Below are 72089 nucleotides of genomic sequence, written 5' to 3'. Positions count from 1 at the left end.
ATCTGCTTAACACCATAGTTAGCCAGAGAATCGATCTTCATAGACAACGCCTTTAGTTGAGCAGTGACACTATGCTTTGGTTTAGTTCTTAGTCTCCAGGGACAATTATTAGGGCTCTTCTGGGTATAGGAATTTGTACACGAAGAGAGTGTATGATCAATAAAGGATCTACCCCTTCCAGTGAAGGAAGCGAATGTTCAAGGCTGATCCACTTATGCTAGTTCAGGAATCTCTGGCCAGAGTAAATGAAATTAGAAAGGAGTTTCTAATTTGCATAGAACTACGCATAGTAAATGGTAAGCAAAGTGATTGAATTAGATAGGCTTGACACGAGATCCATGCCTTGTATTTAATCGGGACATTGTAGGGTAGAAGGAGTTTATTGTACGGTAACTATTCACTGAATAGGTTCTTGGTATTCTAAGCAGTGAATTCATATTATCCGGATAGTCGCGATATGCTGAGAAGTATCCCTCACGATGTAGAATAAATGTGATTAATTAATTAATCATATTTAATAAATTAGAAAATTTATATAAATAATGATAAAATAGTTTTATTATTATTTATTTCTACTACCGACTTAATATTGAACCTACAGGGTCACACCATAAAAAGAGAATGATTTAATGGTGGAGGAATTAATTAATAATGGCTGATAATTATTTATTTATGAAATAAATAATTAATTGGAAAATTTAATAATTGATTAAATGAGATTTAATTGATTATAAATTAATTAAGAAAAGTTCTTAATATTATTATTTAATGGATTTAATTTTTGGAAATTAAATCAAGAGAGAGAATTATTTCTAAAGTGTTTAGAAAAAGGATTAATAATTAAAAGGTGTTTTAATTATTAATAAGAATAATAAATGGGATAATAATAATATTATTTATGGGAAAATTTCAGCTGAAAAATTTTGGGAAAATTTCAGCTGAAAATTTTGCCTATAAATACACTATTATAGACCCTAATTTTATTTTAACCCGAAAACCCAAAAAGTTTGGAAAACCCAATTCTCTCCACCTTCTTCCTCCTCCTTAACATCATTTTCTTGGTGGATACCGGTGGAGTGCTTCACACTTGAGGAGCAACTGCTAAGGATCTCTGATCGTTGTCTCCGAATTATTTTAAAAGGTTAGATTCGATCCCTCGAATTTTTATTCACGATTTATATGCTTTTATTTGGATTTTGTATGTGTAAAAGTGTTTTGCCATGCCCCCACTGCGTTAAAAATCCAACACTATAGACAAGACTCTCTTCTACAAGAAATATGATGAGGATATGATCCTAGTTCAGATCTATGTGGATGATATCATCTTTGGCTCTACAAATGAGAAGTTTTGCCAAATATTCTCCAAGCTTATGCAAAGTGAATATGAAATGAGTATGATGGGGGAACTGAGTTACTTTCTTGGACTTCAAGTCAGTCAAAGAAGTGATGGTATCTTCATCAGCCAAACTAAGTATGTCAAGGATTTATTCAAAAAGTTTGGTATGGTTGATTGTTCACCTGCATCTACACCTATGTCTACTGCAACAAAGTTGGATGAAGATAAAAAGGGCAAGAGTGTAGATATCTCAAGCTATAGAGGGATGATTGGATCATTGCTTTATTTGACAGCAAGTAGACCAGACATCATGTTTGCAACATGTCTATGTGCAAGATTTCAAGCCAATACAAAAGAATCACATTTGATGGCTGTAAAAAGGATTTTCAGATATTTGAAGATAACTCTAAACTTGGGATTATGGTATCCTAAGGGAATTGGTTTTGAAGCTGTTGGTTACACAGATGCAGATTTTGCTGGATGCAGGGTTGACAGGAAGAGTATTAGTGAAAGCTATCAATTTATTGGACAAAGACTTATATCCTGGTATAGTAAGAAACAACAATCTGTATCAACTTCTACAACTGAGGCTGAATACATAGCTGCAGGAAGTTATTGTGCTCAAGTGCTTTGGATTAGAAATTAGCTAATGAATAATGGCCTAGTGTTACACAAAATTCCTATCATGTGTGACAATACTAGTGCTATATCTATAGTGTCTAATCCAGTTAATCATTCTAAAACAAAGCACATTGATGTAAGTACCATTTTATTAGAGAACATGCTACAAATGGTACCATTGAGCTCATTTTTGTTCTAACTAGAAAAACAATTAGCTGACATTTTTACTAAATCTTTGGATGAAGCAACTTTCACTAGGCTTGTAGGTGATATTGGAATGCTTAATTCTTCATTCTAAGGCAAGAAGTCAGCTAATGTTTTGCAGCAGATTAATTTCTAATAAATCAATCTTTATTTGATTTAAATTGGAAATTAACTGAAATATGAATTATAAATATTTCAGAAATCTCTGCATATTTATTTTTCAAACAAAATTCAACTTGGAATTTTTCAAATTCTAAGTAAACTGTTCAACTGTTAATTTGCATCTTTAATATGTAAAATTAGCACAGGGCAGAATTATAATGGTCAAAAGTATATATAGAACTGAGTTCTCGATAAGTCTAATTGACTTCTTTACAAGTCATTTTAGGACTTCTCGAGTGAGTTCTCGACAAGTCAATTTACTGACTTCTCGATAGGCTTAAATACGACTTATCGATAAGTCTTTGTAGAGTTCTCTAGTAGTGTTCATTCACAGAGTTCTCTACAAGTATAATTTTTTTTTACTTATCAATAACTCAGAGCTGAAATAATTTAAATTAATAAATTATTTTGGTAAAATACTTTTGGAAATTTATTCTAATTTAATTTTGAATTTATTCAAATAAAAGTTGGAATTAATTCAATCCATTTTTGGACAAACTGAGTATTTATTTAACATCTCGATAAGTTAATTTTTATTTCTCTATAAGAGTAATTTAATATGACTTCTCGATACATATACATACTTACAATTTTCGAGATCTCAAGTGACCTAGCCTTTCAAACAAAAACCGATTTCTCTCTCGTTTTTACTCCTTTCTTAAAAATTCTTCTTACCCATTCTCACTCACTAAACTACAATGGCACAAAACAATTTTAGAGCAACTATCCCAGAGAAAGAAGCAAACTATTTGGAATTTACTGATGCTAACCAAGCCCCTGATAGTTTTAAGGGGTTTGTGAAATTTCTGTTTGAATCTTACATTGCAGGAGCCTTGACTGCTAATCCAGTGTTGTACCTGGATGTGTTGCATGAGTTTTGGACTACAGCTGTGGTAAGGACTGTGATGAATGACAATTCTGTATCTATGGTGGTGACTTGCTCAGTTGGAGGACAACAAATTGAGTTTAATGAGCAAGATGTGAACCTAGCTTTGGGATTGCCCACTGCAAATCTGGTGGAGGTGCTAACTCCTAATGAGCGGACTGAGTTTCTGGACTTCATCAACTATGGTAGAAAAATCAACTTGTCAAGCCTAAACAAAACTAATCTAAGGAAGGAGTGGTCATTCATCTTTGATTCTGTGGTGAGGACCTTCACATGCAGGAAGACAGGATATGACAACATTTCAAGTGTGGTGCAAAAGTTGGTGTATTCAATTGCCCACAACAGACACTTGAATGTTGGTCTATTGATCCTGGAAGAGCTAGCAACCAGGCTATCAATGCCCCTATTAGCTAGAGGTAAGGAAATTTTATTTCCTAGATTTATCATGTCCACTTTAAATCATAAGGTAGGAGACATACATTTGTTAAATGGCATAGATAACACAAAAATAGGCAATTATAAGCAAGTGTCTAGAATAATATTTGGTTCACTTACTACAAAGAATAAGGTGAATGTAAGTCTAAAACTCACTCCATTCATGTTGGAGAGGTTTAGGACTTACCCTTACCCTATGCCTGACATGAGGTCAAATGTTCAATCTAACACAGCTATGATCCCTGAACCTGTAGAAGTACAAACACAAGAACACCAACAGGGATCTTCCCAAGCTGTAACCATTTCTTCAAAACCCTTAGTAGCTAGGAAACAAAATACCTCATCTTCTCAAAAGGATGAGGTGAGTAAAAGGAAGAGAAATGAGGTAACCCTAACAATTCTAACTGAGAGTGGTGAGGATCAAGATGTAACTGAGTCACCTTTGGTCAAGAGATCCAAAAGAAGTAAGATATCTGAGATGACCACTCAAGTCACCTTTGTATCCTCCCAACAAGATGCAGTTGTAAAAGCACCCAGTATTGAGTCTGCACAGCCTGCACTTGAAGCAATTCAAGTATGGTAGGAGAAATAAGGATGGCACACACTGTGAGAGCACATCTCTTGAAGCTCCCTCATCTACTCAGGGGAGCTGCCCACACTCTTATTTGAGCAACAGTCTCTCAAATCTCAAATTTCTTCCTCACCAACTGCACTTGAATTCAATTCTCAAGTGCAAGCTCACTCAAGTGACTTAGCTCAAGAAGTTTTGCTCACCACCCAGACACTCAATTTAGATGGTGAGAGGCTACATGATGGGGTAGACCTTGATGACACCATCAAAACCATGGGGGATTCATCAGTTTTTACTGAAGACCGCATGGATGTTTCTAATGCACCTTCATATGTAAAACAGTCTTCACATACTGAAAGGTTTAAGGGGAGTACTCCTGAGGGGGAGCTATCTAAATCCTCTCCAATTCAATTGGAGGTTCCTCATGTAGGAACAACTCCCCTCAAAACCCTAGCAGAAATTGCCTTGGCAGTTGAAGCTAGAAGTCCAATTGCCAATGATCCTATCATAGGGAAGGCAAGTATAGCACATTCAAGTGCCAGTGTGTTGCAAGACACACAAGGGTTTGAGATTGGTGCACATGACAGTAACCCGGTCAAATCCCCTCTAATTCAATTGGATGTTCCCACACCTAGTGAGGAACAATAATTAGCCATAACCACAGAGCAATCTGTGAGTAAAACTATGACTTCAGTCACAGGTGTTTCTGAACCATCTACCTCATAACCTCAACAACCTCACATTCTCTCTCAGTGGTTGCAAGAATCTGGCTCTCAACCAACTTCTGTAAATGATCTACTAGTAGAGCAGATTTATGGACTGGCAAATATCTCACAGCATCTTTTGACTTCCAACATGAGCAATCAAGATTATCAAGCTATCATGCTTATATACAATGAAGAAGTTGAGAAGCAGAAAGAGAAAATTATCAATGATGAAGAGCAAGATGGAAATGTGGATGAATGGCTCTCTGATGACTATGTCTTGGAAATAGATCAAGTTTTGGCCAGATTTAGGGAAGAATACATCACTATTCTGGGCAGCAATGCAAAGGACTTAACTCCACAGGCTGTATATGATGCCATTACAGATGTATACAAAGCTCAGCTCAAAGCACTTCATCTTTTTGGTAAAGCTCTGGAAGTCAAGCTAACTGGTCATGAAGATAAAATCAGAAAGTTGGTGAATGAGAAGATGGATAAGATTATACCCTCTCAAAAACAATTAATGTCAAGGATGGATCTTGCTTCTATTGAGAAAGAAGTCAAAAATCTCAAACAATCTTTCATCAATCTCAATACACTTATCCAGCAACAAATCACTCACTCAAATGACACTAAGGTTGGAAGGCATCAAACAAGATGTAGATGAAACATTTGGCACATCTACTAGCTCTTTTCAACCTGGCTCCATCTCCACAAACCTACAAATTTAATCTCTACAAGGCCAAGTCTCAACACTGCAAGACTCTAACTCTTCTATCACTGCACAAGTTCAAGCCTTGACATCTCTTGTCAAGAGCCAATAAACAGACATCCAAACCCTGGTGGACTCTCATAAGCATCTTCAAATATAGAATTATATAGCTTTGAGAGCCATCATGGGGAAACTCAACATACCACTACCTTCTCTACCTGAACAGGTTAGGCCCGAAATCCTTACTCCCCTCCTCATGCCTGCCAACAAGACTAAGTGGGAGATAGAGGCTAGGATGGCACAATCAAGATCATCTCAACAGGTCCATGGTGCTGAAAAGAAATTAAATAAAGAAGTAGATCTTGACATGGAGAGACTTATTAGGGCTGTTGAAGAACCTAGTCTGAGCAGAGAATTTGATGAACTACTCAAACCCTAAAAGCTTCTCTCAATAATAATCACTTCATATACAAAAAGGCCCTGGACAAGACAATTAATTTCATAAGAGTGATCATGGTCAATCAGGACAACTTTTTACAAAAGAAGATAGTGATCAATGGAAATGACTCAGGGACAGACAGATGTATGTAGGTGTCCATCAATTACCTTGTCTCAAGGAGCGCATCTGAGTTGGATATCTTCATCAACAAATTCAAAGTTATAACTCATGAAGATACCTTGCTATTAACTGAATTGAGAAATGCTCAAGTGGCTGCTTTTCCTGAAGTATATCTACAGCCAAGCAAGGGTATAACATACATCTGTCCAAACACCAAAAACTTCAAACATTTTCAGATCCCTATGCAGTGTGTCATGAGCAACAAAAAGCTTATCATGATCCTAGAAACTGGCTTAAAAACCAAGAAGAACAAGAACTTTGATGACATGGAAATGATAAAGCTATTGGGGAGATACTTGAATAATGCATAAGCCAACTTGCCCAAAACTCAAATCAACAAGGATGACTTGGATGATGATGAGCAGGAGAAAGATGATCAAAATCCTTCTGTCTCAAATCCAAGTCAATCTAGTAAGCCATCTGGCAGCAAGGGTGGATAGAAAAAGAAGGAGGATGATAAGAAAGATGAAGAGAAGAAGAGAAGAAGTGAGAGGAGGAGAAAAAATATTCATGATAGCTCAAAAACACAACAATCCCTAAAAATCCAAACAGAACTAGCTCAACCTTTATCTCAACCTTCAAAAACGATCATCTCAAACATTATACCATCTCAATCCTCAAAACCCAAATTTCTATACAAACAAACAGCCAACTCTTTCCTAAAAATTCCCATCAGCTCAAGCCGAACTAATCTCAAAAAAATCTCAACCCTACCTTTAACCAAGCCTTCACTAAAAGTGTTAGATATATTTGATAATGTCATGGTTAATATGATTTATGTTTAGTTTTCAGATCTTACTTAAATAGGATAAATCAGTACTTACTGGAAGTCAGGACTTAAGGATATCAGTACTTATATTATCAGAAGATGGATATCAGAACTTAAGTGCTGAAGGATGTTCAGATAAGGACAGTAGCTGATTAAAGGAAAGAAGATTGAGATAAACATAAGAAGAGATATGCATGAAGAAGGAATTCTATGAAGAATAGAATACTTGGAAGAAAAGATATCTGATTGATATATTTTAGGATGCAGAATTATATTCCATATCAATTAGCGATTATCTTGTAACTGTGTAGTATATAAACACAGACATAGGGTTTACACTAAAAGTGTTATCATATTCGAGAAGATTATTCATTGTAACCCTAGCAGCTCTCGTGATATTTGTTCATCACTGAGAGGTAACAGTTCCATACTGTAACAGAGTTTATTATTTCAATAAAGTTTGTTTTCTGTTACTTGAGATATTAAAGTTCGATTTGATTGTACTTTACACTGTATTCACCCCCTCTACAGTGTGTGTGACCTAACAAGTGGTATCAGAGCCTATCTGTTAACGCACATATAGTTTAAGATCCAAACACAATCATGTATGACACAGAAACTCCAACTAAGCCTACCAAAACTGAAGAACCACCAAAGACACAAATTCAAAGTCGGTATGAGACCATCAGAGTTCCCATACTGAGACCATCTGAATATCCCATATGGAAGGTAAGGATGACCATGTTCCTGGAAGCAACAGATCCAGAATATCTTGATAGAATCAAGGAAGGGCCTCACAAACCAACCAAGCTCGCTGTTGCAGTTGCAGGTGAAGCAACAAAGACCGTACCAAAGGAGAAGAGTGATTATACTGCTGAAGACATCGCATCAATTGCTAATGATGCTAAGGTACGACACTTACTGCATAGTGCCATTGATAATGTAATGTCAAACAGGGTAATTAACTGCAAGACTGCAAAGGAGATATGGGATGCTCTGGAAACAAGGTGTCTGGGAACTGATACAATTAAGAAGAACAGGAAGACAATACTCACTCGAGAGTATGAACACTTTGACTCAAAGGTTAATGAGTCATTGACTGGTTTATATGATAGATTTGTCAAACTCTTAAATGATCTGTCACTGGTTAATAAAGAGTATGATCTTGAAGATTCAAACCTTAAATTCCTGTTAGCTCTTCCTGAATGTTGGGATTTGAAGGTAACAACAATAAGAGATAACTACAGTCTTGATGAAACAACTCTTGATGAAATTTATGGAATGCTCAAGACTCATGAACTTGAGATGGAACAAAGAAGCAAGAGGAAAGGAGGAAAGTCAAGGACAGTTGCTCTTAAGGCTGAAGAAAAATCCCCCAAGGCAGCTACCTCAAGGAAAGACAAGGGTAAAGCTCTTTTCACAAAGTCTGATACTGAGTCATCAAGCTCTGAAAGTGATGATGACTGAGATTCTGAAAGCTTGCCTGAGACTGATGTTGATGAGGAGATGATGAAGCTGTGTGCTCTTATGGTGAAAGGGATCACAAAGATTGCATACAGGAAGTTCAGGAAGGGAAAGAAGTTTTCCAGGAAAGGCACAAGTTCTGATAAGAAGAATTTCAGAAGATCTGAGGGAAGAGGAGGAAAGTCTGATAGAGGAGATTATACAAATGTCAAATGCTATAACTGTGGTGAGAAAAGCCACATATCTCCTGATTGTAAGAAAGTGAAGGGTGACAAAGACAAGGCTCTTGTCACAAAGAAGAAAAGCTGGACAGACACCTCAGACTCTGAGAGTGAGGAGAACTATGTTTTGATGGCAAATGCTGATAAAGAAAGTGTTGAGAGCAGTTCTGAAGCTGCTGAAACAAAGGTACCTCAGACTACTTATGCTTTTCATACTGATGATATTAATGAGTTGAGAAGATATCTTAAAACCATGTTTGTTAGTTATAGAGATCAAACTTTAACATGTGAAAGATTAACTTCTGAAAATCTTGCTTTTAAGAAAAGAAATGATTTCTTAGAAAAAGAGTTAGTTATGTTCCATCAAACTCAGAAGGATAGAGATGATGCTTTTTATGTTAGGGATGAAGTGCTAAAAATGAATGAATCTCTAAAAACTGAGTTAGAAAAGGAAAGAGAGATTATCAGGACTTGGACTAACTCTGGCAGAACAACTCAAAATTTGCTAAGTAGTAAAAATTGAAAAGAGGGCTTAGGTTATGGAGAGGAAAAGAATGATAAAGGAACTGTAGAAATTAAGCCTGTTATTAAGCAAAAGCCAAAGTTAAAACATGTTAAGTTTGTAACTGTAAAGTCTGATAATGAGCAATCAGAAGTTAAAGAGGGATTAACTTCTGACAAACTAAAACAGGAAAAGACAGCTGAAGTAAATATAGGCTTAATGACTAAGAAGCAGCTTAAGCATAAGCTGAAAGATGTTAAGAATGCAAACAAGGTAAAATCACCTAGGAAAATAGGAATGGAAAGGAAGGTGTGAATAAAAGCAATGATTATAAGCCTGTTCCTGATGCTCCTAGGAAAACGTGTCATAACTGTGGAAGTTCTAACCATCTGGCTTCTTTTTGCAGGAAGAATAAGAACATAAACTCCTTACCTTCAAAGTCAGGAGTTAAGAGTCAGTTTGTTAGATATAAGCCACAAAATCCTTGTTTTCATTGTGGCAGTTTATGGTATTCCATTTATACTTGTAAGGAATATCATAGTTTGTACTATGATTATTATCAAATAAAACCTTCTTTAAAGAAAGTTCCATTGTTCCTTCTAGTGTAAATTCTGATACAAAGTCTGATAGTGTAAATTCTGATAAGAAAAATGTTAACATAAACTCTGATACTAAATCCGCTGTAAATGTTAACAAACTTGATAAGGCCAAAGGATCCAAGCAAGTCTGGGTCCTTAAAACTAATCATTAGTTCTCTTTGTGATTGCAGGGCAACAGGAAAAATATCCTAGTCCTGGACAGTGGATGTTCAGGACATATGACTGGAAATAAAGCCCTGTTATCAGACTTTATGGAGAAAGCTGGCCCAAGTGTTTCTTATGGAGATGGCAATATTGGAAAAACATTGGGATATGGCAATATCAATCTTGGGAATGTCATCATTAAAGAAGTAGCTCTAGTCTCAGGACTTAAACACAATTTGCTGAGTATAAGTCAAATCTGTGACAGAGGTTATCATGTTGATTTCTTTGAAGAACACTGTGAAGTTGTGAGTAAATCTAAAGGAAAAGTTGTTCTGAAAGGATACAGGCGTGGTAACATTTATGAAGCCAAGCTTTCAACAAGTACTGATGGTTCTGCAATCTGTCTGATGAGTAGAGCATCAATTGAAGAAAGCTGGAATTGGCACAAGAAACTCTCTCATTTAAATTTCAACAATATAAATGAACTAGTCAAGAAAGATCTTGTGAGAGGACTGCCAAAGTCAGTATTTGCTCCTGATGGCCTTTGTGATTCTTGTCAGAAGGCCAAACAAAGAAAATCTTCATTCAAGAGCAAGACTGAATTTTCAATTCTTGAGCCTTATCATCTACTACATGTTGATCTATTTGGTCCAGTAAATGTCATGTCTATTGCAAAGAAGAAACATGCGTTGGTCATAGTGGATGAGTTCACCAGATACACATGGGTGTATTTCTTTCACATAAAAAGTGAAACTGCATCTATCTTGATTGATCATGTCAAACATCTGGATAAATTGGTCAAAGATTCTGTGAAAACCATAAGGAGTGATAATGGCACTGAGTTCAAGAATTTGATAATGGAAGAGTTCTGCAAAAACCATGGAATTAAGCAGGAATTTTCTTCTCCTGGAACTCCACAGCAAAATGGAGTTGTTGAAAGGAAGAATAGAACTCTCATTGAAGCTGCACGTACAATGCTTGAAGAAGCAAAGCTTCCAACCTACTTCTGGGCTGAAGCTGTGCAGACTGCTTGTTTTACTCAAAATGCAACACTCATTAACAAGCAAGGAAAGACACCATATGAGATGGTGAAGAAAAAGAAGCCAAATCTGAAGTACTTTCATGTATTTGGATGCAAGTGTTTTGTTCTTAAGACTCATCCTGAACAGCTATCCAAATTTGATCTAAAAGCTGATGAAGGAATTTTTGTTGGATATCCAATTTCCACAAAAGCCTTCAGAGTCTATAATTTGAGAACAAGAGTGGTCATGGAATCTATCAATGTCTCCTTTGATGACAAGAAGATTACTGGACTCGAAGATTTTATTGATCATGATCAGCTGAGATTTGAAAATGAAGACTCAAATTCTGATACTGAAAATCCTGACAGTCTAAGTCCTGATACTGTAAACTCTGATGGATTAAACTCTGATATTATTGAAACTGTGGTGACTACGCCAAAGGAAGATGCACCTATGCAGGGGGAGCATACTCAAGAACATACATCTGGCTCTTCAAGTTCTGATCCGTCAAATTCTGATAAGCCAAGTTCTGATAGTTCTGAAAATTTAAATTCTGAAGAATCCAACTCAGAGAGCATAGTTTCAGGGAAAGCATCAGAAAATGAAAATGAAGACAGCATGGATCATGGGGGAGCATCCAGTTCTAGAGAAAACCTTCCATCTACAAGGAAGTGACCTAAATCACATACACCTGATTTGATAATTGGAAATCCTGATGCAGGTGTCAGAACTAGAATAGGTACTTCAAACGAATGTCTTTACAATTCTTTCTCTCTCAGACTGAGCCAAAGAATGTGGAAGAAGCTCTTCAAGATGCCGATTGGGTGCAAGCAATACAGGAAGAGTTAAATGAATTTGAAAGAAACAAAGTCTGAACCCTAGTTCCAAGACCAAAGAATAGATCTGTTGTTGGTACAAAGTGGGTATTCGGAAACAAAACTGACAGTGATGGCATAATTACAAGGAATAAGGCAAGGCTGGTTGTAAAAGGATATTCTCAACAGGAGGGAATTGATTATGATGAAACATTTGCACCAGTTGCTAGGTTAGAAGCCATAAGGATATTTTTGGCTTATGCTGCTCACAAAAAGTTTACTGTCTTTCAAATGGATGTGAAAAGTGCTTTTCTCAATGGAGAATTGGAGGAGGAAGTATATGTTGAACAACCTCCAGGCTTTGTAGATTCCAAACATCCAGATTATGTCTACAGGATTGATAAAGCACTTTATGGACTTAAGCAAGCTCCCAGAGCATGGTATGAGACTTTAGCTCAGTTTCTTCTGGAAAGTGGATTTAACAGAGGAACTATAGACAAAATACTGTTCTACCTCAACCATGGAAAGGACTTACTTCTGGTCCAGATTTATGTTGATGATATCATTTTTGGGTCTACAAATGACAGACTTTGCAAGAAGTTTGCCAAATTGATGCAGTCAAGGTATCAGATGAGTATGATGGGGGAACTTACCTATTTTCTGGGCCTTCAAGTCAAGCAGAATGAAGAAGGCACTTTTATTTGTCAAACTAAGTACACCAGAAACTTGCTGAAAAAATTTGGAATGCAAGATTGTTCAAGTGCATCCACTCCCATGGCCACTGCAACAAAACTGGATAAGGATACTGGTAAATCAGTAGAAATTACTGATTACAGAGGTATGATTGGCTCTCTACTCTATCTAACTGCTAGTAGACCTGATATCATGTATGCTACCTGTCTTTGTGCAAGATTTCAAGCAGATCCAAGAGAACCTCACTTAACAGCTGTGAAAAGAATTTTCAAGTATCTTAAGGGCACAGCTGATCTGGGATTGTGGTATCCCAGAGAATCAGATTTTAAACTAATAGGTTACTCAGATGCAGATTTTGCAGGTTAGAAAATTGACAGGAAAAGCACAAGTGGAAGCTGCCAATTTCTTGGAGGCAGATTGGTTTCTTGGTTTAGCAAGAAACAAAAGTCAATTTCCACATCAACTGCACAGATTCTTTGGATGAAGAATCAGTTACTGGATTATGGGTTAACATATTTCAAAATCCCTATTTACTGTGATAATAAAAGTGTTATTGCTATGACAGGTAATCCAGTTCAACACTCTATGACAAAGCACATCAGCATTAGGTACCACTTCATCAGGGAACATGTGGATGAAGGTACAGTGGAATTGCACTTTGTTCCAACAGATCAACAACTAGCAAATATCTTCACAAAACCATTGTGTGAAGCTACTTTTACAAGATTGGTAAATGAACTTGGAATGGTTTCAGGTTCTTTCTCTAAATCTGCTTAGTTTTGTTCTGATGCATCAGACTTTATGATCAGTATTTACAGAATTTAATCTCTTTGTGTATTCTGTGCTTAATTGAAAAATGTGTTTAAGTACTGACTGTTGTCTGATAAATGTTTCTAAACTCTGATACTGATATGTCTGTTTAGGTAACTATTCAATCCTATGAGGATAACTGTGCTAGATGCTGACCTAGTAGTCTTCAATAAACAAGGGATCCCATGTAAGAAGTAATTATTACTGTGGAAATCTATTGACACAAGCAAATTCTGATAATTGAGCTTAGTTGAGTTTACTTGGTCTATCTTATTACTAAGTCACAAACTAGAATATTGCTTCTCATCTGTTAAAGTTTTGATGCTAGTAAATCTATTGAATGTACTAAGTGCTGGTAAACCTCTCTTATCAAAAGAAAAAGAAAATAATCATGGATTAAAATCAGGTACTCCTTTGAGATCTAGAGTAAAAATGTGGAAGGGAAGACCCAAGTGCATTGTTGGTATTAAGTAAATATGCATTAGAAAAGCAAAATATTTTCTTGGTGACTTTTAACACTCTATGATTACTGGAGAAATACTCTGATAATAGCATAAATTCTGATAAGCAGTCGTGACTCACTTACACTGAGAAGCCACTGTAAAATGGAATTTAAAAAGATGCACAAAATTAGCACAAAATAGTTGAGGTGGACTCAAGCATAAACTCATTCAACAGTAGGTTTCAGAATAATGACAGCTCTTAAGCAAAATTTTAATTATGCCTTATTTCTAAGATGTACTGAAGTGAATCAGACTTTACTCCTTGTCTGATATTTAGCTTAATGCACACACTAACCACTCCATATGAATGATGAAAATCACTGTGGTGATCTATGTTGTTTTAGATGAACAGTCATTGTGTCACATTGCACAAATTCTGAGGACAAGTTCTGATTGCATGTTCTGATGATTAAGTTCTGAAGAATATAAATCAGAATTTGTGTAAGGACTTACTAAAATAGGCATTCCTTTTTTGAGTTGAGAAATTATGTTCTGATGACTGTTAAGTTCTGATATAAGTCTAAGTTCTGATATTACAGTCTGATTCTTTACTTGACTTATTTGTGGATAAAATTTGACAACAGTCTCAGTTTAAACCAGAATATGTTGAAGTGGAAGATTAATAGTCACTATAGTTAGGGATAGTGGTACTCGTACATGAACAGTAAAATTTTACTTGCTTCTTGTGCGTATTAAACCATGTTTTCTCTTTCCAATGAATGTTTTTTCTTTTTCCAAGTCTGGGGAGACGAGGTAGAATTAATTCTACCTCTCAGCATTAAATTTCTTTGCGTCTCCTGGCATTCTCTTGCCTATATAAGCAACCACTTCACATCAGCCTTCCCATCAAATCTTTTATCACAAACTCACCTTCATAATCTTTATATACAATATGTTTTTGAACTACGAAATATTCAACATGGAGCTGAGCTGTGCCGATTGGCAGCAGGAATGGCACGTCACTGCCATTCCTGATGAGATATGGGACTCAGTTCCCCAGGAGGTACTCACCCACCTCCTGTTCTTCTACAGGGACTACCATCGCCATCTGGAGCGATTGGAGGAGGAACGGCTGGAAGCTCTCCGCCAGCAAGTGCGAATCATACGACTCGCTATTCTGTTTGTCGAGAGTAGGAAGAAGAAATGATTTATTTTCTTCTTCCTATTTTTCTTCATCATCAGCCTTGCCCTGCTTCTTGAGCTAGGACAAAGGCTGTTGACGTTAGGTTTAGCAGCTTAGGGCAATCTTGTAAAAAGTTCTGATGTAATTTAAATTTCATGAATGTATTCTCTTGATATATTAATGAAATTTGTTTTTGTTTCAAGATCTTGTCTCTGAGATATTTTGTAATGCATTGATAAATCCTGATACATATTCATATTCTGATGACCATATAAATTATGTTTTAACTTAAGTTCTGATTTTACTTCATCAGTACTTGCTCATCTGATTTAATATGGTCATTTTCACTCGAATATTTTTATCAGAATACTGATGTTGCAGTGAAAAATAATTAAATAAGTGGGAACAGTTTTAATTTTGATTAAAACTGATTCACCTTGATTAATGGAATAACTGGGTAAGTGGAACGGTTTTTTTTCCTTGAAAAACTACAAGTGGGTAAGTAATGATTACTGTTTTCTCGTGCCCATTAACTATTCGTTTTTACTGCATGTCTGACAGGTGTCCAACGGTTACATTCTTTTTCAAAAGTATAAGTAAGACAGAGAGAGGATTTTTTTAATCTTTTATTTCCTTTCATACTTTTTCTCTCTATTTGCTTTTACTCTCTTTCTTCTTCTAACGTTGGTTTTTCATATAGACATTCTATCAAACACCTAACAGGCACTTATAAATCTCGATTAATTTCATGGCACCTAAGGATTTAATCATTGATGGAGCTAAATTTGTTCCAAACAACTATGCTGCAATTCTTGATAATATTGAAGCTCCGTCTGATTTGCATTTTGTGCAAGATCTTCTTGCACACAGTGAAATCGGGTATGCATTAACCCAACCTTCAGTCTTCTCAAGCCAACAAATTCTGACACTTTAAAGGACTGGAAACTTTGATAATGGTGGTCAAACTGGTACTCCTAGTATTGTTTTCGAAGTGGGTGATTCTCCATATGCAGTCACTCCTGGTACAATACGCAAGGCTCTACATCTCCCAGAAGGATGTACTTTTTCAATTCCAGAGGAATCAGCTCTTCAGGAGTTAATGGCCAGTTTGGGGTATGAACAGAGTTTGGCAAAGCTTGGGCAGTTGAAACGGGCTCATATCAGAAGGGAATGGAGCTTCTTCTTCGACTGCATCACTAAAGCTTTTGGGAACAAGTGTTCGAATTTTGATGCCATCCCCATAATGAGTCAGCACATCGGGTATGCCATTATAAACCAAACTCATTTTGATTTTGCAACTGCTATAATAGGTTTTATTGGGGATAGGATGACAGAGGATAGGACTGTTGTCTACTTTGCTAGATTCTGTCAACTTATATATACTTTTTGTACTGATGAACCTCGACTAACCAGTACCTTAACTCCACCGTTCAAAGTTGCAAAACGTTACTTTAATGACCTGGTAAATGCTGACACTAAGAACCCAGTGGTTAGACCTTTACAGATTCCTCAGTCTGTAAAACAGATCTTAGTAAATGCTGATCCTGATTCCTATAGATCTATTTATCCTGATGTCCAACCAACAACCACCTCCCAAACACCACAACAACCATCAGAACATACCACTCATACTACTCAACCAACCCTCAGGCAATATATCAAATCCTATCTCTCCACTTCACAGACAGTTCAACCCTCATCCTCAGTACCTACTGTGAAGCCTTCATCTTCCAAGCCTAAGAGGATAAAGACTGTTCCTCAAACACCTCAAAAGAGAAGGAGGATTTCTTTGAGAGATGAGTCTGACAGTGAGGAACAGGTTTCTACATCAGAACCTGTTCTCAAAGAAGCTGAGACAATGACTTCTCAGAAGGATTCTGGAATTGAGGGATCTAGGCTTCTCAAGAGGATTAGAAGAATGACTGTTCTTGACACTCCCAAGGAATCCATATCTACAAAGAGATATAAGAAATAGAGGGAAAAAAGGCCAGTTTCAGATGATGAAGAAGCAGCAGCTAAGGAAGGAGATCAGGAATCTCTGATCTCACAAGAAAAGGAATTTGCTAAAGTCACTTCTTCTTCATCAACTCCATCTCAGGAAGCTGTTCCTAACAAGGCCAACACACCATCTGTGTCTCCTGTTCGAACGTCTGTATCTCCTGTTGTTCCAGGCACAAGTACTGAAATTGATGTTCAGAATCTGGTTGTGCCTGAAGTAATTCTCTTAGAAGCTCCAACAGCAACTAATCCATCAACAACACCTGTTACTGATACTGCTCAAACTCCAGACTTCTCTTCTACACCTTCTCTGCATCTAGATGCTGATGATCAGAATATAGGTGAGCATCAGGATATGGCTGTTGATCAGAACTTAGAACCAGATCAGCAATTAGAGGATGCTGAAGCCTTCATTGCTACTCATACTGTTGTTTTATCAGAAGATACTGATTCTGTAAGTTCTGATGCTGCAAATGCTGGAGATACTGGTGATGCTGCTCCAAATACAGATGTTGTTGAAGCAGGTCCTTCAGGACATGCTCCTCAACAAACTATTCTTAAATCTGAACTTGTTAAGAAGTTTGTTACCAGAGAAGCACCAGTGCCTTGGAGTGAAACTCCTGCAGGACAGGAGTGGACTAAGGAATGGAACTCAGTTTTCTGTGTTCCATCTGCAAAGCATCTGGCTGAGCACTTGACAAAAGCTGATGAAATGTTAAATTCTGATGATTTCAAAACCCAGCTTAGAGTCATTGTATTGAGTACTAAACATCTACAAGGTCTCCATTCAACTACTCATGCAGAGCTATACAAGATTCAGGAAGAATTCATCAAACAGGACCAAATTCAGAAAATTGACAAGAAAAAGTTCTTCCAACCTACCTTTGACAGGATTGCTTATATTGAGAAGACTTAAGAGAAACAACAAGCTCAGATTGATGATATTCTGCAAAATCAAGCTTCTCACCAATCTCAACTTACTGAAATCCAAGCCTCAGTGGAATTGCTTGTCTCTCTTCTACTACCTGCTGATGCCAAAAAGGGGGAGAAAGTAATTAAGTCCAAATGCAAGACTGACAAGACACTGAAAGGGAAGGATGATGAAAAGGATGATCAAGGAAACTCTGGAATGGGTAGAGGTCATAGTCAAGGTAGAGGTTTCTCATCAAGAAAAGCTGAAATCACAAGTCACAGGACAAGTTCTGATACTGGAAAAAGAATTAGTTCTGCTACTGGTAAAAGGATAAGTTCTGATGAACTTTTAGATCTTGATGAAGAAATGTCAAGACAGTTATTTCTTCAGGAAAATCCAGGAATGGACTTGGAGAGTTTAATGGAAGAAGAAGCCAGACTTAAATCAGAAAAAGTCATATCTAAATCTGAAGCTTCTGGTGAAAAGACACTTCCAAAACTCAAAGGCATTGTGATAAAAGAAAGGAAAAATACTGAAGCAACATTGGTTAAATCACAACCACAGATAGATCCAAGATCCAAGGGTAAAGAAAAGGTTGGTGAACCTATCAAGGTTTATGTGCCTCCTGAGAATCAAGAAATCACTGATGAAAAGGATGATCTTGCTCTGACTTCAAGAAAAGTTCTTAAAATAACCTCTGACATGGCTCAAGTTGTTCAGAGTCAAGAGATAGTAAGTTCTGATATTCCAAAGAAGCAAGTAACCTCTGACATAGCTCAAGTTAACTTGATATCAGAAGTTAGACCAAAGACACTCCTACCAGGATTCACTAAAGCAAAACAGACTCAACCTTTGAAGACTGCTGTAAGTGGTTTTGAAGCAAGAGTAGTTACTGGAAAGGAAGCAAGAGATAAAACTGGATTGGGAAGTGCTGATGAAAGAAGAATACAGAACACTACCAATGATCCAACTTCCTTGAGTGAACCAGGTATTGGAGCAACTCCTGAGAGATTGAATCAACTGGAATCTGTACAAATGGTTTACCATACCTACTTGAAAGAACACATCTTGTTGTACTTCATGACAGATGGTAGGGTTTATCATATAAGGCAAAATGCCATTCCATTGAAGTATTTTGAAGAATTGGAGCATGTACTATTCTTACTTCAAGTGGATGACAGATTGACAGGAAGTGCTGCAAACTATTTGAAGGATCAGATTCAGAGATAGAAAAGGCTTTATTCTGTTAAGTCTGACAACACATATGTTCCAAAGTACAGAGATCACAAGGGTGATATAGTTGAAATGAAGCCCAATAATGCTAAGATTATAACTACCTTTCTGGGTTACAGGGCTGTGGAATTCAATCTTGAGTCTGATAAAGCTTATTTGATCAGACTGGATCAGGATATAAGAAAAGCAAAGATTAATGATCTCAGGGCTGCAATCTTTCAAATTGGTGAAGATAATGCAGAGCTTAAAGATGCTAAAAGGAGGATGATTGATGAACTTAGATATGCTGAGAGATGTTTGTTGAAGAACTATCTCAGAACAACTCCTGACATCAGAGAGATCAGAAGATGAAGCCAACTCAAGATCTACAACTGTTTAAATTCTGATATTTGTACAGACTGAAGCTGTTATCAGAAGTTAAATATTGGTAAAGCTTTAAGGACTTTAAGTTGTAGTTATCTAGTCTAATTCTCATGCATTTGTACTTAATGTTTTTGACATCATCAAATATCTGTTAAACTTGTATATTATGCTAATTTACAAGTTGGGGGAGATTGTTAGATATATTTGATAATGTCATGGTTAATATGATTTATGTTTAGTTTTCAGATCTTACTTAAACAGGATAAATCAGTACTTACTGGAAGTCAGGACTTAAGGATATCAGTACTTATATTATCAGAAGATAATCATCAGAAGATGGATATCAGAACTTAAGTGCTGAAGAATGTTCATATAAGGACAGTAGCTGATTAAAGGAAAGAAGATCGAGATAAACTTAAGAAGAGATATGCATGAAGAAGGAATTCTATGAAGAATAGAATACTTGGAAGAAAAGATATCTGATTGATATATTTTAGGAAGCAGAATTATATTCCATATCAATTAGCAATTATCTTGTAACTGTGTAGTATATAAACACAGACATAGGGTTTACACTAAAAGTGTTATCATATTCGAGAAGATTATTCATTGTAACCCTAGCAGCTCTCGTGATATTTGTTCATCACTGAGAGGTAACAGTTCCATACTGTAACATAGTTTATTGTTTCAATAAAGTTTGTTTTCTGTTACTTGAGATATTAAAGTTCGATTTGATTGTACTTTACAATGTATTCACCCCCTCTACAGTGTGTGTGACCTAACAAAAAGTCAATCTTAAATCTGTTGGAAGAAAAACTAAGAAAGTCAAGTCTTTTGAAAAAGTTGAAGTCACTGAAAGGGCCATCTGGAACTGTTTCAAGCAATCTGACTTCCTACCCTTAAATTGGTGCATCTCAGATGAAGATCATTTTCAACAACTTGCTGAGGAAATAGTCAGAGTCTAGGTTGTATCTCTTAAGGAAGTCAGAATTTTCTATGAAGATGGTTCCTTCACCTTTCTTGGCAGTGATCTAACGGATTCTCTATTTTCCACAGAAATTAAGAGAATAATAAGTTTGTTAAAGGACAAGAATATTGCCACAAGGGCATGGAGATCAGTTATAGCTGAGTGGTTGATTGAAAGGGAAGAAACAAGAAAAAGGAATAAAGTTGAAGCTGAAGAAAGAAGGAGGAGGTATGATGAAGAAATTGAGATGTTTATAAAAAGATCAGAAGAGCTTAAGGCAAAAGAAATGAGCAGAATCTCTAAGGATGGGAAATTTCTAAACATCAAAGCTGGTGGATTCTCAAAATTTAGAATAGATTTGCTAGACAGTGGTTATCCCAAGGTAGCAAGGTAAAAACTTGTAGAAGCTCTAAGTGGAACACCTATTATAGAAGAACTGGAAATTCTTGATCACTTGAAGGATGTTCTTAGGGAAGAAGCAGATACAAAAACTGTCTTTACCTGATACTTGTAACCATTGAACTCCGTAAATCTTATGTTGTACAAAAGTTGTAATTTTATCAAGCTTTGTGTATTAATTTTATTTTCCATTATTTTAAACTTAGGGGTTGGTCTTGTTAATAGGCATGAATTTGTGTTAAGCAATTTTCCACAAATTTGGGGAGATTATTGTGCAAGACATGCATGTACTTTAACAAGACTAAGACAATTTGTCAACCCTAAGTAAGTTGTATTGTTATCTTAATTTGTATTTTGTACTTGTAACACTTAAAGTCTATAAAAATGTCAAAGGAGCAGACTGGAGTCTTTTTCTATAAACAGTGTTAAGCCTAAGAATTCTATCTGGAAAAAGATCAAGAAGATCATGCCTCAGAAGAATTATGAAGAAGCTTGGAGTTCAATAAATCTGTTTTGGGAAAAATATTCTAAGTCAAGATCTCTACAAGTCACAGATTTAGTGTTATAGAGAAGTCATTCGAGAACTCCAGAATGACTTATAGGAAACTCTGAAAAGCTTATAGAGAACTCAGAGATATCGACAAGCCAAATTGAGGACATGAAGATTGGAGATATCGACAAGTCATTTCTTCACTAGAGAACTCAAAGTTATCGACAAGTCAACATTCATTAGAGAACTCTGAGTTATCGATAAGTCAAATTCCACTAGAGAACTCAGAGATATCGATAAGCCAAAATTCACTAGAGAACTCTAAGTTATCGACAAGTCAAATTTGACTAGAGAACTCTGAGTTATCGATAAGTCAATTAGCCACTAGAGAACTCAGAGATATCGATACGTCAAGTGAAGATATGAAGACGAGAGATCTCGACAAGCCAAATTCTCTTATAGAGAACTGGGAGATCTCTACAAGCCAAATTAACTATAGAGTACTAGAGATCTCGATAAGCCAATATACTTATCGAGATGTCAAGTTCTCTATAGATCAAACTGGAGATCTCGAGGTAAAATCTCAAAGAACAAAATTGCAGATCAGTTCAATATCCAAAATATACAATCAACAAACAATCCAACCAGCTGGATTGACAAGTCTACAAAAAGCAGCTTGAAGGATGTGCAAGATCAATGGTGAAGATTAACTGACAAAGGAAGATCAAGATAATCACAGGATGTTAAAGATATGCTAAGCCAGAAATAAAAGATATACTTTTCTATAAATGGAAATGACAAGTGACTGTTTACAAAAGCTAATAGCATGTCTTATTGTACACTGTGTAAACGAGCAGTTAATTGAGTTATAAAGTTAACACTGGTCTTTTGTCAGTTAAAAACAATTGAGATAGAAAATCTTGTAACACTCTCAAGAAGAAGCTAAGCTCTTTATCAAAAAGAGACTAGAAATTTTGTAGCAAAACATTCTTAATTTTAATATAAAATTAAGTGAGTTTTGAAGATCTGTGTTCTTTATTCCTGCAAGTTTAATTTCTGCATGAACACACTTTCACTACAAGATTTAATGTACTTTGTTCAATCATAAATGATTCAAGAATAGCTTAAAAATAGTAAAACACATTCACCCCTCCCTGTATTATTCATTTTCTAACATCTAGAGTTAATATCATTTTTCCCAATCTACTATATAATCAATAGATCTAGAATCAGATTATAAAATAACAAAACTCTAAACATCATTTTTATGTAAAATTAAACAATATAATGTAATAAATGCTTCTAATATAGAATTTAATCAAATTCTATGCATCTACTTTGGAATCAACAGATCTAGAATCAAATGATAAACATAATTTCTAAACATCATCTCTCTTTATAATCAAACGTCATTAACACCAAAACAAGCTCCTAATCTAGAATTAATATAAATTTTCCCAATCTACAATAGAAGTAACAGATCAATGGATCTAGAATCAAATTATAAATGTACTAAACTCTAAAATTGCTTCTATTGTAAAATGAAATTCAATTTTTATAAATCTACTATATAATTAACAAATCTACAAAGAAATATACATTCACATAAATTTATGTTATTATTTTACTAAAATTATAATATACAAGCATAAAATAAGCTATAAATCTAGATTCTACAATAGAACTTCAAATATATAATAAAAAAACTCACCTATTAGAAACATCTTCTTGCAATACCAATTTGTGTATGAAATTTTTCCTGAAAAAAAAATTGAACTTTAAAAGCCATTGGAAAACCCTTAAATGTACAAATTAAGGCTTAATAACATAAAATTTGAGTTATAAACAACGATTCACTACTAGAAATATGGGATCAGACATCGGTTCAGAACCGATGTTAAAAAAATCTGACCGATGTCTTCGCGTGTGATGTTAAATGTCATTAGTCTTTGACATCGGTTAACAGCCGATGTCTATTACAGTGTTATATATCGGTTAGATTAGTTGACCGATGTGAAATGTTTGATCAGACATCGGTTAGATTAGTTGACCGATGTGAAATGTTTGATCAGACATCGGTTAAATTAGCCCCCCGATGTGAAATGATGGATAAGACATGGGTGTTCTTCACGAAACCGATGTTAAATCTTTTTGTTTAACATCGGCCAATTTCTCAGAACCGATGTCAAATGACTATTTCACATCGGTTTTTTTAGTTCTTTTTTGTTTAATATTATTTTACATGATGTCTTTTGTACATTTTTTACATCGGTTTACATTTACCGTTGTGATGTTAATGTGGTATAAATAACATGCCATCCTGGCCCTGTTTTACAGCCACATGAACCAATTGCATTTACACAACCAAAAAAATACCAAACATTGAAACATCCAACCAAAAACATCCAACAGAAACCTAAAGCTACATTGATACAAAATATCTTAACATACAATATTCCAACAATCAATTCGGACATACATTCCAAGTCTATGAGAAAAGGCCTAAAAATCAGTTTTCGATACCTAATAGGATTCCAACAATGAGGGGTGTAAGCATCACAAGGGCACCAGGAGAAATCATTTCCTTGAGAGACGCATCAGTTGAGATCTTAAAACAGGTTGCGTAATCAGGCTTGGCAGTGCCTTCCATGAGACCTGGAATGGTGTTGAATTGTCTGCGGACCTCCTCCACCATCTTCAAAGCTGCACTACCCACACTCTTCATGGTCATGACAGAGAACCAGTAAGGAAGCATGGCACCAACGAGCAAGCCAATGAAGACCTTTGGGGTCAATACATCAACTGTTGTGATTGATGCACGACTTACATAGGCACCAAAAAGTGCTAATGAAACAAGGGCAGCAGATCCAGGATTCAAGCCTCTTGGCAGAGGCATGTGTGAGTGTCGGTAATTAAATTTCTGAATAAGATCATTTCAAGAAAACAAAATAATATTAAATAATAATCACAGAATAATAAATAGCAGCAGAGTTTGGACTTTGGATTAATTAATAGCTCTCAGATATCCAAAACTAGATCAATGCATGGGTAAGAAAAGATTGTAGTGCTCTCACATAGAAATAGAAAATTTAATAATCTAACGATTACAGCATGCATTATAATAAAAATATGGAAGAACTTACAACACTCTGTCTAATTGCATATGTCTAGAGATAAGAAGTAAAGTCACTATGTAGGAAAAGAGGATCATTGTACCTTTCCAATGGCAGCAGTTGTGTTCCTAGCAGCATCAAGGGCATCAGTTCTTTCACGAATCCTGTGACTCATGCCTGCCATCTCAGCTATGCCTCCAGCATTATCACTGATAGGACCATATGCATCAATAGCCAGTCCAGTGGCAATTGTATTCAGCATACCAAGTGCAGCCACGGCAATACCATACATGGCAGCAAAGCTAAAACTAACAAAAATACTTACTGCAATGGCAAAAATGGGAATAATGACATATTTGTATCCTAGTGCAAGGCCAAAAATAACATTTGTTGCAGCTCCAGTCCTGCAGGAATCAGCTACATCTTGCACAGGGCTGCCATGAGAAGAAAAAATCAATTCAGATATACAAGGAAATGATAGCAAATTTGACATACAAATTTGCATAACATTATTTTATCAACAATTGGATAATTACCTGTAAGCATTGCTCGTGTAGTACTCAGTAACAAAACCAATAATAAGCCCTGCCCAGAGACCAACGCACACACACAAAAACAACTGCCTGAAAATACAAGTTAAAAAAATTATCAAGTTTTAGCTAGTATCGATTGTATATGAGAAACTTTAACGACAAGATTTATAATGATATCACAATCTCGATAATGGAGGATAAAAGCAAATCTCGATATCATACACAGGATGAACAACACATGTAAAAAACTAGTAACCTATGATCATCCTCGCAGCAATAACCAAACAACATGACCAGATTCGGATGCCTTAGCTCACCTAGAAAATTCACAGTATATAAAATAAACCAAAAGTCAATTACATCACAATACATAATAATTAGACTAACAACAAGTAATATGAATTTGAAGACTCACAAGCCACTCACAATGACCCTGGAGCCCTTCCTTATAAGAATCTTAAACGCAACTGGAAGATATTTCAAACCAACTATAAGATTCTCATCAATATTTCCCTTGTAAACAGTACCAAAACCGTCTTGTCCAAGTATATAATCCGACCGAAAACTCCCAAAAACCACCCAAAAAAACCGAACATAAAACCCAAAAAAAAATGTTTTTTATATACATGCACATAAGAGGGAGATAGAAGAATATACCTCAAAGTTCCAAACCTCCAAACTGTGAACCTCCAGATGCTCCAAAACCTGAAAGTTCCAAAGCATCAAATCTGTGAACCTCTGGATGCTCCAAAGCTTCTACTAGTTTATAATCTTACTAGTTTGAAGCTCAATTTGAAACTCCAAAGCTTAAATTTGAATTGGGGCTGAAATTAGGGTTTCGACAAAAATAGAAAAAGAGATGATATATGAGCGGGAGTTTCAAGGTAAGAGAAAAAGAGGAGAGAGATGAGAGGTGAGAGAGATAAGAAAGAGACGGTGAGAGAGACGAGGGTCTCGGGAGAGACGAGGGAAGCCGGTGAGGTATATTTTGGAAAAGGGGGAATAAGAATAAAGTGAATATTTGTCAAAATTAAAGGGGGGGTACTGAAACCGGGGGAAAAAGATAAGTGAAATTTTAATTTTTTTTTAACATGGTCATAGACAACGGTTAACAAAATCAGCCGATGTCAAAATTAAAAATATATATTTGGCCTTTTTAATTTTTGAATATAGACAACGGCTACTATGTGAAACCAATGTCAGCATTTATAATCAACATCGTTTATTTTTAAACCGATGTTAAACAGACTTTTAACATCGGGTGCATTACATGCCGATGTCTAAACACCGATGTTGTATCTACTATTTCTAGTAGTGATTCTTAACCTTTTTTGACTAAATCTCCCATTCTATAGCTTAAATAGCATATGTAATTGTTGATTTGAATCTTCGATTAACTCTCCCGTTCACTCCATATTTCTCCTCTCTCTTTCTCTTCAGCTTAGTGCGTGCTATGTATCAGGTGTGTATATTTGTTCGTACAAGTCGTTATAGAATTCACGGCGGGTGTTTATTTTGATTTTAAAAAATTAGACTTAAATCTCTTGTTAATTACAAGAATGCCATTACTCAATCTGTGATTAAATGGATGGTTGAGATTGGTTCTCCATAATTCTCTATATAAAAAATTCTCTGTTGAGTGGGACTCTAAATATCTATATATATGTTATGTTTTCATTAATTTTATTTTTATTCAATAAAACATGAGAATTGGTCGCATCTTTTTCGTCCTTCTTACCTTTTTTTATTTCTTAAAGTCTTAATTTTATATATTCTTTTTGAATATGATTATAATAGAAAATATAATTTTATAATATGATACAAACTTTCGATTCTTATTTTCAAGTTCAAGTTTAATTTAATTTCTAACTTTGTTTTATAAAAAAAAACGGTTTGAACCGAAACCAAACCGACTGAACCGTTTTAAACAGATTGATTTTGTTTGATTTTTCCAAATAACGGTTTGGTTTCGGATTGAACTTCAGAAAAATCGTTAATTCGGTTTGATCTTCCAAACCACCCAAACCGATCGATGCTCACCCCTAATTAATTTTAAAAAAAGTATGAAAATTGTAGTAATTGTTAGTTAAATAGCCAAAGAGATGCCCGTAAGGATTGACTCAATTGGTTAAAGAGAGGAAAACTATCATTTTGATCACAGGTTCGAATCCTACGGGACCCTTGTAAGGGTAGCGGCTGCGGGTTACCTACGATAAAAGGTTACCTATGATAAAAAAAACAAAAAAAAAATAGCCAAAGAGACAATATCATAAATTATAATTTGTAATTTTTTCCGACATCGTCAGTTTTACAATTTTAGTTTATCAACATTATATGAACATATCTACATGACGCATCTGATCTATTCACGCGGACACTGATGACAGGATCAATATGAGGAACTTTATCCAGTTAGTTAATTTTCTCAAAGATCACCTGGTTGTTTTAACAACGCAACCCGGCAATTGTCTTTGCTTGAACAAGGAAAAGATGACCATATTTCTTTGTTTAAACAAAGAAAAAATGAACATAAAAGCCGACAAAATTCAAAATTTATGTAGTTATAAATTTGTTCTCGTGTGTTTCTGAGTGCTGTCCTAAAAATTCCTGCTAATGCTTTCTAGAGCCACATTTTGATGCACGAAGCACTTGCTATGCAAGCCATGGACATCATTTCATTAAAGCAATGAAAACAAAGCAATTCCAGAGGCTGTGCAGGAGAATTGATGGTAATAGGTTCTTAGAGCGTGTATAGACAACACCCATTAGAAGCCCAAGAAAGATCAGTGGTAACATCCTATATATATTTCTATGTACTAGAGCAAATGCAACTGAACTTACGAGAATCGATCCCCATATTGGCAAGTACTTGGTCAATGATGGGAGAAGAAAACCTCGAAACACCAACTCCTCCCATATAGGAGAACACACCATGAGTAGCATCGCATACACTGCCATAGCCACAGGATCTTGGGCAATGATCGATTGCTCTATACTTGAGACAGAAGTCGGAGGAAGAATAGGCAGTAGATCAAGATTGAATTGTGACAGCCGGTTAACCAATGGAAACATGAGACATCCGACAACAACATCGAAGAGCCAATTACCTTTTAAGCTGAATCTGAACCAATCGGATGGAAGGGGACGAAACCTTGATAGGCTGTGGTACAAGATTGCACCTCCAGCAAGACCTTCCATAACGTCTGTTAAAAGACTCAGGAATGCTTGGCCTCGATATGTCATAGTTTCCCTGTTGTAGCCCATTATATCTGCTCCAAATGGAACCAACCAAGATCCCACAAACCAAAATGCAGTCGTCCAAAGAAGTGAAACCTACACCAGTACGACCATTTTGCGGTCAACATATGGAAAATCATGTGCAGGCTAAATATCAATGAAATTTTTTATCATGAGTTAAAAACAACCCTATGCCACCAAGTACTCTAGCAACTTGTTTTGAAATAAATTTTGACTGATATGAATTTCAAGCCGTCATTATTTTAGGAACATTTTGTAAGTAAATCATAAGAATGAAGCATGGCAAACTCATACATTTTGAATTTTGGCAATTAGAAATACCAGAGAGTGAGAATAACCAGACAGATCAGATATTCCATCATTATACAAAACATAATTGCAATTTTGTTAAAAAAACAAATTAGCTACTACTCGCACCAGAATCTACGCCCAGATGCTGATAGAGTTAGGGTAGAGCACGATTCGCATCGAGACGGTTTATGGATAAAACCGAAACCGCATACCCTCGGTTTATCGGATCGGTTTCGGTTATAAAACCACCTCAAATAAAAGTGACAAAATAAATATGTTTAGTAGAATTTTTAAACATGCATACACTCGAGAAGCTCAAAGATTGGCAAATTCAAATATTTAAAAGTTAAGGGTCAGAGGTTCGAGTAAGATAGCCAGTGTCTTCATTTAGAAGCCCCAATAGTTGTTTTTGTTTTTAGGACTGATACTTGAGAATCTATCACCATATTTTCTCATTGAGACAACCAGCAAGCACCTAGGATGTCTATGCACTTGCTTAACAATAAGATGCTCACCTAGTTGTGCTAATAAGGTGATAAGTAACTTTTATGTAGCTTGCAAAATGGATGCCTAGGAGGTTCTGTAGCCTTGATCAATTAGATATTGAGAACAATTTTTATTGCGTCTCTTCGGTTTTGGATTTTTTCGGTTTTTTGCTAAGCCCTAGCTATAGTAACGGAATACTGAATACATGAAAGAACAGAAAATACAGGATAAGAATCTTGATCTTAAAGGCCAACCTAAGCATATGAAATATCAATGGATAAGAGGCTTTACTAGTACTTGAGTTATTAATGAAGAAGAAAATAAAAGAAATACTCGTTGGCAAGTTAAGAAGCAATATATATTTATCAACAGTTCACCAATTAACTGCTGGATTAAATTATTAGAACATCATAACGACTCTTTATAAGTTCGTCAACTGTTGTCAGGTAAGGAACAGACTACCTTCAAGATGGTCTGTAACGTCCATGGGACATCCCACGGTGTGTCAATACTTCCACGCACTGTAGCTGCAGCCTTAAAACAATAGTATAATGAAACATAAATCTCAACTCCCAATATTAGAATCCTTGTTAATCCGACAACCAGTTAAAAGAAATAAGAAAGTATCGACCTATTTCTTTGTTGATAATATGCACAGATTAAATAAAACTTACATTTCTAAATATATAAAGAACGTCATATTCTTCACTAAAACTATTTTTTATAAACAACTTTTACCAATTCTCAACTTGTTCTAGTGGTTGAAATTTGGGCACATGGTCCACCTATGGAGATGCGCAACATTTTTCATTACAAAAGTCAAAAAAAGGAAAATAGTTTCTGCATTTTAAAAATATTAGAACTTTTAAATAAATTGAGGTCAAAAAATTGTAGTCACTAAACAACATGTTTCTTTAGTTTATGTTCAAATTTCTGTATTTTAACATGGTGAACAGACATCTTTTGTAACTTGGGTTTCCTGTAGTGGGAGCATTTAAGCAAGCGAATGCAATACATACTAAGAAACAACAGGGAAAAAAGAGAATTGTAATTACCGAATTATCATGAACCAACTAGAATATGAATATGGAAAGTCTTGCATAAATCATCAAATATATCAACATTGCAACTCCTCCTCCATGGTACTAGTAACAACCTGAGACCCCTCAAAGATCAAACCAAACTAAAATACAGAAAAGGATCTTACCTCTCTAAGATTTGAAACCGAATCTTCTTTTGGACTACATGGTTTGGTAAAATCAGACTCCCTCAAATCTTCATGAAGAATATCATCAATCGATTCATGATTTGAGGTATCCGAAGAAGATTTTTCATGCCTAAAGCACGAAACTTTCCACCTCTACAAAGTCAACCTAACCCATTAAACATAAACACACAAAAGAGATATCACGACTAGATCAAGCATTCAAGAACCACGACTAGAACAAACATTCAAGAAAACCAAGAATCAAACTCTCACAAAGACATAATCTTTTCCCCTATAGCTTTCTACAACATACTCAAGTAAATCAATTTCTTTCACAAACAACCAACTACTTGTTAACTGCAAAATCTTCTACCTTACAAAGACATAATTTTTCTCTCTATAGTTCTCGGAAAAATGCTCAACTAGTAATTACTCGTCTCACAAACATCTAATCACAAGTTAATTGCAAATTTTACCAAGCAAACCTACTTAAACCAAATAAGCAATAAACAAAATGCAATAAAAAAGAAAAGAACAACTAAACTGAAATCACAAGCATGTTTATATGCAAATATATGCATAAAGTCTGAGTCTTTATGGGTTTTATACATAAAAACCAAGTCTTTGTAGGTGAGTTACCTTAATTGAAGGATATCCATAATGATAAGATTGATTAAATTGGGTTGGTGGAAAATAAGCTTGGGAATGTTGAGAAGCCATCATTGGTAAAACAAGGGGGCGTCTAGAGAGACAGCAACTGCAATTAAACTTCAGCATAAGTTGAGTTCTGAAATAACTGACTCAAATGACAATGACCTTCTTGTATGTATAATTCTGTGCAAGTATATAAATATATTCCAGGGTTTTGTACAGCCTAAACTTGTTAGCTCATGGGAAAAACACCTAAGAAAAATCATGCTCTCTCAATTTCAAAGGAGTTTCCAAAATGAATAAATTTTAAAGGATAAATGGGAAATTTCCTATAGGAACATGGAAGATATCAATACTAAAAGAAACATTTGACATTTAGTAAAGAACAAGGCATTAAGACCAGGCTTAACATTTTATTTTTTGAAACTACTTTTTATAAATTTTGTTCGAAGAATTATACCGGACAGATAGTTTCAACAATTGATGATCATGGATCAAGCCACTTTTATGTATAGCTTCGGACAAGTTTTCAACAAAAATCTGATTGATATGATTGTTGTTGAATTTTTAATATTTTTGGAAAAATAAACTTTGCTTAATGTAGTATCTCAACTTATGGTAAAAATGATATGCCTGTTTGTCCCTGGTATCTGGTTTCAAGAGTTCATATGATATGCTATTGCTTTGCTATCATGGCCTTTCAATAACATACAATTTGCAATTAGATTTCACCAATTCTGACAGTTATACACAATTAAGCTTGTAACCTAGGAGAAATCCCAAAATTAACAGTAGGTTAAAAGTTAAAGTTTCAACAGCCTGCAATTAACCATTCTTAGATGTGTGTAGTAAATTATATGTAATTTTACACAACTCCCTAAATGAACCGGCAGCATTAAAGCTTGTATACAGTATAAAAAGTTCAGGTTCTGCACATAAACTGTATGTACCCTCAATGACAAGCATCAAGAAAAAAAGTGCCACAGTTTCTGTAGTTTGCAACATGGCTCCAGATGAAAAACAAGATTGTAATGCAAGGGGAACTATATGCATTTTGAAGCAGTGAACTGGATTGGTGCCTGGCGATCTGAAACCTGAACCAAAAATAACCTGATCCAAGATATAAGACCTCTCCAATCTGTATCCAAGGTTGCCAGTCTTAAATTAACAGAAAAAGTTCAAGCAAAAATAGGAGCACCAAGCCACACCGTCCACTTGATGAGCGGTATAAGAAAAAATTATATGCCGTTGAGCATACCAAATGACGGCATGTATTTACTGTAATCCTTTAAGCTGAGAAGTGTATCCTCAATTATTGCAAGATGCAAACTATGCTATGTAACCCAACAAGCTAGTCACAGTGATGGATTCATAATAAAATTCCTTATTTACGACGCCTATCTGTAACCAGCTCCGGATTACCTTTTCGCATCATGTCTACAAACTCATCATAGTTTATTCTCCCATCCTGCAAAGAGATAAAGTTCCATTATTAACGAAAAAGCCAATACCGAGCAAGTAATTTACGCATGAACTTTGCTTGTAGTTCATGCCTTGTACCATAAAGACAACATGAGATAAATGGACAGCATGCATCATCCAATATCATATTAGCATACGATTCCAATGGGGGAAACTGTTTCATCGCAACACACGTTTCAACCTTGACAAATTTTACTACTTGTGTGTTTCTAGAATATAAGTGAGCTTTGCCCTGTGAGTTATATCTTATCTATAGGGGAAAAATTATTTACATCTGTGGTCTTAAATGTCTGTGATATTAAATACGATTCAATAATTTAATTTTTTTTAAAGGTAGGCATGGGTAAGCTAACCTACCTCCAAGTCTATTTTGATAGTATCTGCAAATGCCATAAATCATATTCTATATTTATTGTGAACCACGGAGAGAATCCATACATTATCAGTGTCAACTTCTGCAATTATCTCCTTAATTGTTTTCTCATCACCCATGTTATACTTCTTCAAGGCATGTTCTAATTCTTCCATTGTGATAAACCTGATACATTTAAACAGATTTATAACAAGAAACAGTGTTAAGGAGAAAAGATGTAGTGCATTTGTATACAATATGTCATGAGTCTTAAAGTTGGAGAGGGAGGAGACTAACCCACTCTTGTCCTCATCAAAATATTCGAAAGCTTTGTACAGGTGGTCCTCCCTTTCCATTCGGTTTAAATGCATTGTAGCTGTTATGAACTCAATATAATCAATTGTACCATTTCCATCCACGTCAGCCTGAAAGGAATCAATATTGATAATTTCTTTGTATTCAAGAGGAAGGAATTATGAAGAAAAGGTATTTAAAGTTTAATTAGCAACATAGCACCCAAAGTTAGTAAAACATACAGAGGTCTCAGCAATCATTAGGACACTATAAGACAGTGAAAACAAGATAAATCAAGTAAATGCTTTTCTTATACAAATCGCAGTTACGCAGAACCAAGTGAGTGTTACAACATTGCTCTTTCAAGATTGCCTTTCTACCATTTGATTATAGTTACATATACTATTTAATTAGCAAAAAAACAGTTAGAGATTATACATAAAATTTCTTAGGCAACTCAGATACTGTAAAAACTTTAGTCAGCAATCGAGGACATTGAACAAGAAAGAGCATGAGGTCACAAAATTATCTCTGATTGGTGTTAAGTGATTGAATGCTAGGGTGGGGTTAATAAACACTCTTAAATGCTATGTATACTAAAAGGAGAAGCAGGGACATGAAAAGAACCCAACTTAGTTTAGAAAAGAATTATTAACTCCAGTCTAGTGTGTGTATAGCCCATGGGAGTACTGATTATTAATAAATTAGTTGACCTAATACAATATATAATGGATGTGCACGTTTAATTAAATGTTCCACTTCTATTATCACATGCCTAAATTAATTGTTTGATAGATTTCAATGCACGGAGCAAGTTCACATTTATGTTTTGGCATGTAAAGGTGGCTTATTTATTATTAAGGTTCGGTAATAGATCATGTCCCACAATACTAAATGTTTGGCCATCACAGTATTAGGCGCGTATAGGTATTGCGGTCGGTAATATACTGGAAAGCTAAAAACACAGATCTAACCATTAAGGAAAGACAGTTACCGCTTCCATTAACTGCATCATTTCCGACTCGGAGAGCTTGGTACCCAGTTTTGGAAGACCAGCCTTTAACTCTTCATAAGTTATTGTTCCACTATTATCTGTGTCCATAGATTTAAACATCTCCTTCAAACCAATTATTTCTTCTTCCGATAGATTTTCTGCAATTACCTAGAAGTTCAAGAAGAAAGACTCATTAGAGTCACAAAGTCAGAGTTAAAAAAGAAGTTAGTCTAAAAAATCATCATATACTGCAAATCGTAACTAAAGATAATATAGTCTTACCGTTAAAGCTACTTTTTTTAGTTTGTTCATTGCACGGAACTGCTTCATTCTACTTAAGACAGCAATGTCAATTGGCTTATCAGATGCATCGCCATCTTCTTTCATCCATGGATGATCTGCATTTTAAGTAGTTTGAGTCATTCACTAATCACAGTAATAGTAAGAAGAGTTCCGTTATTCAAGTTACAATATGATTACATACAGACTAAAAAGTTTAACAATTTCATCGTGTATTGGTCTTGTGGCTGAACTTACTTAGGACATCAACTGCGGAAAGCCTTTCTTTAGGATCAAAATGTAACATTCTTTTCACAAGATCTTTGGCACTGCTTGATATTGATGGCCATGGATCAGATGAAAAGTCAAGATGTCCCCTTAATATAGAATCAAAGATACTCTTCTCATTATCTGCAATTAAACTGCAATTAGACAAGAGAAAGTATCATGACAAGTTGGAGCAGTGTTTAGAAACTTTCAGCCTGTGTTAAAGCATAATGTTCTTAAATTTGATAATCAACTACCATCTAACATATTGGTTGTGCTAATTTTTGCCAGTTTTGTCTCTTATCAGAATACATAAATGTAGTACTTGTACTTGATTAATAACTTGTTCAAGTTGTTCACCATACTTATAGACTCCACTAGTAAACAGATTAAATACCTCCCCAGAATGGTGGGACCCCACTGAGTAATATGTAAAGTATCACCCCTGCACTCCAAACATCAGCCTCAACTCCATAGTTCCGGCGCAGCACTTCAGGAGCCACATAATATGCACTTCCCACAAGGTCTTTAAATACATCACCTGTAGCAACGTATTAATTGTACAGTTTAAAGAACACTAGAATCCCGTAAAGGTACATAATATCTAATAATAAAATTCAATCTAAGTATGGACAAACAGAAACACCGTATAACCTAGAAATTCATATTGTGATCTGAAATCTTTTATATATCACAGGGAATTTGTTGAACATCTGGGAATAGTGTATATTCAGGGGAAAACAGCAGTTGAGAAACTCAAGAATTGCTTGTATTACAAAATGCATAATAATTTTTTTTGGTAGAAGGAAATCCAATGATCAAGGCATCAAGATGTCTACTTGAACTCTAACAACATTGCATTGTTCATATAAGCTTGTCCAATTTCAAAGAAGTATTCAGAAAGATTTTAAAGTGTTACTTTGTTCTACTTTCCTAAATTTCACAATCTTCACTTTAATGAACTTTAACTTACATCAATCTTAATCTCACTTTCTCTACACATTAAAGATTAAAGATTAAATACCAGTTATCCGTGTAATCCAATGAATTCTAAGAGTATGGCCTACGAAAATCTTAACTTAAATTCAACACTAAGGTATCATATATAACGAACATAGTAAAATTTATGGATTCGAAATCAGTAATACCAGGCTTATAAAACACCGAAAGACCAAAATCAGTAGCCTTCAACGGCGAATTCTCCGTGGCATCCAACAACAAAAAATTCTCCGGTTTCAAATCCCTATGCATAACTCCCATAGAATGACAATTATGCACAACCGTAACCATCTGTCTACACAACACAGCAGCGGCGCGTTCCGAATAATGTCCTTTAGCAATGATCCGATCAAACAACTCCCCGCCTGCACAAAGTTCCATCACTAAATTCACTGAGTGCCGATCCTCATAAGCGCCTTTCAACTCAACTATATTCCGATGCCCGGTGAGATGATGCATGATCTGCACTTCTCGCCGAACATCATCCGCGTCATCTTTGTTGAGAAGCTTGCGTGTGGCAATTGACTTGCACGCGTACTGCTTGCGCGTTGATTTATGCGTGACTAAGTAAGTGATGCCGAATTGGCCGCGTCCGAGTTCCGGACCGAAAATGTAGGTGGCGCGTACATCTTCCATTGGCCGGCCGAGTACTCGGCCGATGCCGGAGAGCGGCGGGGATGGACGTGGCGCCGGTGGTGGTGAGACTGGAGGATGGATGTGGAGGATGTTGGAAGTTGTTGATGGTGGTTGTGTGGCGTCGTTAGGGTGGGGAGATTGATCGTCGGAGTAAGGGACGGCGTTGCAGTTACCCATTGGCGAAATGATGTGGACTTGCCTCGGGAATTGTGAATTGTGAATGACTTAGAGAGAGTAAAAGTCGGCGTTTTTTTACAACTTCCTATAACTACTTCGATGTTGAGACCTGAGACAGAGAGTCTGTTTCTATTTATGTTCGGTCTGAAATGTATAGATCTTTGAAAAGACAATGATACCCTTCCAAATTTAACTATAGTGTTTATTATTTTATTTCTTTTCAAAAATTAAATAAGCGATAATCTATTTCCAAATCCTGGTATTTTTCTATGTCAAATGTACAAAGTACATATATGTTTTAACATAAAAATTAATATCACTTAAACTCAAATATTATAAATATATAACTTGAGAAAATTACTATTTCAGCGAAATTATTATTTTATCGATTATCAATTATTATTTAATTGATATTTAATTATATTATTAATTTAGAAGGTCGGTATCAGATTACGAAAGAGTGTAGTCAGTGTTGTAAAAAAGTGGGAATCGGACTGAGTCACCGTCCAGGGATTAATCAGAATAATTAATCGGTTCATTAATCAGAACTAATTTAATAATATATTATTTAAAAATAAAATTATATATAATTATTTTACAATTTTAATTATATATAATTATTATATATATTTATATAAATAAATTTAAAATATAAAATATTAATAAAGTATATATAATTGTTAAGATCTTATTTATAAATTAAGGTAAATTTGAGATAAAAAAATTAATAATTGTTGGCTATGGGCCCAATGAGGCCCACTGAACAAAGACCCATCGGACGATCAAGTTATTGGGCCGAAGGTCCATCACGCCCAAAAGCCGAAGGCCCACAGAGAGCCTCAGGCCAAGGCCCATCTTTCTTCCCGACCGTTGGAAAGCAAAAGAGGCACAAGAGGCACAACGCCCCCTTTTCACTCCCTCTTTAATGATGAGTAACGTCAGGTACATTCATGGTAAAATTGGATATAAAAACCCCTGGAAAAGTAAGAAAAATATACACACATTCTCTTTCAAACACTCTGCTTTTCTTGTATTTTCTACCCACTTTACAACCAGATTCTTATTCTCAAGCCGGAGATGAATCGGGGGTACAGACCCTCACATTCTCTTCACTTTCAGGTCTTAGCAGAAGCCGTCTTAGCAGAAGCCATCTTCGCGGAGGCCAAAGCCTGTTCTGTAGGAATTTACGGACGAGCGGAAGCATGATATAACAATTATTTCGTAAAACTGTGTATCGGACATATAGAAAAAAAACATATAAAATCAAGGGAGCGGAGGAATCGTAATTATACCTTGAAAATCGAAGCTTCATAATAATGGATGCCAGCAGTTGCTCAGAGTGTGAAGCACCCTACTGGTATCCACCAAGAATAATCATTCGATGAAGTTTTTATAAAGATGAAGCTTTATAAAAGTGGTGCCCTTTTCCTTTGAGAGAGAGAGAGATGAAGAATGTTAGATATATTTGATAATGTCATGTGTAATATGATTTGTGTTTAGTTTTCAGATCTTACTTAACAGGATAAATCAGTACTTAACTGAAAATCAGCACTTATACTGAAGACAGAACTTAAGATATCAGAACTTAAGTTATCAGAACTTAAGTGATCAGAAGATATATATCAGGAGATAATATCAGGACTTAAGATGACCTTCAGATAAGGCAGGCGGCTGATTGAAAGAAAAGAAGATCGAGACTAAGACAGAAAGAATTATGCATGAGGAAAGAATTCTATGAAGAATAGAATACTTGGAAGAAAAGATAACTAGTTGATATATTTTAGGAAGCAGAATTATATTCCATATCAATTAGAATTTATCTTGTAACTGTGTAGTATATAAACACGGGCATAGAGTTTACACTATAAGTGTTATCATTATCGAAGTTATTATTCTTTTTAAATCTAACAGCTCTCGTGATAATTTGTTCATCACCGAGAGATGACAGTTCCATATTGTAACAGAGTTTATTGTGTTGAATAAAATCTGTTTTATGTTACTTGAGTTCTTATATCCGATTTGATTGTGCTAAACACTGTATTAAACCCCCTTCTACAGTGTGTGTGACCTAACAAGTGGTATCAGATCAGATCTGTTAACACACATACAGTTTAAGATCCAAAAATAATCATGTCTGAAGAAGAAACTCCAACTAAGCCCACCAAAACTGAAGAACCTCCAAAAACCATAACCCATAGTCGATATGAGACTATAAGAGTTCCCATGTTGAAACCTTCTGAGTATTGCATATGGAAAGTGAAGATGGCTATGTTTTTGGAAGCTACAGAGCCAGAATATCTCGACAGGATTAATGAAGGACCACATATGCCAATCAAACTCTCTGTGGAAGTTGCAGGTCAGCCAGCAAAGTCTGTACCAAAGAAGAAAAGTGATTACACTGCTGAAGATATCTCATCGATTGCAAAGGATGTAAAGGTAAGACACTTGCTGCATAGTGCCATTGATAATGTCATGTCAAACAGAGTAATTTAATGCAAGACTGCAAAAGAGATATGGGATGCTTTGGAAATGAGGTGTCAGGGAACTGATTCAATCAAGAAGAACAGGAAGACTATACTCACTCAAGAATATGAGCACTTTGACTCAAAGCCTGATGAGTCATTAACTGATTTATATGACAGATTTGTCAAACTCTTGAATGATTTGTCACTAGTTGACAAAGAGTATGATATTGAAGATTCAAATCTTAAATTCCTGTTAGCTCTTCCCGAAAGATGGGATTTGAAGGCCACAATAATAAGAGACAACTATAATCTTGATGAAACAACTCTTGATAAAATTTATGGGATGCTCAAGACTCATGAACTTGAGATGGAACAAAGAAGCAAGAGGAATGGAAGAAAGTCAAGGACAGTTGCCTTTGTGGCTGAGGAGGAAAGTCCCAAAGTTGTTGCCTCAAAGAAGGGCAAGGGAAAAGCTCTCATCACAAAGTCTGATACTGAGTCATCAAGTTCTGATAGTGATGATGACTCAGAAACTGAAAGTATACCTGAGATAGACCCTGATGAAGAGATGATGAAGCTGTGTGCTGTTATGGTGAAATGAATCACAAAGATTGCATACAGGAAATTCAGGAAAGGAAAGAAGTTTTCCAGGAAAGGTGCAAGTTCTGAAAAGAAAGGTTTCAGAAAATCTGAAGGCAAAGGAGGAAAGTATGATAGAGGAGATTACTCAAATATTAAATGCTACAACTATGGTGAGAAAGGCCACATATCTCCTGATTCCAGAAAAGGAAAGATTGACAAAGGCAAGGCTCTTGTCACAAAGAAGAAAAGCTGGTCAGATGCTTCAGATTCTGAGGATGAGGAAAACTATGCCTTGATGGCAAATGCTGATAGCAGTTCTGATACTACTGACTTAAAGGTACCTCAAACTACTTATTCCTTTCATACTGATGATATTACAGAGTTGAGAAGATATCTTAAAACCATGTTCATTAGTTTATGGCATAAGCAGCTTAAGCATAAGCTGAAAGATGTCAAGAATGTAAACAAGGTAAAACCACCTAGGAAAAATAGGAATGGAAAGGAAGGTGTGAACAAAAGTAACAATTATAAGCCTGTTCCTAATGCTCCTAGAAAAACATGTCATAACTGTGGAAACTCTAACCATCTGGCTTCTTTTTGCAGGAAGAATTAGAACATAAACTCCTTACCTTCAAAGTCAGGAGTTAAGAGTCAGTATGTTAGATATAAGCCACCAAATCCTTATTTTCATTGTGGTAGTTTATGGCATTCCATTTATACTTGTAAGGAATATCATAGTTTGTACTATGATTATTATCAAATAAAACCTTCTGTAAAGAAAGTTAGCATTATTCCTTCTAGTGTAAGTTCTGATGCAAAGTCTAATATTGCAAATTCTAATAAGAAAAGTGTTAACATAAACTCTGATGCTAAATCCGCTGCAAATGTTAACAAACTTAAAAAGGCCAAAGGATCCAAGCAAGTCTGGGTCCTTAAAACTAATCATTAGTGGTCTTTGTGATTGCAGGGCAATAGGAAAAATATCCTAGTCCTGGACAGTGGATGTTCAGGGCATATGACTGGAAATAAAGCCCTGCTATCAGACTTTGTGGAGAAAGCTGGCCCAGGTGTTTCTTATGGAAATGGCAACATTGGAAAAACTTTGGGATATGATAATATAAATCTTGGAAATGTCATCATTAAAAAAGTAGCTCTGGTCTCAGGTATTAAACACGATCTGCTGAGTGTGAGTCAAATCTGTGACAGAGGTTATCATGTGGATTTATTTGAAGAACACTGTGAAGTTGTAACCAAATCTACAAGCAAAGTTGTTCTGAAAGGATACAGGCATGGTAACATTTATGAAGCCAAGCTTTCAACAAGTACTGATGGTTCTGCAATCTGTCTGTTGAGTAGAGCATCAATTGAAGAAAGCTGGGATTGGCACAAGAAACTCTCTCATTTAAATTTTAACAATATAAATGAACTAGTCAAGGAAGATCTTATGAGAGGACTGCCAAAATCAGTATTTGCTCCTGATGGCCTTTGTGATTCATGTCAGAAGGCAAAATAAAGAAAATCTTCATTCAAGAGCAAGACTGAATCATCAATTCTTGAGCCTTATCACCTACTACATGTTGATCTATTTGGTCCAGTGAATTTCATGTCTATTGCAAAGAAGAAATATGCTATGGTCATAGTGGATGAGTTCACCAGATACACATGGGTGTATTTCTTGCACACAAAAAGTGAAACTGCATCTATCTTGATTGATCATGTCAAGCAACTGGATAAATTGGTCAAAGATTCTGTGAAGATCATAAGAAGTGATAATGGCACTGAGTTTAAGAATTTGATCATGGAAGAGTTCTGCAAAGACCATGAAATAAAGCAGGAATTTTCTGCTCCTGGAACTCCACAGAAAAATGGAGTTGTTGAAAGAAAGAATAGAACTCTTATTGAAGCTGCACGAACTATGCTTGATGAAGCAAAGTCGCCAACCTACTTTTGGGCTGAAGCTGTGCAGACTGCTTGTTTTACTCAGAATTCAACACTTATCAACAAGCATAGAAAAATACCATATGAGATGGTGAAGAAAAAGAATCCAAATCTGAAGTATTTTCATGTATTTGGATGCAAGTATTTTGTTCTTAAGACTTATCCCGAACAGCTATCCAAATTTGATCTAAAAGCTGATGAAGGAATTTTTGTTGGATATGCACTTTCTACAAAAGCCTTCAGAGTCTACAATTTAAGAACAAGGGTTGTCATGGAATCTATCAATGTCTCTTTTGATGATAAGAAGATTACTGGACTTGAAGATTTAAATGATTATGATCAGCTGAGATTTGAAAATGAATTTTTAAATTCTAATTCTGTAACTCCTGACAGTCTAAATCCTGATACTGCAAACTCTGTTGGATTAAACTCTGATGTTATTGAAACTGTGGTGACTACGCCAAAGGAAGATGCACCTGTGCAAGGGGAGCATACTGAAGATACAACCACATCTCAAGAAGCATCAGAATCTACAACAGGTTCTTCAAGTTCTGATTCGTCAAGTTCTGATGGGCCAAGTTCTGATAATTCTGGAAACTCATGTTCTAATAAATCTGGAAACTCAAATTCTGAAGGATCCAACTCAGCGAGCACAATTTCAGGGGGAGCATCAGAAAATGTTGATGGAGACAACATGGATCATGGGGGAGCATCCAGTTCTATAGAGAACGTTCCATCTGCAAGGAAGTGGACTAATGCACATACACCTGACTTAATTATTGGAAATCCTGATGCAGGTGTCAGAACTAGAATAGCTACATCAAATGAATGTCTCTATCATTCTTTTCTTTCTCAGACTGAACCAAAGAAAGTGGAAGAAGCTCTGCAAGATGCTGATTGAGTGCAAGCAATTCAAGAAGAATTAAATGAATTTGAAAGAAATAAAGTCTGGACCCTAGTGCCAAGACCAAAGAACAGGTCTGTTGTTGGTACAAAGTGGGTGTTCAGAAACAAAACTGACAGTGATAGCATAATTACAAGGAACTAAGCAAGGCTGGTTACAAAAAGATACTCTCAACAGGAGGGAATTGATTATGATGAAATATTTGCACCAGTTGCTAGATTGGAAGCCATAAGGATATTTTTGGCTTATGCTACTCACAAGAAGTTTAAAGTCTTTCAAATGGATATGAAAAGTGCTTTTCTCAATGGAGAATTGGAAGAAGAGGTATATATTGAACAACCTTCAGGCTTTGTAGATCCCAAATTTCCCAATCATGTTTACAGGCTTGATAAAGCACTTTATGGCCTTAAGCAAGCTCCAAGAGCATGGTATGAGACTTTAGCTCAGTTTCTTCTGGAAAGTGGATTTAACAGAGGGACTATTGACTAAACATTATTCTACCTCAACAATGGAAATGACTTACTTTTAGTGCAACTATATGTTGATGATATCATTTTTGGTTCTACAAATGACAGGCTTTGTAAGAAGTTTTCCAAGCTGATGCAGTCAAGATATCAAATGAGTATGATGGGAGAACTTAACTATTTTCTAGGCCTTCAAGTCAAGCAGAATGAAGAAGGAACTTTTATTTGTCAATCTAAGTACACCAAAAATTTGTTAAAAAAGTTTGAAATGCAAGATTTTTCAAGTGCATCCACTCTTATGGCCACTGCAACTAAGTTGGATAAGGATACTGGTAAATCAGTAGATATTACTGATTACAGAGGTATGATTGGCTCTCTACTCTATCTAACTGCAAGTAGACCTGATATCATGTATGCTACCTGTCTTTGTGCAAGATTTCAAGCAGATCCAAGAGAACCTCACTTAACAGTTGTGAAAAGAATTTTCAAGTACCTTAAGGGTACAGTTGATCTGGGATTGTGGTATCCTAGAGAATCAGACTTTAAGCTAATAGGTTACTCAAATGCAGACTTTACAGGATGCAAAATTGACAAGAAAAGCACAAGTGGAAGCTGCCAATTTCTTAGAGGCAGATTGGTTTCTTGGTTTAGCAAGAAACAGAAGTCAATTTCCACATCAACTGCAGAAGCAGAATACATTGCTGCAGGAAGCTGATGTGCACAGATTCTTTGGATGAAGAATTAGTTACTGGATTATGGGTTAGAATTTTCTAAAATCCCTATTTACTGTGATAATCAAAGTGCTATTGCTATGACATGTAATCCAGTTCAACACTCAATGATAAAGCACATCAGCATTAGGTACCACTTCATACGGGAACATGTGGATGAAGGTAAAGTGGAATTGCATTTTGTTCCAACAGATCAACAACTAGCAGATATCTTCACAAAACCACTATGTGAAGCTACTTTTACAAGATTGGTAAATGAACTTGGAATGGTTTCAGGTTCTTTCTCTAAAACTGCTTAGTTTATGTTCTGATACATCAGACTTTATGATCAGTATTTACAGATATTACTGTCTTTGTGTATTATGTGCTTAAATTGAAAATTGCTTAAGTGCTGATTTTTGTCTGATGTGAATTTCTAAACTCTGATAGTGATATGGATGTTTCTGTGACTATTCATTCCAATGAGGATAACTGTGCTAGATGCTGAACTAGTAGTCTTTAATAGAATGAAGACCCCATGTTTAAAGTAATTGTTTATGCGGAAATCTTTTAACACAAGCAAATTCTGATATTGAGCTTAGTTAAGTTTACTTTGTGTATCTTATTACTAAGTCAAAAAAATAGAATAATGCTTCTTATCTGTTAAGTTCTGATGTTAGTAAATCTGGTGGATGTACTAAGTGCTGATAAGCCTCACTTATCAAAAGAAAAGGAAAAGAAAATAAATAAAAATCAGGTGCTCCTTTGAGATCTAGAGTAAAAATGTGGAAGGGAAGACCCAAGTGCATTGCTGGTATTAAGTAATATGCATTAGAAAAGCAAAATAAAATTTTCTTGGTGACTTTTCACACTCTATGATTACTGGAGAAATACTCTGATAGCAGCATAAATTCTGATAAGCAGTCGTGACTCACTTACACTGAGAAGCCACTGTAAAATAGAATTTCAAAAGATGCATAAAATGAGCACAAAACCGTTGAGGTGGACTCATGCATAACTCATTCTAAAGTAGACTTCAGAATAATGACATAGTTTGAGTAAAGTTCTTAGTTATGCCTTATTTCTAAGATGTACTGAAGTGAATCAGACTTTACTCTTTGTTTGATATTTAGCTTAATGCACACACATACACTCCATATGAATGATGAAAATTACCATGGTGATAAATGTTGTTTTAGATGAACAGTTTATGTGTCAGATTGCATAAATTCTGAGGACAAGTTCTGATGGAAGTTCTGATGATTAAATTCTGATGAAACCATATCAGTATTTGTGTGAAGAATTACAGGAATACACATTCACTTTTCGAATGACTTTTAAATCCTGATAATAATCAAGTTCTGATGCTGACGTGGCAGTATTTATGTACTTGGTTTATTTTTGGTCATTACTTGAACGATAATATTTTTACAGAATATTGGTTAATGTGAGATAAAACAGTCATAATCATTATGAGTTAGTGGTAAGCGTGTATGTCTTGAAAAACTGCACGCGCACAGTAATTATTATTATATCCCGTGCCCATTAACTCTGGATTTAGATCTTTTACTGACTGTTATTATTACACATCAGTCTAGGGAGTCGAGGGGTTATTATTTTTACTTGTAATGTTTAAACAGTCCTCGCATCCCTTGGTATTCCATTGCCTATTTAAATGATTGATCATTCATCAGTAAAACCACATCTGTTCATTTCTCTCAAATAATGGCACATTTTAGTTGGTATTACTCTTATGGCACAGAAACTGTGACAATCTTTCGAAATGGAATTCCGTCTTCATATTCTATCAACAACATTCCATTTGTCATCTGGATTCAACTTCCAGAGAACATTAAAAATGATCTGTTGTCTTTCCAAAGAGAAGCTCATCTTCATATTCTTAAACAGCAGGAACAAATCATTCGTCTTGTTGTTCTCTTTGTTGAAAGCAGGAAGAAGAATTAATTGTTATCCATTTGTTTCTCTTCACCGTCAGCTTTGCCAGTCTTCTTAGACTAGGACTAAGGCTATTGATGTTAGGAATCGTAGAATAGGACTATCTTGTAATTTTTGCATGTAATTGCTAAATTTCATCAAATGTAATCATCTGATATATCAATGAAATTTTCTTTAATTGCAAGATTTGTTCTTTGTTTCTCAAATTATGTGACTGTGCATGTTTAATTACAATTTATTAATCTTTACTTCATCGACTTTTAATTTTATTTTGTGATGAATGTTTTGATTAAATTTTGTTGATTTGAGGAAACAACTGAGGAACAGGTTCCCATATCAGAACCTGTTGTTGTAGAAGCTGAGAAGGTTTCTATTCAGAAAGATACCGTAACTGGGAGTTCTAGACCCCTCAAAAGGCTTAGAAAGTTAAATTCTGATGATAAAGCTCCTATAGTTTCTCCACCATTGAAGAAATTAAAGAAACAGAGAGCTCACAGGGACATAGTTGAGTCAGATTCCGGTGTAGTGGAAGCAGCTAAGGAAGGGGATCAGGAATCTCTGATCTCAACAGAACCAATTATTATTGAATCACTTCCTTCTGCACAACATGAAACTGCTCAAGACAAAATTCTTACACCTCCTATGTCACCTATAGTTGATCCAGTACATACTGAAGAACTAGGTACAAGTGCTGAAATTGATATTCATAACTTGATTGTGCCTGAGGTTTTATACTTGGAGGCTCCACTAATTCAACTCACTCCACCAACAACATCAATTTTGGATGTTGATCAAAACCTGGCCGCAGATCAGAATTTAGAGGATGATGTTGAAGCCTCTATAGCCTCACATACTGCTATTTTATCAGATGATGCTGATACTGCAGGATCTACAAGTTCTGATGCTACCAATGAAGAAACTACTGGTGAAGCTGCTGCTAATTTAGATGCTGATGCAGCTGGTCCATCAGGACATGCACCTCAACAAACAGTTAATAAAGCTGATTTAGTTAAGAAGTTTGTTACAGGGGAAGCACCAGTACCTTAGAGTGAAACTCCTAGAGGAAAGGAGTGGACTAAGGAATGAAACACAGTTAGTTTTGTTCCTTCTGAAAAGATTCTTGCTGAGCATCTGGCAAAAGCTGATGAAATGCTGATAAATGATGATTTCAAGGCACAGCTGAGAGTTACTGCATTGAGTACTAGGCACCTTCAGGGTCAACACTCAACAACTCATGCCAAGGTGAATAAAATTCAAGAAACTTTGATCCAGGAAGATATGAATGTGAAACTTGAAAAGAACATATTTTTCAAGCCAGCCTTTGACAGAATTGCCTACATTGAGAAAACTCAGGAGAAGCAACAAACTCAAATTGAAGAAATTTTGAAGAATCAAGCTTCTCACCAAAATCAACTCAATGAGATCCAATCCTCAGTGGAATTTCTTGTCTCTCTTCTTTTACCTGCTGATGCCAAAAAGGGGGAGAAAGTGATTAAGTCCAAATGCAAATCTATTCAGACACTGAAAGGAAAGGATGATGGAAATGATGACTAGGGAAACTCTAACAAGGGTAGAGGTCAAGATCAAGGCAAAGGATTTTCATCAAGTAAAGACTAGAATTACAAGTCAAGGAAAAAGTTCTGATATTGGGAGAAGAATAAGTTCTGATACTGGTAAAAGGATAAGTTCTGGTGAACATCTGGAACTTGATGAAGAAATTTCAAAGCAGTTATTTCTTAAAGAAAAATCCAAGAATGGACTTTGAGAGTCTAAAGAAAGAAGAAGCTAGACTCAAAGCAAAAGGTGTCAAGACAAAATCTAAAGCTTCTGTTGTTGAAAAGAAATTTCCAAAGCCTAAGGGTATTATGATAAAGGAAAGAACAAATTTCGAGGCAACCAAAGCCAAATCACAAGTGGAAATTGATCCAAGGTCCAAGGGCAAAGAAAAAGTTGATGAACCTGTAAAGATTTATATGCCAGTCATGGATGAAGAAATAATTGATGAAGAAGGAGATGCTAATCTTACTCTGATGCAAAAGAAGATTTTTCAAACAACCTCTGACATGGCTCTTGTTGTTCAGAGTCAAGATGTAGTAAGTTCTGATATGACAGTGAAGTAAGCAACCTCTGACATAGCTCAAGTTGGCTTGATATCAGAAGATAAGGAAAAGGAAACCTCTGACATTGCTCATGTTAAACCTTCAAAGATACTCCTACCAGGATTCACCAAAGCTAAACAGGCTCAACCTTTGAAGACTAAAACAAGTGGTTTTGAAGCAAGAGTTGTTACAGGAAAGGAAGCAAGAGATAAATCAGGATTGGGTAGTTCTGATGAAAGAAAAGTACATAACACTACCAATGATCCAACTTCCTTAAGTGAACCATGTGTTGGAGCAACTCTTGAAAGATTGAATCGACTTGAATCTGTACAAATGGTTTACCATACCTTTTTGAAAGAACATATCTTGTTATATTTTATGACAGATGAAAGGGTATACCAAATTAGGCAGAATGCTATACCACTGAAGTATTTTGAGGAACTGGAACATGTTCTATTCCTACTTCAAGTGAAAGACAAATTAACATATAGTGTTGCAAGGTATTTAAAGTCTCAAATTCAAAGACAGAAGAAACTTTATTCTGTAAAGTCTGACAACACATACTGTCTCAAGTACAGAGATCACAAAGGTGATATTGTCGAAATGAAGCCTAACTCTGCTAAGATTATAACTACTTTTCTGCGTTATAAAGCTGTGGAATTCAATCTAGAGTCTGACAAGGCATATCTGATTAGACTAGATCAGGAGATAAGAAAAGCTAAGATAAATGATCTCAGAGCAGCTATTTTTCAAACTGGTGAAGATATAGCTGAATTGATAAATGCTAAAAGGAGGATGGTTAATGAACTTGAATATGCTGAGAGATGTTTGTTGAAGAACTATCTCAGAACAACTCCTGATATCAAAGAGATCAAAAATTGAAACCAAGTCAAAGATCTACAACTGCTTAAATTCCAAAGTGTATACAGACTGAAGCTGTTATCAGAAGTTAAAGATGGTAAAGATGAAAGGATTGTAAGTTATAGTTATCTAGTCAAATTCTCATGCATTTGTACTTAATGTTTTTGACATCATCAAATATCTGTTGAACTTGTATATTATGCTAATTTACAAGTTGGGGGAGATTGTTAGATATATTTGATAATTTCAAGTGTAATATGATTTGTGTTTAGTTTTCAGATCTTACTTAACAGGACAAATCAGTACTTAACTGGAAATCAGCACTTATACTGAAGACATAAATTAAGATATCAAAACTTAAGTTATCAGAACTTAAATTATCAGAAGATATTTATTAGGAGATAATATCAGGACTTAAGATGACCTTCAGATAAGGCAGGCGGCTGATTGAAAGGATAGAAGATCGAGACTAAGACAGAAAGAATTATGCATGAAGAAAGAATTTTATGAAGAATAGAATACTTGGAAGAAAAGATAACTAGTTGATATATTTTAGGAAGCAGAATAATATTCCATATCAATTAGAATTTATCTTGTAACTGTGTAGTATATAAACACAGGCATAGGGTTTACACTATAAGTGTTATCATTATCGAAGTTATTATTCTTTGTAACCCTAGCAGCTCTCGTGATTATTTGTTCATCATTGAGAGAGGACAGTTCCATATTATAAATCCTATAACGACTCGTGTATTTTTGAATTATTTAAATATGTGATTATTACGGAAATTATTAAATAAAATATGTATATTGGTTTTGATCGCTCTGTGTTGGTTGATTATTATATAGGTGTAATTTATAATATGCCGGGTTGTTCATGTGATTAATTATGGAGTCGTATTGGATTGTTTTCATTTTCAAAACTGGATTTGGTGCAAATTTATTTGCATAAATATTGGGAATGTTTCAAAAAAATTATTTTTATGATTTTATAATTTTAATAATTATTTTTAGGATTTTATAAAATTGAGAAATTAATATTTTATTAATTATTTATCTTTAAATGATTTTCTGAATGCTTTTATTTGCAAAATCCATATTTAATTCTATAATTCTTCAAAAATTATGAAACCCATATTTATTTAAGTTTGGAATATTCTGAGAATTTTAAAATTATTTTGGAAATTTTCGGGATTAGTTTCACGCGCTCGTCGTTTCGTTTTATTGATAAAAGCGGGTATAAGTGACATTTCAAAAATTGTGTTAAAATTTTGAAACTTACGTTTTTATTTACTTCGGGATATTTATGACATTTTAAAATTATTTTCGTAATTTTCGGAGGCTGTTTTATTCGTACCTTGTTCCGTTAATTTCAAATTGTGGGACAAAATAGATCTTTAAATCTTCGTAATTATCCTAAACGAAACGTGTCAGTTTTATAGACGATGTATTGCCACGCGTTTCCTGCTGGTATTTTACAGAAAATAAAAAAAAACAACAACAACAAGCACGCACAGTTCCTCTGTATCTCTCTTGATCCATTTTTCTTTCCTCTCGGTTTAATTTCTCTCGGTACACTCTCTCAAATCCCTCCTGTTAATCTCTCATTTCTCCCTTAATCTCTTTATTCCTCCTCCTTTACTCCTCTTTCTTGCTGACCGTTTTTCTCGATTTCTTCCTTTGCGGCACAAGGTCGCCGCACCTGTTCCTTTTGTTCTGTTGATGCTAGTGTTAATTCCCATGGTATTTCAGAAATATACATATATATACTCACATACGTGTGTTGAATCTCCCGTGTTTCTCTGTGTGTGTGCCGCCTTGTTCTCTCCTCCGGCCTCCGTGATGCCGCCTATTTTTCCGGCGAGGTGTCATTGGTACGGTGGTGATTGTTAAGTGTGTGTGTAAATATTGTGTGTGTAAATATTGTGTGTGTGTGTCAAGTGTGTGTGCGTGCAGTTTGTGTGTGCAGCGCCGGTGGCGCGTGTATTACCTGAAGTGTGATGGTGTGGTTCGAGTGTGCTTTGCTTTTGTTACTTGGTTATTAATTAAATTATTATGTTTGTTTTTATTTTCTGCAGAGGCATATTTGACGGATTTTGTGAAATAAAAATATTGAATTCATGCGGGAAATTATTAAAAAAATAATCGGTGAAATTCGTGATTGGAAACCCGATTCGGGTACCTCCGAATTTTACCGCCGTCGACGATGAGCCTCGGCGAGTCGACGATGAGCCGCGGCGAGTCAACGGTGGACAGTGATGATCCAATTCTGAGTCCTAATATGAATAAAAATGTAAAATGCGAATAAGAGTAATAGTTAAATAATATCGGTGATTGGGATTCGTGCATTTGGATTGTGATTTGGGTTGTCATTGTAGTTGTTGTGAATTGATTTGACGTCGATATTGTGTTCGACGGGTAGTCCGATAAACAAAAGAGACGCTGCCCGATTTCTGGGAAATTCACCTACGAAAATACGGAAGCGTATCTGACGATTATCGGGACGTCGAATGGTTATATAGATATATATATATATATATGTCTTATATGGAACTCGATTGCACGATGTGATGAAATAATTTGCTAAAATCCATAACCCTGATTTTGTGAAATTACAAGTATACGTATTTTCGGAAAGCGAACACCAAACCGATTTCTCGAGAATGTGAACCCTGACTGTTGGGTGTGTTGTTATATTATAATAATCCATATAATTACGAGTCGGGTTTGAATATTGTTAAGTAAAAATTAGTATTGAGAATATGTCAAGCATACCTAGACGTCTAACGTAGGGTATTTCGACCCTGTAGGTTATAGTCGGGAACCTGAAAGTGGATGATGGACTAAAGATAACATAGTGGTCAGTCGACGAGCTCAGTAGAGTTTCAACAGAAAGACCTGAGTGTCGAAGTCGAATTCAATGGGATCTAATGGTTGGGCGTTAGAACCTGAGCAGCAGAGTTGGCTCAGGGTTGATCAGTAATAGTTGTAAAGCCTTGTAAGGCAAGTATTTTTGAACTTTTCTTCAAGATATGTTACCAATGTTTCGAACTGTTTTATAACATATTGTTATCATTAAACATAACTCCTGTTTTATAATGCATATGCTTCAAACTATTTACCCTTAAACCCTGATTCTTTCTTGATCTTGAGCCGTAAGCCTTATTCTTTGCAAACCGTACTTTGTTGATCCTCAGACACCAAACCACACAAATATGATACTACTTCTCAAATGTATAACTACCAAACTTCAAACACTGGAACGAAATTGCTTGAAAACACAAAAGTTTTTATATCTCAACCATTTCTTACAACATCAAAGAACTATACCTCGAACAATCATTATTTGTTTAATACCTGATCACTTTACAAACTGAAAACTGTTTCTTATACGTACCTTGATACACCCCTGTGATGCATCTTGAATTGCATTATGTTTTAATACCGATGCTTTATCACTGTTGAATATGATCTTGCTCATTGAATTACATTGTTATTACACTGAATTGTTTTAGAATTGGATAGTTTTCTTTATATGGACCAGATTCGTGGTCAGACCAGATTCGTGGTCGAATTAGGCCAATGTGTGCCTTGGATCCAGTAATTAGAGCAGTGCTGTGTGCTTTGCTCGGGGTTAGTGCGTGACTGATCAGCAGCCTAACCTTGATTTTAAAACTTAAAATGAATATCCAATTCTAATGACTAGTTAAAAAGAAACTTGATTCATCTGAATCATCTCACTTGATCATTGTTTAACCCCAGTTTTCGTTATTATGACTTGCTGAGCTAGTTAGCTCACTCTTGCGAATCTTTTTATGTATTCTACAGTTAAAAAGGGATACGGTTGATAGCGAGGTTTCCCAGTTCAATGTACGAGCTAGGATTCCAGATTGAGTTGGATCAAGCTAGCAGAAGCTTATGGAGGTAGTGAGATAGTAAGATTGTAAGAATAATTTTATTATCAGCTGTAAGTTAAATTAGTTGGGATTTGGTACGTTGTAATAAAAATTAAGGTCGTGGCTTGTTTTCATACTTTAACCTGTTGCGATCCATGGTTTTGTGAAGCAGGGTCATTATAAATAATATTTCTTATACAGGTTGATATATTGTGTTTGTGTTGTGGACCCCAAACTTCTGACCCGGGTTTGGAGGGCGCCACAGGTTGGTATCAGAGCTATAGGTTATAAGTCACTGAAACAAGCCTAGATTGTCAGGATTGGGTAGAGGGTTAGGATTAGGATTATGATTAGGATATAGAAAGCTAAGACGTCATAAGGATGAGTGCGATTACATAGTAGGTCTCCGACACGGTTCGTGTTGCGATTCAGGATTCTCAGCTTGCGACGTGATTCCCAGACAACGACAATGGCAGGTCTTGATTCCCCGGTGTCATTGGATCATTTGGAGCTTTCCGTTCGAGGATCGTCACCTTCTCCCAGATTGGATTTGCAGCTTGTTCTTTCACCAGCATTAATGGTACTACCTTCTGGTATAACGATTGCACTTCTTCAAGTTATTCTACGCTAATTTTCCGCCTCTTGATGCGAGATTACCTATTCAATAACTTCTATCTGTTTATTCTTGTTTCATTGGACATTCGGCTGTGAGTGTATCTCTTTAGTTACCCTACATCCTGTTCCATACCCCCAGTTTAGAACTTGTCCTATGAAGCGATTATACCTACGAGGATGGATTCGAGAGCTACAGTAAATGGTGAGCGCTTGAGTTATAAATAGAGGTGAGAAGAAGTTTAGAGAGGAGATTTAAGTGTTTCAAAGAATAGCTGTTATCGGGTTAAAAGAAGCCCTTAGTGACTAAGCCACCCGTGAATAAGTATGGAATGAACTAGATGAATTTTGAAAGAGTAAGAGAGAAAAGTATAAACCTGGGATTTTTGTGAAATTAAATGATGATGATATGATAAATGCGATATGTAAAGTAGTAATGTGATGTGATACGAGCAAACTTTTTTCTATGAAATAGACTTATTAACTATTGGATAGCCTGTTTTACTTAACTACTGCAATGATAATGTCAGGAGTATCAACAGTATGGGAGCCTTGATGTGAAACTACGAATAAGATAATGTGCGACAACAATTGAATTTTTGTCGATTAAGGAAGGTAAGTGGACACGATGAAGAAGAAAAGGTAGATTGAAGCGAATGGACTTTTATATGATCGATCCATTAATTTGGTACCTTGTTATAGGTCGGAAGAACAACAACCAACTCATATAGTAAGGACAACCAGGTTTGTGATTCTTTTTCAAACTTTTTTTAACAAATTTTCGAAAAAGATTATTCTTTACAAATTTTTAAAAGCCTTTTTGAATAAAATTATTTTTAAACATTGGTTGTCAAGCTACTACTTGAGTTTCTTGTTTGTTAGAAAGCCCGGATTACCTGGAAGGATGCTGTTTCAGACTTAGTATTGCTAATTTCGAGAACGAAGTAACCTATGATTATGAAGAAGTTGATTATTGCTAATAATAAAAGTGCAAGTATTGTTCGATAAAATTTACAACAGAATCAGCGTACGGAGTAACTATACATTCAATTACTAGGACTATCAGAGTTCGAAGAACTCATTGATTTAACAGAAGCTGGAGCATGATCGAAGAAGATTGGAAAGATTTCCAGACCTCTCTAAAAGCAGAATATTATCAGCAAAAAGATCGTGATATTGAATGGTATGTGGTTATTTTAAATTAAAAGAGGAATCTCGAAGTTACTTAATAGGAACGCCATTATGATCAGATTGTTAAGATATTATACGTGTAAGTGCGATGTTAAAGATGCAAAACTTAGCAAGTAAGAATTCATTATAATGCTTGGTTGCGACGACATTTCAACAGACTTTCTAAAATTGTATATGATGCAATCGGGATATGATCGAACAAGTTCGAAAAGTGAATACAAATGAAATATGGATGGTAACCCACGGTATCGTTTTTGTCTTCAATATTACAGCGTATATTCCTTCTCAATTCCTAAAAATGTATGAACTTCTTTTCTCAAATAAACTCTTTTCTATGATATCGAAAAGGAGGATATTCCATTCCTTTCAAATTTAATTTTTCCCTCAAGTTTTGCTTTCGGATTGGGACAAACAGTGTTATGGTGAGACACTTTGTCAGAATGACGAAGAGTCGGGTGGGACGCCACCTAATCATGTGTTGTGTGCCATATGGTACGAAAGACTGGCCATCTTAAGTACCAATATGGTTGTCTCATTCATATTCAAATCCTTACTTCTTCTTTCTTTTCAACCCTAATTTCTATGAATTTTGAATCCTTCCAGTCGTTTCATTGTACTGTTGTTCTATGCAAGAGGTTTTCAAACAGAAATCAACGTATTCTGAATCAAGCGGATGAAGTTCCATCTACGTCTTATGCATGGGAAGGAAATAAGGGTACCTGTCGAGGATTGCAAATCACTAGTCCCAGTGAAGAATCCACTAAGAATTAAGGGAATCTACTCCAATAAGGAATACATTTTCGAGAACGAGAATATGCGATTTTCCTATAAAATATGTTATTCAGAATGCGGACGTGATGATATGGATGATCAAGGTGAATACCTTACGCGATAAAGTATTAAAAGATGTGGGAGAAACTTAATTGTTTATCTCTTAAAGTTTTGTTGATAAGATGAATTACCCTGTTAAATTGATAAGATTGTGATTAAAGGGTTAGCAAGTCAAGAACGTGTAATTGTCAAATAAGTGAGTACCATTGGTGGAATTGAGATTCCTGGCAATAAGTGGTGTAGAATTGATTTCCTGGAAGGTAAGAAGATTTGATATTATTCTAAGGAATGGATTGACTACTAAAGTGTGATGTCTAGACAGACCGTCGTGACGAAAAGATAATTCTGAGGATGCCAAATGAGAAGGTGAGGAGGTTCAGAAGATGAAAGAAGGTAACGAATTTGTTAATAATAATTGCGGTGATCAAGATACGAGCCTTATGGTGATTATGAAATATATAAAAGTCGGAAGCAAAAAAAATTTGAAGATTTTATAACGATTAAAGAGTTTCAAGATATGTTTTCAAATGGGTTATCAATATTTCTTTCGATAAAGAAGTGAAGCTCGCGATTGACTTAACACTTGAAACGAAGCCAGTGACCAAGGCCTTCCCCAAAATGGCACCAGTTAAAATGAGGAAATTAGCAAAGCAGATGCAAGAGATGTTAGAAGAAGAAGCGATTAGACCTAGTGTACCCATAAGGTGCACCGATATTAATTATTAATAAGAAAGATGGAATTAAGAGATTATACGTCAACTAGCGGAAGCTCAACAAGTCTACTATCAAGAACAAGTATCTGTTACCTCAACCCAATGATTTGTTTAATCAAACGAAAGAAGCAAAGTACTTTTATGAGATTGATTTAAGACTTGGTATGTCACCAACTGAAGATTAAACCTATGGATATATCAAAGATAATTTTCAGAACTAAGTACTGTTCTCGTATCGTCAATTGGATTAACCAATATACCAGTAATATTTGAACTGGATGGACAGTTGCTTTAAGAAATATCCGAGTAAGCTATAGTTGTGATACTTAAAGTTAATGGAGGACCATGCAAAGCGTTTAATGATGACTGGGAAGTTGGAGAAAAAAGAAGTTGAATGAAATATAGTTCTTAGCATAGATAGTCAATGTAGAGAAGATCAAAAGAGATTTAACAGAAGTTAAAATTACTATGAATGAAAAGAGACCAGAACACCAACAAAAGTAAGAAATTTTATCATGGGTCGGTTACTATTAGAACTTTGTGCAGGATTTCGTGAAAGTTGCAATATCTTGGACGAAGCTAACCAGAAAAAGCAAGAAGTTTTGTGAAGTGGAGAAGGATGAAGGGAAAGTTTTGCGGAGTTAAATGAAAGAATGGTTTCAACACCTGTTTTATTAATTTAAAAGTATCAAGGAGGTTTGGTAGTTGATAGTGATGCTTCTCATTAGGGAATAGGATGTGTGTTGATGCAACACTATAGGGTTATTGTATATGCATCCAGACAACCGAAACCTTATGAGCAGAAGTATCCTATCTATAATTTGGGAGTAACAATAATAATATTCGTTTTGAAAGATTTGGGAAACATAATATGTATGGAGAAAGGTGTAAAATCTATACGGGCTATAAGAGGTTGAAATATATATTCACGAGGAAAAGCAAAGATAGAGGAAGGCAATAACGGACATAGAGACTATACCGGAAGAATTTTTTTATGAAATTTTAGAAGTTGAAATTGGGAATCAGAGTTTATAATCCAAGCAGGAGCAAGGGTGAATAGTATGACCTTTCAGTCGAAGTTGTTAAGGGAAAGATAAGGAGATGTCAAAAGAAGATAATGGATCGATATTAGCAGTAGCGAGAGGAAATTCATGCGCCCAGGAGAATGATCATGATATCCCCAGATTCTCCTCTAGCACTTGGACGCTACAAGCAGAAGAATTAAGGAATGAGATCCCATAGGGAATTCACAATATCGAGTATTTAATCTATTGAAGAAATGCCAAGATATATAAAAACTTAAAGAAAAATAGTAATAACCGGATATAAGAAGGGAATTTCAGAATAGATTGGGAAGTGTTAGACATGCCAAAGAGTTAAAGTGAAGAATTGGAGGCCTAGTAGATAAGGCAGACCCAGGAAATGGTTTTACAAGAAACAAATTATGAAGTGTATCAATGATGTTAAGGGAGAAAAAGGAATGAAAGTATAAAAGTATGTACTGATTATCGGGAGTTTAACAAAACAATGAATAAGAAGAAGTGAGACCCTATAAAGAATTGATTACTTATGAGACCTAATTTAAGAAGTGTGTTATGTATTGAGAATTAACTTAAGATCTGACCTGAGAAAATATCAGAGATTACGATCAAAGTGAGTTCAGAACATGGCAAGCTCTGATGATATTATGTGAAATGACAATTGTATCAGGTGGCTATAAGGAATTAAGGATCATGGTGTATAAGGAGTACTTAGATAAGCAAATTGCATTTATTGATAACATCCTCAGCTACTCAAGGAATAAGAAAGTCTACGTGGGATGCCCAAGGATTTTTCTCCAAAGATCAGAAGGAAAGCAACTATACGTTGAGTCTTCAAAACTAAAATTTTGACCGAGGTTAACAAAAGATTCAGAATTAATCCATTAACGACTACCTAAACAAAGCTGTATGGTAACAGATGCCTTATATCGACAGAAAGGATTGGTTACAAATAAGACCACCGAGGAGTTAGTAAACGAATTGGAAAGAGAAAGAGATGTTTAACTGTTTGGAAACCAGGTTGAAAACGAGTACCGCCTATCATCCTTGAATAAAAAGTCAAGGTACGAAAATAATTCAGGAAATGTAAGATATGTTGAGAGGTTGAGTTTTAAGGAAACACTGGAATGATCATTTATCATCAATGTCAGTTTTGGAATGCTACTTTATCAAGCTTCATGCGAACGCGAGTGTAAGTTACCATTTTTTTTTATTGAGATAAAGTGAGAGAAAGGAAGTTGTTAAATTCTAAGTTAATTCTACACACCAAGAGCGTAATGTTATTGGTTAAAGCAGCTCGGAGTAGACAAAGAAAGAAGACGAAATTGTATTGAGAGAAAGTATGAGCATAGAAATAGGACCAATAGTGTTAGTAAAAGTGTCGTCTTGAAAGAGATTGGATAAGTGTGAGTAGAAGGGACAAGCTAAGTCCTAAAATTAGTGAACCATTCGAAGTATTGATAAATATAAATAAAGTTATTCATAAATGATATGACCGTCATACCTGTGTGTACACTTAATGTATTTTACTTGTGAAGGTTAAAGTGATAAGTATTGAGTTGGAATTAAATGATTGATCAGGAGCCAATGGGCTCTTGTCCAAGTTATTCTGCATATAGTGATCAATCTAAATTCTTGATCGTCAAAGGCAAGTCCTTGGAAACGAGTGCATAGCTATTGTGAGTACGTTTGAACCCTCGAATAGAAGGGTCTACTTAGAAATTTGAGTCAGATATGCTTGATAAATATCCTCACTTAATTAGTTAGACCAGATTCTGAGGACAGAATCATTTTAAGGGGGAAGGATATAACGACTCGTGTGTTTTTGAATTATTTAAATATGTGATTATTACGGAAATTATTAAATAAAATATGTGTATTGGTTTTGATCGCTCTGTGTTGGTTGATTATTATATAGGTGTAATTTATAATATGCCGGGTTGTTCATGTGATTAATTATGGAGTCGTATTGGATTGTTTTCATTTTCAAAACTGGATTTGGTGCAAATTTATTTGCATAAATATTGGGAATGTTTCAAAAAAATTATTTTTATGATTTTATAATTTTAATAATTATTTTTAGGATTTTATAAAATTGAGAAATTAATATTTTATTAATTATTTATCTTTAAATGATTTTCTGAATGCTTTTATTTGCAAAATCCATATTTAATTCTATAATTCTTCAAAAATTATGAAACCCATATTTATTTAAGTTTGGAATATTCTGAGAATTTTAAAATTATTTTGGAAATTTTCGGGATTAGTTTCACGCGCTCGTCGTTTCGTTTTATTGATAAAAGCGGGTATAAGTGACATTTCAAAAATTGTGTTAAAATTTTGAAACTTACGTTTTTATTTACTTCGGGATATTTATGACATTTTAAAATTATTTTCGTAATTTTCGGAGGCTGTTTTATTCGCACCTTGTTCCGTTAATTTCAAATTGTGGGACAAAATAGATCTTTAAATCTTCGTAATTATCCTAAACGAAACGTGTCAGTTTTATAGACGATGTATTGCCACGCGTTTCCTGCTGGTATTTTACAGAAAATAAAAAACAACAACAACAACAAGCACGCACAGTTCCTCTGTATCTCTCTTGATCCATTTTTCTTTCCTCTCGGTTTAATTTCTCTCGGTACACTCTCTCAAATCCCTCCTGTTAATCTCTCATTTCTCCCTTAATCTCTTTATTCCTCCTCCTTTACTCCTCTTTCTTGCTGACCGTTTTTCTCGATTTCTTCCTTTCCGGCACAAGGTCGCCGCACCTGTTCCTTTTGTTCCGTTGATGCTAGTGTTAATTCCCATGGTATTTCAGAAATATACATATATATACTCACATACGTGTGTTGAATCTCCTGTGTTTCTCTGTGTGTGTGCCGCCTTGTTCTCTCCTCCGGCCTCCGTGATGCCGCCTATTTTCCGGCGAGGTGTCATTGGTACGGTGGTGATTGTTAAGTGTGTGTGTAAATATTGTGTGTGTAAATATTGTGTGTGTAAATATTGTGTGTGTGTGTCAAGTGTGTGTGCGTGCAGTTTGTGTGTGCAGCGCCGGTGGCGCGTGTATTACCTGAAGTGTGATGGTGTGGTTCGAGTGTGCTTTGCTTCTATTGCTTGGTTATTAATTAAATTATTATGTTTGTTTTTATTTTCTGCAGAGGCATATTTGACGGATTTTCTGAAATAAAAATATTGAATTCGTGCGGGAAATTATTAAAAAAATAATCGGTGAAATTCGTGATTGGAAACCCGATTCGGGTACCTCCGAATTTTACCGCCGTCGACGATGAGCCTCGGCGAGTCGACGATGAGCCGCGGCGAGTCGACGGTGGACAGTGATGATCCAATTCTGAGTCCTAATATGAATAAAAATGTAAAATGCGAATAAGAGTAATAGTTAAATAATATCGGTGACTGGGATTCGTGCATTTGGATTGTGATTTGGGTTGTCATTGTAGTTGTTGTGAATTGATTTGACGTCGATATTGTGTTCGACGGGTAGTCCGATAAACAAAAGAGACACTGCCCGATTTCCGGGAAATTCACCTACGAAAATACGGAAGCGTATCTGACGATTATCGAGACGTCGAATGGTTATATAGATATATATATGTGTCTTATATGGAACTCGATTGCACGATGTGATGAAATAATTTGCTAAAATCCATAACCCCGATTTTGTGAAATTACAAGTATATGTATTTTCGGAAAGCGAACACCAAACCGATTTCTCGAGAACGTGAACCCTGACTGTTGGGTGTGTTGTTATATTATAATAATCCATATAATTACGAGTCGGGTTTGAATATCGTTAAGTAAAAATTAGTATTGAGAATATGTCAAGCATACCTAGACGTCTAACGTAGGGTATTTCGACCCTGTAGGTTATAGTCGGGAACCTGAAAGTGGATGATGGACTAAAGATAACATAGTGGTCAGTCGACGAGCTCAGTAGAGTTTCAACAGAAAGACCTGAGTGTCGAAGTCGAATCCAATGGGATCTAATGGTTGGGCGTTAGAACCTGAGCATCAGAGTTGGCTCAGGGTTGATCAGTAATAGTTGTAAAGCCTTGTAAGGCAAGTATTTTTGAACTTTTCTTCAAGATATGTTACCAATGTTTCGAACTGTTTTATAACATATTGTTATCATTAAACATAACTCCTGTTTTATAATGCATATGCTTCAAACTATTTACCCTTAAACCCTGATTCTTTCTTGATCTTGAGCCGTAAGCCTTATTCTTTGCAAACCGTACTTTGTTGATCCTCAGACACCAAACCACACAAATATGATACTACTTCTCAAATGTATAACTACCAAACTTCAAACATTGGAACGAAATTGCTTGAAAACACAAAAGTTTTTATATCTCAACCATTTCTTACAACATTAAAGAACTATACCTCGAACAATCATTATTTGTTTAATACCTGATCACTTTACAAACTGAAAACCGTTTCTTATACGTACCTTGATACACCCCTGTGATGCATCTTGAATTGCATTATGTTTTAATACCGATGCTTTATCACTGTTGAATATGATCTTGCTCATTGAATTACATTGTTATTACACTGAATTGTTTTAGAATTGGATAGTTTTCTTTATATGGACCAGATTCGTGGTCAGACCAGATTCGTGGTCGAATTAGGCCAATGTGTGCCTTGGATCCAGTAATTAGAGCAGTGTTGTGTGCTTTGCTCGGGGTTAGTGCGTGACTGATCAGCAGCCTAACCTTGATTTTAAAACTTAAAATGAATATCCAATTCTAATGACTAGTTAAAAAGAAACTTGATTCATCTGAATCATCTCACTTGATCATTGTTTAACCCCAGTTTTCGTTATTATGACTTGCTGAGCTAGTTAGCTCACTCTTGCGAATCTTTTTATGTATTCTACAGTTAAAAAGGGATACGGTTGATAGCGAGGTTTCCCAGTTCAATGTACGAGCTAGGATTCCAGATTGAGTTGGATCAAGCTAGCAGAAGCTTATGGAGGTAGTGAGATAGTAAGATTGTAAGAATAATTTTATTATCAGCTGTAAGTTAAATTAGTTGGGATTTGGTACGTTGTAATAAAAATTAAGGTCGTGGCTTGTTTTCATACTTTAACCTGTTACGATCCGTGGTTTTGTGAAGCAGGGTCATTATAAATAATATTTCTTATACAGGTTGATATATTGTGTTTGTGTTGTGGACCCCAAACTTCTGACCCGGGTTTGGAGGGCGCCACAAATCCCACATTTTATCTTATAAAATATTTAAATAATAATTAAAACTATTTTAATCATTATTATTTTTCTAAACTCTGTAGAAAATAACTTGCTCTCTCAAAATACCTTCATCAATAAATTAATCTTTTTATGGTGTGACCGTGTAGGTTCAATATTAAGCCGGTAGTAGAAATAAATAATAATAAACCTTCTATTTATTATTGTTGGTGAGACTGCGTAGCTGTATGAACAGTTACATGATAACTCAATACGATAACAACACTAGAAATGACAGGTTAATAATACTACATCTACACAAGAAATCAGGAAGAATGAATACAAGGCAATTACAAAGAATCTGAAGATTAGAAGAAGGCTTGAAGTCTGTTTACAGGTCATTGAAAGAAGTTCATTAATATGATCATGCCTCAGTAAAGAACAAAGGTTAAAGACTTTCAGGGTTTCAGAAATGTTGAAGATTCAGTATACAAGTGCTACCGGAAGATTTCAGTGTATTGGACTTAATTGAAGAATTGAAGACAATGTATAGACAGAGGTTAATGAAGACGTTGTCTAAGAGTACCATAAAAGATTCCAGTGAAAGTACAATTGTTTATTGACAGTCAGTGTCTGAAGTAATAAAGTTGAGGCAAGCTTAACAATGTAATCAAGGCTGTAATACGAAGACCTGAATCGGGGTTAGTCGTCTGTGAACCAGACCAGTTGCACCAGGCGTCAACAACTTGTGAAAGGAATCTGGTTATTATTTATAGAAGAATTGTTAAGTTGAGGGACGTACTTGGATTGAACATTTATATGTTAAAGTACGAGAAGAGGTGCGCGGGATATATAGCTAACCAGCTCAGGGGACTGGTAAAGCTCAAAGTTTAATTGGTAAATTAAATAAATTTATTTAATGGACTTTAATATAATTTATTTAATAAACTTAAAATTATTTATTTTATAAACTTTAAATAAGTTTATTTTATAAATCTAAATTAGTTTATTTATATAAGTTATATTTAAGTTTATTTTATAAATTAATTTAATTACAATTTAAACTTAAAAAGAAAAAGAAAACAAAAAAAAGAAAAATAGAAAAAGAAAAAAAAGAGAAAAGAAAAACAAAAAGAAAAAGAAAAGAAAAAGAAAAAGAAAAAGAAAAAAAAGAAAGAAAAATAATCAAAAGAAAACAAACGTGTACAAGGTTTTTGTGTTTGTTAAGAACAGTTAAGTACACATACTTGTACTAAGTGGTGTAGTTGTCACCACATACAAATGGAAGCATTGATTTACAGATAAGCTCAAGCTATTTGTATATCCGTTTAACTTCTCACCGGAATAACATTATAATGCCCGATTTAACTCTTGTATATTCTTAGGGGTATTATAATCTGTTAGGTCACCCCCCTCTACAGTGTCTTGTTAGGTCATACACACTGTAGAGGGGGGTGAATACAGTGTATAGCACAATCAAATCGAATTCTAATAACACAAGTAACAGAAAACAGACTTTATTCAAAGCAATAAATTTTGTTACAGTATGGAATTGACCTCTCTCAGTGATGAACAAATATCAAGAGAGTTGCTAGGGTTACAATGAATAATCTTCTCGATAATGATAACACTTATAGTATAAACCCTATGTCTGTGTTTATATACTACACAGTTACAAGATAATCGCTAATTGATATGGAATATAATTCTGCTTCCTAAAATATATTAATCAGATATCTTTTCTTCCAAGTATTCTATTCTTCATAGAATTCCTTCTTCATGCATATCTCTTCTTACGTTTGTCTTGATCTTCTTTTCCTTTCAATCAGCCGCCTTCCTTATCTGAATGTTTCCTTTAAGTCCTGATATTATCTTCTGATAAATATCTCCTGAACCTTAAGTAATGATGACTTAAGTTTTGACTTCAGTATAAGTGCTGATTTTAATTAAGTACTGATTTGTCCTGTTTAAGTAAGATCTGAAAACTAAACATAAATCATATTAGACATGACATTATCAAATATATCTAACAATCTCCCCCAACTTGTAAATTAGCATAATATACAAGTTAACAGATATTTGATGATGTCAAAAACATTAAGTACAAATGTATGAGAATTTGACTAGATAACTACAACTTACAGTCCTTAAAGCTTTACCAACTTTACCTTCTGATAACAACTTCAGTCTGTATTCATATCAGAATTTGAGCAGTTGTAGATCTTGACTTGGCTTCACTTTCTGATCTCTCTGATGTCAGGAGTTGTTCTGAGATAATTCTTTAACAAACATCTCTCAGCATATCTGAGTTCATCAATCATCCTCCTTTTAGCATCTTTAAGTTCTGCATAATCTTCACCAGTTTGAAAGATTGCAGCCCCGAGATCATTAATTTTAGCTTTCCTTATGTCCTGATCCAGTCTGATCAAATATGCCTTGTCAGACTCAAGATTGAATTCCACAGCCTTTTAACCCAGAAAGGTAGTTATAATCTTAGCAGAGTTAGGCTTCATCTCAACAATATCACCCTTGTGATCTCTGTACTTTGGAAGATATGTGATGTCAGACTTTACAGAATAAAGCATTTTCTGTTTCTGAATTTGACTCTTCAAATAGTTTGCAGCACTTTCTGTTATTTTGTCATTCATTTGAAGTAAGAATAATACATGTTCCAATTCTTTAAAATACTTCAGTGGAATGGCATTTTCCCTTATATGATAAACCCTACCATCTGTCATGAAGTACAACAAGATGTGTTCTCTCAAGTAGGTATGGTAAACCATCTGTACAGATTCTAGTTGATTCAATCTTTCAGGAGTTGCTCCAATACCCGGTTCACTTAAGGAAGTTGGATCATTGGTTGTGTTCTGTATTCTTCTTTCATCAGCACTACCCAATCCAGATTTATCTCTTGCTTCCTTTCCAGTAACCACTCTTGCTTCAAAACCACTTACAGCAGTCTTCAAAGGTTGAGTCTGTTTGGCTTTTGTGAATCCTGGTAGGAGTAACTTTGAAGGTTTAACATGAGCAATGTCAGAGGTTTCCTTTGATTTATCTTCTGATATCAAGTTAACTTGAGCTATGTCAGAGGTTACTTGCTTCTTTGAGATATCAGAACTAACTATATCTTTACTCTGAACAACTTGAGCCATGTCAGAGGTTGTCTTAGAAATTTGTCTTGAAGTTAGAGCAAGATCAGCATCTTCAACAGTAATTTCTTCATCCACAGGAGGCACATAAACCTTGATAGGTTCACCAAATTTCTCTTTGCCCTTGGACCTTGGATCTATCTGCAATTGTGATTTAGCCTTGGTTGCTTCAGGATTTGTTCTTTCTTTTATCACAATGCCTTTGGCCTTTGGAAGTTTCTTTTTTACCAACAGAAGCTTCAGATTTAGATTTAACTTTTTCTGACTTAAGTCTAGCTTCTTCTTCCATCAGACTCTCAAAGTCCATTCCTAGATTTTCTTTCAGAAATAGCCGTCTTGATATTTCTTCATCAAGATCCAAAAGTTCATCAGAACTTATCCTTTTACCAGTAGCAGAAGTAATTCTTTTTCCAGCATCAGAACTTGTCCCGTGACTTGTAATTTCAGCTCTTCTTGATGAGAAACTTCTACCTTGACCATGACCTCCACCCATTCCAGAGTTTCCCTGGTCATCTTTTTCATCATCCTTCCTCTTCAGTGTCTTAACAGTTTTGTATTTGGACTTAATTACGTTCTCCCCCTTTTTGGCATCAGCAGGTAAGAGAAGAGAGACAAGCAATTCCACTGAGGCTTGGATTTCATCGAGTTGAGATTGCTGAGAAGCTTGATTTTTCAAAATATCATCAATCTGAGACTGTTGCTTCTCTTGGGTCTTCTCAATGTAAGCAACTCTGTCAAAGGTAGGTTGGAAGAATTTTTCTTATCAATTTTCAGAGTCGTTTCTTGCTTGAGCAATTCTTCCTGAATTTTATGTAAGTCTACATGAGTTGTTGAATGGAGACCTTGAAGATGTCTAGTACTCAATGCAGTGACTCGAAGCTGTGTCTTGAAATCATCATTAATTAACATTTCATCAGCTTTTGCCAAGTGCTCATCAAGAATCTTTTCAGATGGAACAAAGGTAACTGAGTTCCATTCCTTATTTCACTCCTGTCCTCTAGGAGTTTCACTCCAATGTACTGGTGCTGCTCTTGTAACAAACTTCTTAACTAGTTCAGATTTATGAACAGTTTGTTGAGGTGCATGTCCTGAAGGACCAGCTTCATCAGCATCTGTATTAATAGCAGCATCACCAGTAGTATCAGCATTTGAAGCATCAGAACTGACAGAATCAGCATCTTCTGATAAAACAATAGTATGAGAAGCAATTGAGGCTTCAGCATCATCCTCTAAATGCTGATCTATTTCCAAGTTCTGATCAACAGCCATATCTTGATGCTAACCTATATTCTGATCATCAACATCTAGATGCAGAGAAGGTGTTGTAGACAATTCTGGAGTTTGAGTAGCATCAGTAAAAGGTGTTGTTGATGGATTAATTATTGTTTGAGCTTCTAAGTAGAGAACCTCAGGCACAACCAGGTTGTGAATATCAATTTCACCACTTGTGCCTGGGTCTACAGGAGATACAGTTTCATGTACAGGAGACACAGATGGTGTATTTGCCTTGTCTGTAGCAGCTTCCGGAGTTGGGGACAATGGAGAGGGAGATGCAGTAGCTTCAGCAAATTCTGGTTCTTTTGAGATCAGAGATTCCTGATCTCCTTCTTTAGCTGCTGCTTCCTCATCATCTGAAGCTGGCCTTTTAACTCTCAGTTTCTTATATCTCTTTGAAGGTGGGGATTCCTTGGGAGGTTCAGCATAAGTCATTCTTCTAAGCCTTTTGAGAAGCTTAGATCCCCCAATTCCAGAATCCTTCTGAGAAGGGACCTTCTCAGCTTCCTTAACAACATCTGATGCAGAAACCTGTTCCTCACTATCAGACTCATCTCTCAGAACAATCCTCCTTCTCTTTTGTGGTGTCTGAGGGGCAGTCTTTGTCCTCTTGGGCTTGGAAGATGAAGGCTTCACAGTATGTGATGATGATGAAGGTTGAGCTATATGTGAAGGTTTAAGATGTGTTCTGATAGAGGATTGAGGTATAGATGTATGAGTGGTATGTTCTGATGGTTGTTGTGGTGTTTGGGATGTGGTGGTAGGTTGTACATTAAGATAAACAGATCTATAAGTTTGAGGATCAGCATTTACCAGGATCTGTTTTACAGACTGAGGAATCTGTAAAGGTCTAACCACCATTTTCTTAAGGTCAGCATTTACCAAGTCATTAAAAGCCCGTTTTGTAAGTTTAAAAGGTGGAAATAAAGAACTGGCTAGTTGAGGGTCATCAGCACAGCAAAAGGTATATATAAGCTGACGGAATCTAGCAAAGTAAACTACATTTCTATCCTCTGTCATCCTATCCCCAATAAAGCCTAGCACAACACTTGCAAAATCAAAATGAGTTTTGTTAATAATAGCATACCCGATGTGCTGACTCATTATTGGAATGGCATCAAAGTTGGAACATTTATTCCCGAAGGCTTTAGTGATGCAGTCAAAGAAAAAGCTCTATTCCTTTATGATATGTGCTCGTTTCAACTGTCCAAGCTTAACCAAACTCTTCTCATACCCCAAATTGGCCATGAGCTGCTGTAGAACTGGTTCCTCCGGTGTTGAGAAAATGCAGCCTTCTGGTAAATGTAGAGTTTTACGAACTGTTCCGGGAGTTACCACATGTTCAACATTATTGACTTCAAAAACAATGCTGGGAGTACCAGTAGCACCACCATTATCAAAATGCCCAGTCCGCCAAAACGTCAGAACTTGTTGGCTGGGTCAATGCATACCCAATTTCACTGTGTGCCTGAAGATCTTGCACAAAGTACAACATATATGGAGCTTCATCATGATTTAGGATTGCGGCATAGTTGTTGGGAACGAACTTGGCTCCATCTATAATCAAATCCTTAGGTGCCATGAGAAAAAAATTGAGAATTAAGGTTTCCCGTAAGGTATTTGATAAAATATCTGTATGAAAACCAACGTCAGGAGATAAGAGAGAGTAAAAGTAAAGAAAGAGAGATAAAGTGTAAAAGTAAATAAAAGATTGTATAATCTTCTATCTCTTACTTATACATGGTTAAAAAAAATAACCGTTGGACACCTGTCAGACATGCAGCAATACCGAATAGTTAATGGGCACGGGAAAACAGTAATCATTACTTATCACATGCAGTATTTCAAGGAAAAACCGTTCCACTTACCAAGTAATCCCATTAATTGAGGTAAGTCAGTTTTAATTCAAAATTTAAACTATTCCCACTTATATAATTATTTTCACTGCAAAACCAATATTCTATAAAAATATTCAAGTGTGAGAATGACAAAAAAAAATCAAGTAAACAAGTACTGATATTTTAAAATCATAACTTAATTTATATCAGTAATTAAAATGGTCATCAGAATATGGATATATCAGGATTTAAAAATGCAGCAGAATTTAAAACATCTCAGAGATAAAATCTTGCAAAAATATAAAATTCCATTAATATATTAAGAGAATAAATTCATTAAATTGAAATTTACATCAGAACATTAAAAGACTGTCCTAAGCTACAAACTCCAACATCAACAGCTTTTGTCCTTGGCTAAGAAGCCGGACAAAGCTGACGATGAAGAAAAACAGGAAGAAGAAAACAAATTATTTCTTCTTCCGACTCTTTACAAAAAGAATAGCGAGTCGAATGATTCGCTCTTGTTTTTTTTTTGCTAAATATGATTCGCTCTTGTTGGCGGAGAGCTTCCAGCCTTTCTTCTTCCAATCGCTCCAGATGGCGATGATAGTCCATGTAAAAGAACATGAGGTGTGTGAGAACCTCCTGGGGAACCGAGTCCCAAATCTCATCAGGAATGACAGTTACGTGCCATTCCTGCTGCTAGTCCTCACAGCTCAACTCCATTTTGAAGGTCTCATAGTTTAAAAACATATTGTAGTTGACCATGATTGTGTTGGTATGAAGGAAAAGAGAGTGAGTATGTGAGAAAAGAAATGATGTGTAGGCTGATTTGAGGTGTTGGTTTATATAGGCAATAGAATGCCAGGAGACGCAAGGAAATTTAATGCTGACAGGTAGAAATAATTCTACCTCGTCTCCCTAGACTGGGAAGAAGAAAAACAGTCAATGGAAGTGTAAAACAGGGTTTAATGCGCACAAGAAACAAGTAAATATTACTGTGCATGTACGTGTTCCACTAACCCTAATTGTATTGACTGTTAATATCTCACCCGTACATATTCTGATTTAAAATAAGACTGTTTCATATTTTAACCACAAATAAGTCAAATAGAGGATCAGAATTTAATATCAGCACTTAGACGTATATCAGAACTTAACAGTTATCAGAATATGATTTCTTAACTCAAAAAATGAATGCCTTTCTCTGTGATTCTTCACACAAATTCTAATTTCGGTTCTTCAGAACTTATTTATCAGAACTTCCATCAGAACTTGTCCTCAGAATTTATGCAATCTGACACATAAACTGTTCATCTAAAACAACATTGAACGCCACAGTAATTTTCATCATTCATATGGAGTGTAAGTGTGTGCATTAAGCAAAATATCAAACAAAGAGTAAAGTCTGATTCACTTCAGTACATCTTAGAAATAAGGCATAACTAAGAACTTTACTAAAAATCTGTCATTATTCTGAAGTTTACTTTTGAATGAGTTCATGCACGAGTCCACCTCAACTGTTTTGTGCTTATTTTATGCATCTTTTGAAATTCCATTTTACAGTGGCTTCTCAGTGTAAGTGAGTCACGACTGCTTATCAGAATTTATGCTATTATCAAAGTATTTCTCCAGTAATCATAGAGTGTGAAAAGTCACGAAGAAAAATAATTATTTGCTTTTCTGATGCATATTACTTAATACCAGCAATGCACTTGGGTCGTCCCTTCCACATTTTTACTCTAGATCTCAAAGGAGTACCTGATTTTTATTCCCTTTTCTTTTACTTTTTCTTTTAATGAGTGAGGTTTATCAGCACTTAGTACATCCATCAGATTTATTAACATCAGAACTTAACAGATGAGAAGCATTATTCTAGTTTTTGACTTAGTAATAAGATAGACAAAGTAAACGTGACTAAGCTCAATATCAGAATTTGCTTGTGTCAATAGATTTCCACATAAATAATTACTTCTAACATGGGATCTCTAGTATGTTAAAGACTGCTAGGTCAGCATCTAGCACAGTTATCCTCATAGGATTGAATAGTCACAAAAACAGTCAGTTCACTATCAGAGTTTAGAAATTCATATCAAACAACAATCAGTACTTAAGCAATTTTCAATTAAGCACAGAATACACAAAGAGAGTAATTTCTGTAAATACTGATCATAAAGTCTGATGCATCAGAACAAAAGCTAAGCAGATTTAGAGAAATAACCTGAAACCATTCCAAGTTCATTTACCAATCTTGTAAAAGTAGCTTCACACAGTGGTTTTGTGAAGATATCTGCTAGTTGTTGATCTTTTGGAACAAAGTGCAATTCCACTGTACCTTCATCCACATGTTCTCTTATGAAGTGGTACCTAATGCTGATGTGCTTTGTCATTGAGTGTTGAACTGGATTACCTGTCATAGCAATAGCACTTTGATTATCACAGTAAATAGGGATTTTAAAATATGTTAACCCATAATCCAGTAACTGATTCTTCATCCAAAGAATCTGTGCACAACAGCTTCTTGCAACAATATATTCTGCTTCTACAGTTGGTGTGGAAATTGACTTTTATTTCTTGCTAAACCAAGAAACCAATCTGCCTCCAAGAAATTGGCAGCTTCCACTTGTGCTTTTCCTGTCAATTTTGCAACCTGCAAAATATACATCTGAGTAACCTATTAGTTTAAAATCTGATTCTCTGGGATACCACAATCCCAGATCAGCTGTTCCCTTAAGATACTTGAAAATTCTTTTCACAGCTGTTAAGTGAGGTTCTCTTGGATCTGCTTGAAATCTTGCACAAAGACAGGTAACATACATGATATCAGGTCTACTAGTAGTTAGATAGAGTAACAAGCCAATCATACCTCTGTAATCAGTATATCTACTGATTTACCAGTATCCTTATCCAGTTTTGTTGCAGTGGCCATGGGAGTGGATGCACTTGAACAATCTTGCATTCCAAATTTCTTCAGCAAATTTCTGGTGTACTTGGTTTGACAAATAAAAGTGCCTTCTTCATTCTGCTTGACTTGAAGACCCAGAAAATAGCTAAGTTTCCCCATCATACTCATTTGATATCTTGACTGCATCAGTTTGGCAAACTTCTTGCAAAGTCTGTCATTTGTAGAACCAAAGATGATATCATCAACATATATCTGAACCAGAAGTAAGTCCTTTCCATGGTTGAGGTAGAACATTGTTTTATCTATAGTTCCTTTGTTAAATCCACTTTCCAGAAGAAACTGAGCTAAAGTCTCATACCATGCTCTTGGAGCTTGTTTAAGGCCATAAAGTGCTTTATCAAGCCTGTAGACATGATTAGGATATTTGGGATCTACAAAGCCTGGAGGTTGTTCAACATATACTTCCTCCTCCAATTCTCCATTGAGAAAAGCACTTTTCATATCCATTTGAAAGACAGTAAACTTTTTGTGAGCAGCATAAGCAAAAAAATATCTTTATGGCTTCCAATCTTGCAACTGGTGCAAATGTTTCATCATAATCAATTCCCTCCTGTTGAGAATATCCTTTTGCAACCAACCTTGCCTTATTCTTTGTAATTATGCCATCACTATCAGTTTTGTTTCTGAATACCCACTTTGTACCAACAACAGATCTGTTCTTTGGTCTTGGCACTAGGTTTCAGACTTTGTTTCTTTCAAATTCATTTAACTCTTCCTGCATTGCTTGCACCCAATCAGCATCTTGAAGAGCTTCTTCCACTTTCTTTGGTTCAGTTTGTGAAAGAAAAGAATTGTAAAGACATTCACTCGAAGTAGCTGTTCTAGTTCTGACACCTGCATCAGGATTTCCAATAATTAAGTCAGGTGTATGTGATTTAGTCCACTTCCTTACAGATGGAAGGTTTTCTCTAGAACTGGATGCTCCCCCATAATCCATGCTATCTTCATCAATATTTTCTGATGCTCCCCCTGAAACTATGTTCTCTGAGTTGGATCCTTCAGAATTTAAGTCTTCAGAACTATCAGAATTTGGCTTATCAGAACTTGACGAATCAGAACTTGAAGAGCCAGTTGTATGTTCTGATGCTTC

At 35.5% G+C, this 72089-nt stretch overlaps 3 protein-coding genes across 6 annotated transcripts; all 3 read right to left on the bottom strand.

Moving 5' to 3' along the window:
• Positions 1–23754: 23754 nt before the first annotated feature.
• LOC141668796 (pyrophosphate-energized vacuolar membrane proton pump-like) lies at positions 23755–25048 on the bottom strand. The gene is made up of 4 exons (XM_074475811.1): positions 24928–25048; positions 24717–24825; positions 24495–24600; positions 23755–24198 (listed from the first exon to the last, which is right to left on the bottom strand). The coding sequence occupies exons 2-4, from the start codon at positions 24743–24745 to the stop codon at positions 23788–23790; spliced, it is 546 nt and encodes a 181-aa protein (XP_074331912.1). The 5' UTR covers positions 24746–24825; positions 24928–25048; the 3' UTR covers positions 23755–23787.
• A 2400-nt stretch (positions 25049–27448) lies between these two features.
• Positions 27449–31196, bottom strand: LOC141668400 (uncharacterized). Of its 3 annotated transcripts, XM_074475276.1 has the most exons (4): positions 30806–31191; positions 30167–30319; positions 29422–29493; positions 27449–28257 (listed from the first exon to the last, which is right to left on the bottom strand). In XM_074475276.1, the coding sequence occupies exons 1-4, from the start codon at positions 30941–30943 to the stop codon at positions 27595–27597; spliced, it is 1026 nt and encodes a 341-aa protein (XP_074331377.1). In that variant the 5' UTR covers positions 30944–31191; the 3' UTR covers positions 27449–27594. The 3 variants fall into 3 exon arrangements, with proteins under 3 accessions (XP_074331377.1, XP_074331378.1, XP_074331379.1); XM_074475277.1 differs by lacking the exon at positions 29422–29493 and having other exon boundaries at positions 30806–31196; XM_074475278.1 differs by lacking the exon at positions 30167–30319 and having other exon boundaries at positions 30806–31189.
• A 381-nt stretch (positions 31197–31577) lies between these two features.
• LOC141666630 (calcium-dependent protein kinase 15-like) lies at positions 31578–36403 on the bottom strand. 2 transcript variants are annotated; one of them, XM_074472741.1, is made up of 8 exons: positions 35634–36403; positions 34883–35026; positions 34477–34629; positions 34222–34337; positions 33940–34107; positions 32949–33076; positions 32657–32837; positions 31578–32285 (listed from the first exon to the last, which is right to left on the bottom strand). In XM_074472741.1, the coding sequence occupies exons 1-7, from the start codon at positions 36295–36297 to the stop codon at positions 32696–32698; spliced, it is 1515 nt and encodes a 504-aa protein (XP_074328842.1). In that variant the 5' UTR covers positions 36298–36403; the 3' UTR covers positions 31578–32285; positions 32657–32695. The 2 variants fall into 2 exon arrangements, with proteins under 2 accessions (XP_074328842.1, XP_074328841.1); XM_074472740.1 differs by having other exon boundaries at positions 32738–32837.
• Between the last annotated feature and the right edge of the window lie 35686 nt (positions 36404–72089).

This window comes from Apium graveolens, chromosome 6, assembly GCF_009905375.1.
Source record: "Apium graveolens cultivar Ventura chromosome 6, ASM990537v1, whole genome shotgun sequence".
NCBI lineage: Eukaryota > Viridiplantae > Streptophyta > Magnoliopsida > Apiales > Apiaceae > Apium > Apium graveolens.
Note: the sequence above shows the minus strand (reverse complement) of the source record. Positions and strands in the feature narration are given on the sequence as shown.

Coding starts and splice junctions, on each gene's coding strand:
- LOC141668400 (XM_074475276.1), bottom strand. CDS start 30,943: ATGCTGAAGTTTAATTGCAGTTGCTGTCTCTCTAGACGCCCCCTTGTT. Junction 30,320..30,805: donor ATGGATATCCTTCAATTAAG/GTAACTCACCTA, acceptor TTGACTTTGTAG/AGGTGGAAAGTTTCGTGCTT. Junction 29,494..30,166: donor CGGTTTCAAATCTTAGAGAG/GTAAGATCCTTT, acceptor TATTGTTTTAAG/GCTGCAGCTACAGTGCGTGG.
- LOC141666630 (XM_074472740.1), bottom strand. CDS start 36,297: ATGGGTAACTGCAACGCCGTCCCTTACTCCGACGATCAATCTCCCCAC. Junction 35,027..35,633: donor TTCGGTGTTTTATAAGCCTG/GTATTACTGATT, acceptor ACGTTGCTACAG/GTGATGTATTTAAAGACCTT. Junction 34,108..34,221: donor TAAAAAAAGTAGCTTTAACG/GTAAGACTATAT, acceptor TTGAACTTCTAG/GTAATTGCAGAAAATCTATC.
- LOC141668796 (XM_074475811.1), bottom strand. CDS start 24,745: ATGTCATTATTCCCATTTTTGCCATTGCA. Junction 24,601..24,716: donor TTCCCATTTTTGCCATTGCA/GTAAGTATTTTT, acceptor TGGTCCTATCAG/TGATAATGCTGGAGGCATAG. Junction 24,199..24,494: donor CAACTGCTGCCATTGGAAAG/GTACAATGATCC, acceptor GATCTTATTCAG/AAATTTAATTACCGACACTC.